Raw genomic sequence first — 72089 nt, forward strand, 5'->3', positions numbered from 1 at the left:
AGCAGTCTGATATCCCCTGAGGGGTCCCGGAGTGCAAGAGTGCACTCTGCAAAATTGCTGTTGCTCATCAGCTCCTGCGTTGAGTGTCTGCCCCATGATGGTCAGTGCGTGTCATACATACCAGCTGGTCGCTTAGCCTTTTATATATATATAGATATTTGCACAAGATTTGGTGAAATTTCCATTTCTAGAAACTACATTTGGGAAGTTTCCAAGGTTGAACAATGTAGTTGAAAAATTGCTTGGCAGTTTTGTGGAGAGCTTTAAGTAAGTAAATACTGTTTAACCCTATCTTTTGGCCCCTTAGAAGTAAACCTAAGAATATAACTGAAATGTAAAAAATTTTCTATAAAAGTGTGATCATTATTTGTAAGAGTGAAAAGCTAGCCCAGTCAAAGCGTCTCAGTAGTTGAGCATCAACCTTTGATGCAGGAAGTCACAGTTCAATTTCTGGTCTGGACACATGCCCCAGTTGCAGGCTCAATACCCAGTGTGAGGTGTGCAGGAGGCAGCTGATCAATGATTGCCTCTCATCATTGATGTTTCTATCTCTCTCCCTCTCTCTTCTTCTATGAAATCAATAAAAACATATTTTTCAAAAGAGTGAAAAGCTGTAAATAATTCTAGTGTCAATCATTATGAGACTGGATCAGCAAACTGGCACACCTACTTAATAGAACATTAAATATGTTATTGAAAAACTTACAATGACATAAAAATACATATATTTATAGTCAAATAAAAACATAACTACTGCATAGGATTGATCTACTAGTATTATACTTTTTTCCCCCCAGGGAGAAAATATACCAAAATGCAAAGAGTGTTTTTTTTAGGTACTTTAGGTAGTAAAATTATAGCCAATTTTACTTTTTTACATATTGTATATTTTTTAAAAATTCTTAAAAGAATTACTTTATAATTGTAAAAAATATGAAATATATAATTGGACATATTTAAATACATTGTATCATGTTCATTTTAAAAAATAATTCTATATTATTTTCTAGAATTTTTTGAAAGTTCCCCCTGTTTACCATACCAAATGTGACACAGATTTCTATAGGTCTGGCTTTAGTAGAATTAAAATTTATATGATTTCTGGATACAGAGATCAAACTGATGTTTGTCAAATAGGAGGATGGTTAAAGGGCTGGGTGAAAAAGTTGAAGTGATTGAGAAGTACAGATTGTTAGTTGCAAAATAGTAATGGGAATGTATGATACAGCATAGGGAATATAGGCAATAATATTGCAATAACTATGTATGGTGCCTGGTGGGTACTGGAAATATCAGGAGAAACACTTTGTAACGTACATGAATATTCAACCACTATGCTGTACACCTGAAACTAATACAAAATAATATTGAATGTAAATTGTAATTGAAAATAATTATAAAAAGATGAAGGGATTAATATGTACAAATTGGCAATTAGAAACAGTCTCAGGGATATAAAATACAGTATAGGGAATATAGTCAAAAGTATTATAATAAATATTTATGGTGCCAGATGGGTACTGGAATTATGGAGAGAATCACTTAGTAATTTATATCAGTGTCTAACCACTATACTGTATACCTGAAACTAAATATTATTGAATGTCAAATGTAATTAAAAATATAAAAATTTTAACTTTTATGATTTCAATCGGAAAATGACTTTCAGATGTCTGAATTACAAATCAACTCAGGAAATTAAAATGAACCTATTCTTTTAACAAACTACACCTCCATTTTAAAAGATAATTCTGAAAGAAATAATTATATGAGCATGTAAAGCCATCTATATAAAAATCATCTTTCAGCATTTTTATAGTAGAATATTTTGAAATAAACTCAATGTTCATCAAAACAGGATTAGCTGAATATAATGGAATGTGATCTACTTATTAAACAAAAGGAGAATCTATACATGCCGGCAGAGCAAGCAGTCAGCAATATATTGTTGAACTGAATAATAATAGATCATACATTTTTTTTCATTGAATCTTATGTGGTGAGCATTTCCCAGGTAATTAGTGACCTTTGAAAATATTTTAATAAGTCTATAAATATTTTCTATTCTATCAATGCACAGCAATTTATTTAACTATTCTCCAATTGTAGGATAGTTAGAAGAAAATAAGCACACCGAAAGGTCTCTATAAATGTAATCTCCATTAACTCTAGTGTAGAGTTGAGTGGATTAAAAATGTGTTATGTAATTTTTTATTACCAAAAGAAACCCTATACTTTTTGGTACAGAAAAAAAGCACCAACTTGTCACTGGGAATATAAAAGGTCTGCAACATTATACTTTAACATAAGACAGCTTCTTAATTATGGAGATGGCCCTAAAAGCTAAAATTGTTTCTTCATGAAATTGACTGTCTTGAATACCACTTTTTATCATTATCAGAGTATTATGACATTGCTCAAATAAAGGAAAGTAGAATGAAGATTTTTACAAAGCCACTTTAAATATTAAAAGAAGCCATAGGTATGAGTCTACAGAAGCTGAGCAGAACTGTTAAGGACAGAAATTGTGGACACTGCTCATCCACAGGGTCGCCAGGAATTGGAACCGACTTAACGGCACATAACACACACACACACACACACACACACACACACACACACTTTAAGACAAGTGTTGGGGATATAATGATTTGCATGTTGACTATAAAAAAGCAAATATATTTTATGAATGCATAAATTATATATATATATATATATATATATATATATATATATATATATAACTTATTCATTATTCACTAAATATACCATTCAAAAATGTGATTTTTGAAGTGTGTGAAATTTTTGGTGAATAGTCATACACCAAGTATGAAATAATTATAAGTAAATAACAAATTCTATTTAATTATGTATTTTGACATTAAAGCAGATATATGGTTTTTATTCATGGTTACATATCAGAGACTTTAGACTTTTATTTATTAGTAAAAATTGTTATTTAAAAGTATATTTTGTCCCCACAAAGGTAGAAATCTGAATCTGAAAATTGATATTTTTTAACCCAAGAATACTAAAAATACAACTTCTTTCTTTTTAAATTAATTTATAAATAATACAACGTTTTAGTTGTCAAATGAAAATGTGTTACATCTGAAAAATACAGTTCATCTTATTTGTAAATATTAGTTAGGAATGGGACCTTAAGATAGAGATAAAATAAGGATGTAATTAATATTTCAAGAATACAGGTTAGACATTTTTTATCACTTTTCCTGCCAAATTTTAAATCCATTATGAGATTTAAGTATTAGTAAGATTCAAGATGTAAATGAATAAATTTTAATATTGAAGAGACATCTAACAGTCTCAAATGCATGAAAAAGTTTATAAATATGAGATTAATTACTGATGCACTTTATATGAAACAGACTGTCTGGCTTTACTAAATCCTTTCAGTTTTAAAGATGCATCTAGACAAATGTTATCTGATGCTGTCTCATAGCTTATACTTTATTACCCGATAAATGTTTAATTTATTTTTAGTAGGACTTAGAAATAAAGTGGAGGGAAAGGCAGTAAATAAAAAATGAAAACTCGATTTGCATAATTTCTGCCTGAAATCAACTGGAATATATTTATTGGATTACCTATCTGTATCTCAGGAATTTCCATTTCCTAACTGTGGTCCATGAAGAATGTCATAAGCATATCAGTTTCTATAAATTATCTTAACATAGGGCACCATTGGCCTCAAAGTAAGCTCCATATTTTGAGACCTGACGTAGCCTAGCAATGCCTCGATATCAATATACATACATGTTCTCTTGCTTTAAGCTGCTCAGTGCTCTTTCAGAAGCTAAAGTACTGATGAGGTAGACTCCAAAGTTAACACAGAGATTGAATATTCATGTCGGCATGTCCCTTGGCGATCTAGAACTTTCTACTAGAACAGAAGTACTACTAGCTACCCTTCTAAAAAATCTTCATGATGACTCATAGACCAGGGCTTTGTAGGCCCCAGGACACTCCCTGGAATAGCCACAAAACAGAAAGCCATTTCTTAAGCCCATCACAGTCTTAACTCAAAATATAACTGAACGTGCATAGAAACACAGGGAGACAGCTCAGAGCTCAGAAAATAGAATATAGACAATTCCAAGCCACAAGGAGCTCCTATTTTATTTATCAATCAAATAAATTAAACCAAGTAACCTATACTCATTCTTTTTTTTCCTCTGCAAATAAGAATGTTTGATTTCAGTATAAGATGCTATAGAAATACATAGATTTTGATCATGTGTTTTGCATATCACATAAAACAGTATGTAATATGCAATACCAAAAAATCTATGAAAACTAAAATAGATTAGATTTCAGAATCAATAAAATGCAGTTTTAGGTAAGAAAAAAATTGTCAATATTACATAAAGATATTTTCAGAGTTGGGGGATATCATACAATGCTTATATATGTACTAGTGGCCCGGTGCACAAAATTTGTGCACATTAAAAGGGAATTAATTAGAGGAAATATGCAGACAGCGTCATGTCCCTGGCCAGGGACGCAGGCAGGCAGCTTCACCTCAGCACTGGGTGGGGACGAACACAGGCAGCGTGACATTAGCGCTGGGCAGGCCTGCACGCGCCTCTGCTGGGAGTGGAAGTCCCCACCCCTGTCCACACCCACCAGTTCCTGCCTGTGTGTGCCTCTGTTGAGAGCAGCCTCCACCTCCCTCTGTAGGGGGCAGGCCTGCGCACTCCTGCACTGGGGGCAAAAGTCCCCGCCCTCGTACCCCCCAGCTCCTGTGCACACACAGCCTGTTGACTGGTCATGACTGGGACATTGTTAGGACCAATTAGCATATTACCTCTTTATTATATAGATATCCCCAAACTTGGGTGTAGTGGAAATGTCACAGGTGTGAAGTGAGATAAGGAGTACACTAGATTCCACCAGTGAGAATTTGAAGCTTTTAAAAGTGTGTGGTTTACCTTAAAAAAAAATCTGAGGGCATTACATTAATTGTTACTGACACTTTCGATTTTTCTTATCAGAGTCCCTATTAAAGTGGGAGGCAGCTGAAAGTCTTTGGAATTTAAAATTGAATATGTTCAAGCCATATCACTTTGTGGAAATTAACCTCTCTGAACCTTGGTTTCCTAAACTGTACAAATAAAATAGCAATACCTACTCTGTTCGATTATGAAAAATAACATAATGTGGTTTTACTATGGTTATACCCAGGTGTTTACTTCTTTGAACACAAAAATGAAGATATTCTTAATTAAGCCTTTCAATTAAATATATTGATTTACATTTTATTGTATACTCCCCTCTCAAAAACAGTTCTAGGGCAATGTGCTCTTCCTCGATTAGGTGGCTATCTTTCAATATTCTCCTGTGTCCCTAGAGATTCAAATTGCTTTACAAAATTGAGGATTGCTGTTTAAAATATGTATTTTTCATATAATAACATTCACTATATTATAGAAATTGTGCTATATCTTGTCATTGGTAGAATAATGTGGGGCATTTTAATTTCCACCTTTGCCATTCTGAAATAAATTTCTCATAATTTGAAGTGTATAAAGGAGCCAAGAACCAACTAATACCCTAAGGTTTACAATGGTATTTGTATTTAGCTGCAGTTTGGTCCTAAAGGCCAAAATCTAATTTTCTAAGCATAAATTAAGGGCATGAACAGGTACCAGAGAATATAATTTGCTTTGGCTTTACTCCATTTTTGTATCCTGGACCTTAAGAAACTCAGTCCTAGTTGATGTTCCCAAGCCCATGAGGGTTTAAGAATGAAGCCAAGAAAATGAATGTGTATCTAAAATATTGGAGTGCAGGGAGAGAGGGATTGTGTGTGTGTGTGACAGGATCTTCAGTCCACCTGTGTGTCTAGATACCAGAAGGCACTAAGGCCAGAAGAAATAGTTTCTGTCCTCACCAGGTTCAGCAAATGATTGCTCAGCAGGGCTTTTCAGGTTGTAGAAAAGTCTAGTGCATCCTCCATAACACAGCCACATCATTTCAGTGTTCTGGGAAAACCTAGAGGCATGATCTTTCTTTTCTAAAATACCCTTTTCTTGCAGCAGCCCTTCATATCCAAGGGAAAGAAAGCTGCATTTTTCAGTCCCAGGAGAAATGACAGCACATGCTAGAAGCATCAAATAGACTCTAACTCTCAAATTGATAACATATACTTCACCCTCCAAGCTTTGTATATTTAATACTATATAGAGGGGAAAATCATATAAAAAGCATTTACAATCTCATTTATCCTCATAAAGTTTACAATAGGTATGCAGCCTCTTGGGAGGAGTTAAGCCTAAATATCAGGGAAAGATAAAACAACATATTTCAAAAATGTTGCTTTGATAGAGTGACTACAATCTGTCATTGCTATGAGCTACTGGGATTTATTCAACTATCCATAGTGAGACAAAAATTTACTGACAATTAATATGTGAGAATATTTTTTCACTTCTTATATACAAATAAAAACCTTTTTGATCTTTATGAATTACTAGTTACATTCAAGATATCATAACAACTGTTTCTATTACCTTAGCCATATTATATTAATTTTCTTTGACTATTATGTGGATATTTCTCCACCAGTAGGCCAGGTTATGTTGAAAGAAGACCAGGGAAACCATTATCAATGCTCTTGGGACTTGTCTGCATTGAACAATTACTTATAATGTGTCACATGCCTTTAAGTTCAGGAGTAAAAAGACTGGACATGAGGATTAGATCTTATATTTAGGAGTAAGAATTCAAACTCACAAAACTGAAATTATGTTGTTAATATATTTATTTTCATAAAACCCTCAAATGCCAACATGCTTAATGCTTATAAAACCCAAAATTCTGTCATTCTTCTACTGATAAAGCAGAAATTGGAGAAATGTTTCCCATTATCAGGTGAAAGTCACCATTTGTGGCCAACTTAAAAAATATCCCTGGCCAGAACGCCTTCAGAGGGATGAAAGTTGCTTAGGAAGGTAGTTATCCTGCTCTCAGAATATTTAAGAAGCTCTAGTGTCCAGTGCAACTTTGCTAGCTCCTTCCATAGTGATCTCTACAATATTAAAGACACACACACACACACACACACACACACACACACACAACAAGCATAAGAGTGCCACGTGTACTGTAACTCATTTCACAAATGTGAAGCTTCAGAGGAGGAACAGAGGCATCAGCAGTGAGTAAGCCTCACTATGAGCCCTGCAGCGTGTGAGGCTTCCCACACAGTTCTCTGTAACGCTCTGCTGGAGCTTGCTGGGAAGGATGAGGTACCAAGTACATGCCATTCTGATGATTGACATTGAACCTTCACACATCCATGTATTCTCGTAGCATTCACTCCATTAGACAAGAGGTACCTCCACAGATCTTTCCTAGATAATCCCATCTCCAGTTTGGGCATATTCTGGGATGGCTGAGGGGATCTGAGTTACACACGTCATGTTTTCACAGACTTCTGTGTGAAAGCACACTTGAAACTTTTGGTTGCCCAGCCACATGCTTGGTTTCTGTCCTGTCCACTTTCCCAATAATGAATCTCTTAATTTTAGCATCATTTCCAATCTGGATATGCTGACGTTTCCCCAAATCATCCAAAATGGTTCCTTTTTGTTTAACAATTCTTCCCCAATTTATATTTTGTATTTTGTATTTTGTCGTAAACATCAAAAGAAACTAAGATACACCTTCAGTACTTTACTTGGAAATCTCAGTTAATGACCAGTTTCATCATTTATAAATTCTACTTTTCACATGACTGCAGGGCACAGTTGTGCTAAGATTTGGCCACTGTATAATAAGGATCGCCTTTTCTCCAGTTTCAATAACATGTTCTTTATTTTCTTTTAAAAAAAACATTATTTTTTTCTTTACTGGTTAAGGTATTACATATGTATCCTTATCCCCCCCATCTCCCCCCCCCACTCATGCCCTTACCCCCCTGATGTCTGTGTCCATTGGTTAGGCTTATATGCATGCATATACTAGTAAGTCCTTTGGTTGATCTCTCCTCCTTACCCCCACACTCCCCTACCTTCCCTCTGAGGTTTGACCATTTGATCCTTTTGAGACTTCACCAGCAGCACCTTCAACAGTGTTTACCAACAGTCTATTAATGACAATTTAGCTAGTCTCTAAGGCAATACATATTTTATCTCCCATACTTTAGACTTCCTCCTGGAGTCTTCCCTTGCAGAATTTATTAACCTCCATATTTCTACTATCAGTCTGTTCAAAATAACTGGGCATTTTTTATCCTTTCCTCCCAAATTGTTCTAGCCTCTGCCCATTACCCAATTATAAGACCACTTCCACATTTTTTGGTGTTCATAACAGCAGCACCCCAGGTTTAGGCACTAAAATATGTATAGTTTCAAATTGCTGCCATACAACTTATCATAAATGTATTACTTTGCAGTTTTGAAGGTCAGAACTCTCCCATGGTCACTAGCCTAGTAGGAAAAAGTATGCACATTACTGTGGTCTTTTCCATGGCTTCTGGGTGGGAACAGTTTCATTCCTTTTCAAGCTTCAAACTGCCACCAGTTTCCTTAGCTGGCTTCCATCTTCGAAGCCAGTAACATCAGGCCAAATCATCCTTATGTTACTATCTCTTTGGTTCTCTCTTCAAAATCTCCTTTCCACTTGTAAGGACTCTTGATTATATTGCATCTAGCTAGAAAATCCAGAATACTTTCCTAATAATAAGGTAAAATGATTAACAACTTTACTTTAAACTGCAACCTGAATTCAATTTTTCCATGTAATAATATATTTCCAGGTTCTTTGGATTAGAATGGAGACATCTGCATGGGAGGCCATTATTCCATGAGCCACATCTAGTGCCATCAGTTCAAAAATATTCAAAACACAAGGAATTTCAGAATCCACCAGTGCTCTCCAGGCATGGCACAGATTTCGTCCCACCTAAGGCTGTATGGAAATTGGTGGACACATGGCACTTTTTTATGATCCTTCAATGAACTTGAGCTTGGGCAGCTTTTTGAAGGAAAGCCAATCATTTCTCTGGATGCTTATCATGTCGGTATTCAGCCCATTCTGGCCAACTTTTCACCATTGCAGAATACACCACAGGAAGATATCAATCAGATAATGCATACATAGTTTATAACTATTTTTATAAATTGCTCTAAATCTTAAAATATGCTTTGAAACATGAGCTATTATAATAAGAAATAGTTTTTATTGGTCTGTTTTCCTGGTATTTGTGACTAAAATTAACACAGGCCCTTCTTAATTGAGAAAGTGCCAATTGCTTTATCTGCCAAGGGGCCAAATATGTAGACATTAGCACCATGAACACCTAGCAAAGCCCTACCTGGTGATATATCAGTAAATCCGGTAAGTAATACCATAATCCACATAGTTCATGGTTAATTCCTTTATTTGAATATATCCACTAATGCTAACTTCTGGGAATACCAGAATAATAAGACAAATAAATCACTACCTAGTTATAATAAGAAGTTTCATGACCAGGGAACACACGTCCTTCAAATAATATTAGAAACATGAAGCATGAAGACACTGAGAATCTCTGAAAGGTTTAGAATGCAAAGCCTTTCCACCTAACCATATCAAAAATCTGCAGAAATATTGTGCCTACAGTTCAAGCTTTGGTTTCCCTCACTCATTCTCACACAACTCTATTGAACTCAAATGTATTTCCTCTTCACGAGTTTCTTCTGCACTGCATGTTTCCCATGCCATTCCCCAATATGAATCAACTCATGGAGCTGGGCAGAAAACTTTCCTGAGAGTTGTAGATGATAGGGGCCAGTAATTACAGGTGCTTACCTTGAAAGTATTACAGCCCTCACAGTTCGTGATGCTATAAATCATGGAAAGATTTTACCTGTAGCCCTTCATTCAGTTAATGGAGTAGTAAGAAGATGAGGTCTGCTGATTATTTCATTTCTGTTTTCCTTTGCTGAACTAAACAGAGTGATTAAAATATATTTTACAGGTAGCTTCTCCTATAAATTTTCTCCAACCTCAGATGAAAGGGATGCACTTAAATACTGTAATCTGGGAAACTGACAAGCAGTATGTGACAGGGAAAAAAATGCTGTCTCCATTTTGTTTATGTCAATTATAACTGTCCATTTGAACAGATTTAACTAAAGCTCTTAAACATAATTAGTAAATTAATAATAGAAAATTTAGTGTTTTTTTCTTGACAACCTTATTCCTCAGAATAAAGTACATTAATGTAATTCCTTTTTATCAGTGGATATAATTTTATTCCTGGATAATCAGTAGATTAAGAAAAAATAAAAGAATATGAATATATAAATAGATGACTTTATAATTGGGGTTATATGGAATTTATTCATAGATGATAGCAATGCTTATTTGGAGGGAAAATGGAGTTCATGACATTACTAAGAAATCCAAAGAAAGAGATGAAATTTAATGGTATATTGACCTCAGAATATATGAATTTTGTCCTTATCTGCTATATTCTATTGTATTTATGATGGTGAAAAGCTTTAAGCTAATATAAATTTCTGTTGGAAGAAAAACAAATTAATGATGCAACATCAAATAGTTTATAAAAAATAAATAAGTTGAGATCAGGATGTTTAGAAATCTTCTTTGGTGCCAAGTTTAAAAATTGAAGTTCTTTTAGCTCAGCTTTATAAATGGTCTGAAAATTAGTTTAAAACTTTCAAGCATAAAGAGAATCAAAATGAGAAGCAGATGGGCCTATACTTCTTTAGAGAAGAACTGTCTGTTTCTCCTTATGATCAACAGAAATGCAAGAAGGAAGAAATGGAATAGAACACTTGAGATTTCACACACATTGCTACACACTGCCTTGTATTCATTAGGTAGCCAAATATATTCAAATGAGAACATTCATTCTTATTCAATATGTTCATAGCATCATTTTTGAGTGCTTACATTTTTTAATTGATTAAAGTTGGATATTTCACATTTAAATTATTTAGAGCAGATATTAATCTAAATTTTTTATTAGTCCAAGGCTTATGATATTCTTATAGTATTTGGAGAGATTGGAAATCTCCTTAAGTTTAATCTAAATCTTCTTAACATTTAATTTAATCTTCTTACATATTTCAACTGTGACATAAAAACTCTTGCAGTCTATATTGTAATAAATATAAGAATAGTTCAAAGGCATACTCACCATGTCTAAATGGTTAGTTTTTCTTTATTATGTTCCTTATTAAAAATGTGAAACTCTGTATGTTTAATAATAATTACTAATCCCCCAAATTCTTAACTCATCAGTGTGGTAGAAACATCTAGTTGTTAAGACTGATTAAAAACTTTTGGTAATGGAACCAGACAGAGAGAAATTTGCTATTAAGAGATAGAGAAATAATAAAAAGAAATGGGAGAATAACCAAAAATGAAATTTTAAGATTTATAAATCCTATGTCCTTCAAATAAATACTTTAAGTTTAGACTAAAGATAGTCTGTTAAGGTACTAAAAAGAGAGCCGACCAATAAAAACTTGCTTCTCCACTCTCTATCACACATGTTGCAGAAATCCATCTCACTATCACGTCCCGGTCCCCAGTACATCTCAGCATGCTATTTCTCAGATCTCATTTCTGCTTTAACTTCTTTGTTCAGGCTGACAGTTTACATGATTTTCTTCATCTCATCGTGGTGTATTACTCCAATGACAGAATACATCTGTTCCTGAGACATTTATAAAACACATTTATTTCCAAAATTGTACTTTTCTTACTGAATTCTATTACAATCAAATGTTCTTATAATAGAAATGATTTTATTTTAAGCTAAAATATTTGCTTTACATTTTCACTATTTCATGTCAGGAGATTTTGATCACTGCTAATAGACATTTGTCTTTCTCCATTTCAAAATCAAGCATCTTTCACAATGCTGTGGTGATCTCATTTGGATGTGTAAGTTTTCCCTTGTAAATATCCCCCATTCCCTCCTGCAGTGATCTGGACTTTATTACCTGTACACGAATAACTCCTATTTCATTATCCATAAATCCTCTAATTCTGTCTTAAATACCTCTCAAATTCATTATTTTCTCTTTTCCTCCACTAATAGTGCTTCTTCAGGAACTCGTGAGCCCCCTTTCAGACTAGTACAATAGCCTGATAATTGCTTTCAGGCCTCCAGTCCTGCCAAGTGGTCAACTTAATGTAACTACTAAAATGAACTTTTGAAATACACAGAGCACATTGATTTGGTGCCATATCCAAAGCTTTCTACATAGCCCGGAACAGTGTCGTCCATATTAGGTGCCATAAAATATCAATTGAAATCCAAATGGGGATTGGGGGAAAAACACATACAAATGTTTTTTGAAAAAATAAGCTTAGTCCTGGATGGTATGGCTCAATTGGCTGGGCATCATCCTGCACCCCAAAAGGGTGCCTGCTTGATTCCTGTCAAGGGCACATGCTTGGGTTTCAGACTTGAGCCCTGGTAGGGGGTGTGCAGAGGCAGCCGATCTGTTTCTCTCTCCCCTTCTCTTTTCCTCTTTGTCTAAAAATCAACTTTAAAAATCTTTAAAACAAATAAGCTTAGGAAATCATGGATGTCACTGGTCTTATTACAGTAGAGTTCTCAGATTATTTTGATGCTCTTGGCATTTTTAAATATCCAAGAAGATGGAATGGCCTTCAGCATTTCCAAAACCTATTTGTCCATAAAATCTGTGGCAGAGAGGGAAGGGGCATAAATGCTTAGGAACACAATTTATAAATGCTGCTTTATGGAATAATTTCAAACCCTCCTGTGAGGCACCATAAGAGTGCTTTTAATCCAGCCCACTCCCAAAACCTGTTCATATCAACTATTTTCTGGGATTCCTGTTACAACAAAACATTTATACTACCTCCACTGGTGCTCACACCTCCTATTATATTTGCCCAATTGACTCTCTTCGGGGAAAACCCCTGACTCACTTTCAAAACTTAGCACAAATATATTTTTTCATCAATCCAATACTTTCCGCACTTATCTCTTCATTAGAATTCCTTTAGAAATCTCAAGGAGTCCTGACTTCTAAATTTTTTTATCCCTGAATTAGATTCTGAGGGAGTGTGAGTACTGAGTACCATTGCTTTGAGTTGTCCAAATAGAGATCATACTGGCATTGCACAATCGATTCAGCTGATGCCCCTGTTACAACACTCATCATACTGCCTCGGGTGTATTTGCTTACATGTTTTGTCATTAAATCAGGATTATTAATACTGATGTTTGTATGTCGATGCAATATTACTACTCTGATGCCAGAGCAGGTATTCAGTAAGTATACATTAGTAACTTTTTTTTAAAGTTGGTCTAAATTTTAAGTTTCTATAGTGATATTTTTATAGATGTTTATTATTTGGCCTTAACATAATAGAAAAGCAAAAAACAATATTCTCATAGAAGTGCTGTCACCATAAACATAAGACTATCTAAAACAAGAAAATTAGAAAGAAAAGATCATTTTGAGAACTGTGTAAGTAGAAAATTATCTTCTCATGTTTGGAAAAACATCATAAAGCAAACAAACCTGGAAGGGCCAAATTAATAATCATAAGTGTTGAAATATTATAAATCATTTGAGTTTTGGTAAGATAGATTACACAGAAACTCAACAAATTTATTGTAGTAATAGTCTTTAGCATAATGAGATGAAAATCACTTTATGGAAGACTGCATGTGAAATAAATGATTTATTTTGCCAGAAGCACTGTATAAGTTTAGAGGAATAACTATTAACAGAATAGGCCTGGAAAAATCATTGTCAAAGCAATAATGAAGAGAATCAACTCTAAGTGCAAAGAGAATGTCTGACGATTACCCTCCAATACTAGGAGCAACACTTAGGCATCCAAGTAAAAATAACAATAGCAGAAACCAGCCATAAACATTTAAGTAAAAATAAACTCTCAGGCATAAAAACATTGAAGCAAAATGAAGGAATTTATACATATATTATCAGATTTTTAAAAAAATAGTTCGTTTATAACCCAGTCCAACTGTGAAAAGAAAGTTTATGGTCCATCCCAAATTCATTGTTTTCTTTTTCTTTAGTAACAAAACCCTGATTTTACTGGAGTGCCATGGTGTCCATCTGTAAAACCCTGTTTACAGCTTTTTTAACAGAAACAAATTTTGGTCAATGAGATGTGAGTGAGAGTTTGGGTGAGGCTTCTGGGAGGCTGGATTGGGCAGGCAGGATTCTAAGGTCCCTCTACCTTTCTAGGAGACATGATACCTGGCGCTGCATGAACTACCCTTCGCAGTGAGATAGCCTTGAGGATAGAAGTCACTTGCAAAGATTAAATGATGGAGCAAGAAGGTAAATAGTCTGCGATGTGTTGGCCTCATGGAGTCACATTGACCCCAGACTTTTGGACTTACTTTTTTACAAAGCTCTTTTTTTTCCCATGTCTGTGGCTGGTAACCGAATACAATGCTAGATTAACAGATGATGCTACTTCTTGGATGACTATCATTTAAAAGGTGCCATTCGGTGCTTTCCCAAGTGCATATGTCTAAAGATTTGCTGTACACATGTAAAAGGAGAGGCTGGAGTGATGGAAATTATAAACCTCTGGCTTTTCTGAAGGTTCTGTTTCCTGAATGATTAACATCCAAAAAGGCCATACTTTTGAAGAATTCAGCCACTACCCATGAATAGTACCTGAGGTATACACAGTTTCTCCAGTACTGTAGTAAAAGTTACCCTGCGATAAATTAATTAGGAATCCTCAGGATGAAGAATAAACATAATCATCACCACATTTGTCTAAATCTTTTATCATTTGATTTAAGACATTCTTTATGCACCTGCAAACTGATTAAAGTGACCTAAAAATGCACATAGGGAGGCATCACTGGATTTGACAGTAACTAAGGAAACGCATATTAAAATAATTACATTTAACTATGTTCAAAGAGCTTGATGAATATATGAAGAGAAGGGAGATAAACTTTAAAAAATAAGAAACTAAAATGTGGTAATGTCCAGCATTAGTCAGAAGAGAATGTGCCTTATTTAAATAAATAAATTTGTATTCTCTGTGAGCTTCTTTAGCATGAATTCAATTATGACAGTTAAGTGGTAATAAATTCACTAAAATAGTGCCACCCTGTTGGGATGTATTTGATTGGCCAGCTGGCATTCCTCAAGTGATTTCTCTGAGGGGGGTCACTAGCATGCAGTTTCCTCAAACACACCATCCCTACAGGAGTGTGACTTTGTCCAACACCCTCCATTAAACAGTTATATTCAGACTATAACCTAGTTATTCCAAAACCCCTACATGGAATAATAATATATAGAAAAAAAAGAGTATTTGGCCAGTCTTATTCTTGACTTCTATAAAATCTCCCCTCTGATTATTCTTTTCCCTACTGTATTTCCTCTGTCACAAAATGCAGCCATTCCCTGTTTTCCTTAGATTCAGTTTTCCTCCTCACTCTTCAGTTTCCACTTTAGTGGATGATGTTCTTCATCTCACAACCTTTTTTTATGGCTTCCCATGGCTTATAAAAGAGTTTTACCAGCTTCAGGCCCTTGTTTCCTCTCTAATCTCATCTCCAATCACATTGGGCTTCTCCCCACATTATTCCAAACACAGTAGGCTTCTTGCTGTACCTTGAACACACCAAACAACTCTTCCTTCATAGAGAGATTTATACTTATTGCCCATCTTTTACCCCAAATATCTACATATCTTTCTTAAAGTTTTTACTCAACTATCAGCTTTTCAAGCAAATCTACTCTAAGGACTCCACATAAATTGCAACTACAGTTCCTCCTCAAATCCTCCCAAATCCCAATGCCCCATTTTTTTCCTATTCAACAGAGAACTTATCACTTTGTAATAATATATAAATTATACCTATGTGTTACCTTTTTTTTAGTCTGTGAGTGTCTTCTTCCACTATGATATAAACTCCATCAATAGAAATAATCTTTGTCACTTTGTTCACTTCAGTAGCCAATGCCTACAACTGATTATGGTGTAAAAGAGCTGCCAAGTAACCTTGGCCAGTGTGGCTCAGTTGGTTGGAGTGTCATCCCATACACCAAAGGGTGGCGGGTTCGGTTCTTGGACAGGGAGGTACCCAGTTTTCAGGTTTGATGCCCCCTCCATCTGGGTGGTGCAGGAGGGAACCAATTGATGCTTCTCTCTAACATCTATGTCTCTCTTTCTCTCTCTCCCTCTCTTTAAAAATCAATTTAAAATTGTTTTAAAGAAAGAGATGTTGAATAAATATTTGCTGAATAAATGGTATTGTTCATGCCTCTAATTTAGTTTTCATTTCTGTGATAATGATTTCTAAATAATACCTGTGATAATGATTTCTAAATAATACCTGTGATAATGATTTTTAAATATTTGTAACTACTAAGTCTAGTTTATCCAAGTGAATCATAATCTCTTAAAAAATAATGTCCATGGTACATACTTATTTTGAGCCTCATTGCAAGCTTATATTCCTGGACAAAGGAGGCCTTTAGTATTTATTTTTCACACACATTTTACATTCTCCCAAAATGCTTTTTTGTTCTTGTTGTTCTAAGCCAAGGCATAAGTATATTTCAGCAATATATATTAAGAGCCAAAGAATTTTTCAAAAAGGATGCGAGCAGAGATGATTGTGGAAATTAAATGTTAATGTATATAAAGTAATTTATCTTGGCACATAGGAGGCACTCTATACATGCTAGTATGTTAGCTCTTCAGGTGTGGCCTAAAGTTTCACAGCCATTTATCTGAGATTTCATTCTTGCTTCTCCCCTGAATAATCTCTGTGAACTTGAGTGACTTACTCAATTAAGTGATCTGGGGTGGGTTTCCTTACCAGTAAAATGAAAGATTGATCTAGATAACTCCCAGATCCCTAACATCCTAAAGATTTCTATTTCTCTGAATGGTCAGGATTAAGGCAAACTTTTCCACACCAAATTCAGCCCTTTCCCATTGGTTATAACAGCTCTAGGATAATATGTCTTTTCACATTGATGTTAATGGTTATGTTCAGAAAAAGGATGATATGTGTAGTTCTACATTGATTAGGAGATGGAAATGTAGTATTGTCTACTCTTATCCTCCGGCCTTGCCTTTATGTTCCATCCAGAACTTTCTGGATGGTGAGAATTCTTGAAAATAGGAGGACCACCAGTGAGTAAGACCCGGAAAATGGTAGTGACATAAGCAGGGATGATAATCAATATAATTAACAACAGAAATGGCACGGTCACTGGTGGTGAGAATAGCTGTCAGGTATGCAGGTGCATTTCCTACTGCTTGCCAGTCCTGAGTGGAAGAAATGTTGAGAAGATCAAGAAATGTCAAAAGAGACTAGATACAGGAAGAACTAAGGAGAAATTAATATTAAATCACTCTGAAAATATTAAAAAATAAAAGCTAAATAAAGTCTGGAAAGGAGAAATACCAAGTTCTCTGGCTGATTAGTCCTTTAAAAAATACTTTGTGATTCACAAAACAGCCCATCTTACTCTGTTCAGGTTGCTAAATGTAAATGCTACAGACTGAGAAGCTTGTAAACAACAAAACTTTTCTCAAAGTTCTGGAGGTTGCAGGTCGAAGATGAGGGTGCCAGCCTGCCTGGGTAGGGGCCCTCTTCCAGTCATAAATTTCTCAGTGTCCTCGCTGCGGGGCAAGGGGTCTCTCTGGAGCCTCTTTTATGAGCCACTAATCCTGTTTATGTTGATGATGGTTCCACCTCCCAGGGCCCCACCTACCAAAGCAACCACATCAGGCATTAGAATTTTAACATATGAATTTTGAGGGGACACAAACATTCAGACTGTGGCACAATACATCACATAGCTAGCAGTTTGAGCCACCGAATTAATGAACTCACTTTTAAAAAGATGACTGTGACTTGAAAATATCCTCTAACAGGAAACAGTGAAGATAAGAAGAAGGTTTTGTTAAATTAAAAAAAAAAACACTTTTTGATTTCAGGAGAAATAAGTTTACTCTGGCAGCTTCATTAATTCCGGTGCATTTATTTTTTGGTATTATAACTCCAGTGAAGCAGAGGCCTCTTAGCTCTGCTCCTGGCTCTCATTCTTACTCCCTTCCACTAGACAGTAGTGGCAGCTTGAGTGCTCTGAGCCCCTCAACAGCTGATGCTCCCACACTCTCTCTGCCACTTGGCTCCTGGCTTCTGGCATGTCACACTGGCGAGCATGGTCCCCACTGTTTCTAGGCTCAGAGAAGCAAATGCACATAGCACAGTGGTTAAGAATGCAGGTTCTATGCCAGATTGCTGGCATTTAAATCCTTCCTATGACACTTACCAGGTTTATGACGTTGGGCAAGATACTTACATCTCTGTGCCTCAGTTTGCTTCTCTGTATCATCAGGATAATAATAGTACCTCACTTTTATAATTGCTGTGAGGATCAAATGAATTAATACATGTAAAGTGTGGGATCAGTCCACGACACTTAGCAGGTAGGTGCTCAGTGAGTGCACTGTGATTTATTAAGGTTCAATTAATTTCTTAATGCTAAGAACTGTTTCATAGAAATGAGTTTGCTTTTGAAGGCTATTGTTTATTCTAGAAACAAAACTCTTTTTATAGTCAGCAATACACCATGAATAAAGATGAGAGCAGCAATTGAAAAATACATATAGTATAATTTCATAATAAGCAATGTACCCCTCTTTTAACTAGCGGCCTCCGCATTTTCATGATTCTTATGAGTTTGCATTATGTTGGTTGCAAACACACACATGCACAATTGAAATTTTATTCCCAATATTTCACCTTTAAAATTGTAAAACTGTTCAGAATATAATACCATCTTTTTCTATATACATTTTAAAAATAAACCTGCTCTCAATGATTGGCATTAATAATATTCAAATGCAACTGTTGTACTAATGCTTAGGAAGTAGTTAAAAATGGATTTCAGGCATGCATCAATTACTGTGGAAGTATGCCAAAGTGGCTCAAACAAATTTTTGGTTACACAGAGGCAATTTTTGACCCTGGGCCTGCGATGAACTGAAAAAGAAGTCCCACTGACTTTGACACTATCTGGGACATTCATCATCATTTCAATAAGGGAGGAAGGACAAGGTGGTCACCCTAAAAGCTCATTATCTTCTGCTCGCCATTATGTCTATAATTCCAGTGGCTGCCAATCCAAAGCCAGTGTAAAAACATATATACCTGAAACCTATATAATTTCACTGACCAATGTCACCCCAATAAATTCAATTAAAAATGAAAAAAAATTAAAAACATAGACAATATTTCTTAAAGTTCTGTGTTTTATAAGCCCCTCTTAGGAGTTTAAATAATAAAGAAGTGAGACAATTTTATGGTCAGAATATCAGTACAGCTTTTTTTTTCTCTTAGAAAATTGAAGTGAAGTTTAGAATGAGACTGTGAATATGTCTAGCCCAAAATGTATTATGAAATTAAGCTTTTTTTATTCTAGTCAGCAAAACCAAGAGGCCAGAGAAATATTTTAATCTAATATATTAGGTGCAGTTCTCTAAATAAGGTAAAGTAGATACATTTAAAGTAGTGAATCAGGATTAAATAACCCTCTCCACCACTCATACAGATCTTTGGCTGAGGCTAAGGAGGAAAGAGACCAATGAGATGTAAGCTCTGCTTTGATACTGCTGCCTTTGGAAATTAAAGAAATAGTGAAAGTTGATCTACTATGATTGGTAGGGGATGGGGAGATATTTTTAAAAGTCTGAGCCCTGGTCACACCAAGGATGACTGAAGTTAAATCATCCCTGTAATAGGCCAAACAGAAGATCCAATCTTTTTTTTTTTTCTAGTTAAAATAAGCAATATTATAATCATCAATTTTATTATGACAAATATTAATTTAATGCTCAAGACTAGCCAATTATTACACTAAGGACATTCCCATCTATTATACTATTTAATCCTCAAAATAACATTACAATGTACATAAATCTTAAGCCTATAGGTCCCCCCAGACTTTAGAGAGGTAGGGACCTGGGTAGGTGAGACATCTCCCAGACAGAGCCATTAACCTATCTCTCACCAGAGGGCACAATCCTCCTAAAACTAAGGAAGGCAGAACACACTCCCCCTCTAGAAACACTGACAAGAATGAAGGAGAAGGAGCTATACAATTCATGCCACATATATCCTTTTCTTTATGTTCATGAACCCAACAAATGGCTTCTACCCCTTGATTACATGTTAAAGTATGCTTAATTTACGTGAACATTAACAGGTCAGAATGATTTTAAATTCAATATTGTAAACTGACATAGTCCAAAAGCCAATCCAGAAAATGATTACTTGGTTCCAGGACATAAACCTTCTCCAGGTAGGACAACTGATGTAATATAGACAAAAAGTAGATACCTATTTTTTTCTGTCAATTACATTACGTTTATTAAAATAACTTCAAGATTTCCACTTCCAGTGTCTTAGTAAAGGTCTTATTTCTTCTCACCAGATGATTGCAATACTGTTGCAATTGGCTTGTTTATTTTTTGTGGGTTTTTTTGTTTGTTTATTTTTTTGCTGGGTCTCCAGTCTTTACATCAGAGTGCATCAGAGTGACATCCATGACAGTTCCTCTGCGTTACCTTTGGAATCTGACACAGTGACTGGAACAGACGAGACCCTCAGAAATCAGGTACTAAAGTAATGAATGACCCCCAAATCAGAGCTTTGAAAATGTTGATTCTCTGCACAAATATTTTAGTGGATTCTCATTAAATATAACATATAATTTATACTTCTTAGCATAATATTGATATCCTCTACAACCCAATCCTCCATTTTTATTCAAAAATATCTAATGCAATACCTGAAAAAATATACATTTTCATTAGACTACACTCTCAACCCAGTTAAAATGAATAGTCCTCACAGGACACCTAGCCCTTGGATGTCATTACATTATACTGCCACCCAGACTAGAATCCATTTTCTTCCTTTTTATCCTTTCAAATTATATTTGAACCTCTAATACCAGTTCAAGTTTCACCTAATCCATGAGTGATTCTCCAGGTGAAAGAAATCACTCTGAGTTTACAAACTCATTGGCTATAAGGTTCTCAGAAAGTATGTATTCTTCGATTTATGAAGTAGATTTTGCAAATTTGTATGCACAGCGGATTGAACAGTGTTGAAGAGTTAAGAGTCAGTGAAACGTGGTAACTGCCCATGAAGCATCGAAACTAGTAGGAAATCCAGACATGCAAGCAGATCACTATGCTAGAGATTCTTTAGGAGTGATAAGTACAGGGTTCCAGGCAACTACAAGTGATGCATTCAACCCAGCCTCTTAGGGTGTCTGGAAGAAGTAAAGCCTATTGTACCTGGGAGGGAGTAAGTAATTGTTTGAAATAACAAATGAGCTAGACATTTAAAATGTGATTATACCAATTCCCTCCTCAAAAACTTGTGAAGTCTCATTATTGACTACAAAATAGAGCTCTTGCTGCTAGGTTATAGCGGAGGAGTTGGCTACGTGAATGGAGCCCCAGAGCGGGGAAGAAAAGCATCTGCAGCATGTAAGAAGGCCTGACAGGGAGAGAACATGGCACCTACTTTCCCACCTTTCTGATCTCCATACCTTTCCTCAGTCAAGGAATGACAAAACAGGCTTATTTCCTTTTGTGTGAAAATACGGGAACAACTTTTTATTTAATTTTCTCTATCCAATTGTAAGTCCTTTATTTGAGAGCACTTGTTATATTATCCGCAATGTTATACACACAATCTAGGACACTAATCAACTAATTGTGTTGAATGCAATTAAATATGATAGTAATATTCAAAGGAGAAAGGATCAGTGTAGAGGGAAATTAGGTGTTTTTTCTTTATCTACTCTCCATTGCTATCAATTATTAATTAACATTGAACTTGGCTTCTCTCTTCTCCAGAAATTATTTTAACTTGCTCTCCAGTCTGATGCCTCCAGTTTATTAACAGCCAACGGCAAATGTATCTCCTTCTGTCAGAGGTCTCCACTTAGGATGTTAGAATGTGATGTATGTTTTGTGCTTCAAGCATCAAAAATCTTTCATCTTTGACTATACGGAGCTAGAGCTTCATCTCTTCTTTTTTCCTTTGGGTTCTATTTTGTTTATCTGCCTGGATACCTTTCACAGTTAGTGCAAAAATGTGATTCCATCTGTATTCACTTTTCCTACATTTTGCAACATGAATTAAAACTAAAAAAGCATGTGATAGTCACAGTAAGTATTGCCACTACCTTACCCCTTTTCCTCAGAATGACATGGACGCCTCTTCCATAATGCCACTCAAAATATAATTTTTCTTATTAGTTCTACTTAGGTACAGAATTGCACAAAAACTTGTTTTTTCCTGAACAAGTAAGAAGAAGCTAAGAACTTGATGTCTTCTCACTGCCAAATTCCTTAGTGTGCAATTCCTAAAAACAAGGATATTCTCAAAATTAACCACAATATAACCATAAAACTTAAGAAATGAACACTGATTTGTTACTACCATTTGTTATGGGCTGAATTGTGTCTCCCTGACATTCATAAGTTGAAGTCCTTCACCCTAGTACCTTGGAATATGACTGTGTTTGGAGATAGATAGGGCCTTTAAAGAGATGATTAAGTTAAAATCAGGCCTTTGGGGAGAGATTTCAATCCAATGTGGATGGCATCCTTATAAGAGATACTGTGGACACACAAAGAGACACCAGGTCACGTGTACACTGAGGGACAACCATGTGAAGAGGCAGCAAGAGGGCAAGCTTCTTCAAGCCAAGAGAGAGGCCTTAGAAAAAACCCAAACCTGCTGTCACCTTTATCTTAGATTTCTAACCTCCAGAACTGTGAGAAAATCAATCTCTGTTGTTTAAGCCACCTGGTCTGTGAATTTTGTTATGGCAGCCCTAGCAAACTAATTCACTATCTCATCCACAAACCCCATTCAGATGTTTACAATTGCCTAATAATAAAATGTGCAGTGAAATATCCAAGCAAAGACTGTCCGTTTTATTTAGTTGCCATGTCTCTATTCTTCTTAATCTGGAATAGATTCTTATTTTTTCATTGACTTTCATGATCTTGATGCTTGATCATACACTTCTGCAAGCTATCTGTATGTATAAAAGGCTGATATGCAAAGTGCTCCCATTCCTAGAATTAGTCGCTTCTTCAAGAACCCACAGCTCCTCTTAGTGTTAGTGGCATTTAAAAGCTTACATGTAGGCACTAAATGAGCTATTGCTATTGGGATATCACTGCTCCCAGCCTCTTTCAGTAGACAGAGTTAGATACACACACACACACACACACACACACACACACGTGAGTTCACATTGAGAATCATTCCAATCATCAAGGTAAGATGACTTTTCTTTTTCTTTTTTTCTTTTCTTTTTCCTTTTTTTCTTTAATTCTCACCTGAGATTATTTTTCCACTGACTTTTAGAAAGAGTGGAAGAGAGGGAAAGACAGAGAGAACATCGATGTGAGAGAAACACATTGATTGGTTGCCTCCTGTAGGAGCCCTAACCAGGGCTTGGGCCAGGGAGAAGTCTGCAACCAAAGTACATGCCCTTGACCGGAATTGAAACTGGGGCTCTTCCACTGGGCCAAACCGGCTAGAGCAAATAATTTTTCGTTGTGTACTTCTACATCCATTCTCTGACTGTGAGAAATCTTAATGCTCAACATATTGATCAGTGTAAATAGGCTCAGTCCTCACTTATGTCACAATCTCCTGCTGATACCAGCCCAATGCAGATGCCTTCCTCAGCTTTCTCACCCTTAGGCTCCATGCTTGGCCACTGCTATCAGCTGCATTCAATCATGCTCTTCCCCAGCCCAGGGCAACAACCCCACCCTCACCAGGCATGCCTAAATTGCTCTCTGCACCAGCTGAATTTTTCAAAAAGGAATGAGGCAAGTGAACTATTTTTTTTTCCAAGTTAAAAGTTGTATCCAACTAAAGAATTAAAACCTGGATATCCCAGGGCTCACAAAAATGTGAATAAAAAGGATTCCCAAATTACAATAGCCCCCTCTCCTGCAGGTGTTCAATTAAACAATGTTATCTCTTTCAGAGTCTTCAAATGAGATTACAAAGAGGTGTGTTGTTGGGTAAACACTTTAGTTCTTTCATCGATTTCTGAAAGCACTTGAGTCCGCCTAATGGAACAAAGAATCACCTGGGAGCATTTAAAAACACTGGTCCTACTCCAAAACAATGAAGTCCTCAACTCGTGAGGCCCAGACACAAGCCTATGCTAAAATTCTCCAGGTGTTTCTCCCTTCCATTTAACAGCTGATTTCTCCCCCTTACAGATTTACTTGTCATTAAAATAACATGTGACCTAAACTTACTGTGAGAGGCCAGTACTGGGATGGAATCTCTGATCTCTAGCCTAGAGTCTCCTCCCCCTGAGTGTGGGTGGGACATGTTTAGAGGCAAGGTAAAGCGGCAGAGGTGAAAGGTTTCTGAAGATGTAAAATAGGTTCCAAAACAGTTGCTTTTTGAATTAATAGAAAAGGGAATCATCTGGGTTAGGCCTGACTTAATGAGTTAAAAATTCTTTAAAAAGAACTGGGGCCTAGCTAATGAGAAGGACTCTTTTTTTCTTCTTTTTTTTTTTCTGGCTCGGAAAAAGTAAGCTGCCGCCTTGTGAGAAAGCCATGGGGAGGGTAATGGAGGAAGGAACTGAGCAGCTTCTAGGAGGTAAGGGTGGCTCTGACTAACAGCCAAGAAGAAAACTGTGACCTCAGCCTCTCAGCCACAGGAAAATGAATTCTTCCAACAACCGCGGGGATCTTGGAAGATGATCTATCCCCAACTCGCCGTCTACTTGAGAGTGCGATCTGACCAACACCTACACGGCAGCCTGGTGAGGTCCCAGCAGAAAGAGGGTGCAGGTAAGTTGTGTCCAGATTCCCGACCCCCAGAAATGTGAAATAGTCAGTGTGTTGTTTTAAACTGCTATATGAGTGACAGTTTGTTATGAAGAAATACAAGACCAATACAGTTATGAACCTTTTTGGCTGCCAGATAACATTTCCATTCGTTAGAAATTACCGACCTTATTTGGATCTGAGGATGGAAATGGAAGAGCATTGGACACAAAGTAAGTGACTGATAAATATTTTTGAATGATTATAATATCGGGGGGAAAAAACCCATGCATGATGACCATGTCTGTTCTATTTTATGCACCCAAAGAATATTTTCACTTTCAAGGATCACTTTTAATGTCACTTGCATTCTTTATGCTGGAAGAAAAGTCAGTCATTTGGCATCATTTCCCTAAAGGATCAAATTTCCCTACATTGAGACATTGGTGGGCAAATGCTAAAAACAAATCAGTGGGGTTAGAATATAACACTAAGATAATTTTGAATTGATTGTGATTATCTTTAAAGAAAATTCATGTATTAAATTCAGCTGGACATTACCCCACCTGTTCACACTTAATTCGAACCCTCAATGCATACTAGTACATAACCTTCAATCTGAAAATCTATAAAAACTCTTTTTTTCTTTCAACTGACTTAATTATGTCTCTCTTACAATGTCTATTAAAAACCTCCTGTATAACTACATTCCTAGGATAAAAACAATTTTTTCCTTGAAAGAAATTTGACCTGGTATTGGGGAAATAAACTATAGGAGGCCAGAGCTAGAAATTTTAACAACTTTTGAACAACCTTGGAAGCTTTCTGAAAGTACTAGAGTGCACTTTGAAATGGACCCACAATGACTGAGTTCAAGAGGCTGATTTGGTCTGATATTTGTCACTTCATCCATCCTAGATAACCCTATGCTTAGGCCAAACATTTCCTTATGTTTTATGCTCTCTGAACCTGGTTTTCTCATTTGAAGTGACCCAGTTGCCTTCACACTCATTTCTTACTACTATTCTATTAAAAAAAAAATTCTACTATTCTATTAAAAAAAAATCTACCTTGTCTGTGAGGAAGACTAGGACCCCTTGGACTTTATATAATACAGCAAAATATCTTCTTGGTAAAAAAGGAGGAAGAGGAAAAAAAATGTGAGCATTGCAGTTCCTCAAGACAGCATGCTATGAGGTTTTCAAAGTCAAGTTCTAAGAGAGGAATTTTCTAAACTCTATTTTAGGAAATATCCAAGTAGATGTTAAGTATCCATCACATAAACAGTTTGGATCAAATAATATAGAGAAATACTGAGTAAAAGAAAATTAAACAAAAAAATTTCTTACCTTTGGGGCTTCTTAGAACCTCTTATGTAAATATCCAATAAATAGGATCATATAGTCTGCAGGATTTCATCGTTTTTTAAATTACTGAACACTTTTTAACCTAGGAAGAAAATTGGATACACTTTACTCAATAACAGTGGTTCTTACAGTATGCTTCCCAACCCAGCAACTTCAGCAGCAATATCTCTTGGATATTTGTTAGAAAGGCAAATTTTTGGACCCCTCCCCAGACCTACTGAATCAGAAACTCTGGGGTTGGGGCCCAGGAGTCCACATGCCCACATGCCAGTTGATTCTAACACACACTGAAGTTTGAGGTCTGTTATTCTACTCCACATATAACTCAAATAATCCCAACCCACTCATCTTTCAGAACAGATATTTATTGTTAAGAGATGCTTTTGAAGAGTAAGAGAATTAACACTGGGAACTGCAACCACTGACATTAGGAGCACAATTTCTCCCTGTAGAGTTTTTAAATGCTCAGTGAGAGTAATTGAAGAGACATGAGCAATGTTTAACAGCTCTGAAAGGCCTCACTAAAGACATTGACTCCAAAATCAAAGGTGTTTAATTGATAGGAAAAATATAGGTATTTTTCCTCACTCCAGTCTGTCAGTCTGATAATTTACAGCCTAAGAGATTTCTTTTCAAATGAACATCCAAGAAGCAAATGTGTTAAACGCTAACATCTGTTCTGAAGTAATTTGTCTGCATTGCCATACACAGATGAGGTGAAACTTTCTTAAAGGCCCATTTAAGCTACTCAAGGTTGCATATGTTACTAAAGAATGTTAGGTATTTAATTGCTAAAATCCCAGGAAATATGGTATATGTCACAGCTTTATCATTATTGATAAAAATAATTATGTAATAACAAGAAGCAGTAAATTTGGAGGGGGCAGGGATTAGTTTCTTTTTTTAATTAGTTTATTTTATTGTTTGAAGTATTACAAATAGTAGTACATATGTCTCCTTTTTTTTCCCAATTGACCCCTCCACCTTCCCTACTCCCCAGCACTTGCCCCCCCCCCCCCCCCCCAGTGTCTTGCGTCCATTGGTTATGCTTATTCTGTCTGTACTGCACGGAAAGAAACATTGAAAAGTTTGGGCTGACTGACTGTTGCCTGAAGAACAGAGTGGCCATTTGCTGTCACTCAAGTTCTATGTCAAGAAAATAGGCCCGATTGAATTAATCAACTGATCTACTGGACCTATCAATAAGAGATTTAGCCAGGGCTAAATAAACCAAGACCAGCTCTCCAGTTAACTAGATTACCAAGTTATAAAGCTGATTCTGTGTGCTTATTGTTTCATCTATATTGAAATATGAACTCATTCTCGTCTCAAAGAAGATCTGCTACAAGGCATACCAGTCTTATATCTCTAGTAGTCTTTTACCAAAATTGTCCCCCACATAATTCAGTCAGATTACAGCAGATAAAACAATGGGCCTGTGGATTCAAGTAGCATGTAAGTTCAGGAACCTCTCTTGTATCTTAAAAAATAATGCTGTCCATGTCAAAAAAAAACTAGCAATTCTCTTTTAATTACTCTTATTTTAATATGGAAGTATACAGAAAGTGAGCTAAATTCTTACTAACTATTCACATATGGTCTGTTAATTGCTATTATACTTTCTTGAACATTATTTACTAGTTTCTACTCTTCAACTTCAGGCTAGCCATGTACAGAAATACTGTTAGTTATTTTACTAATTGTTTGCCTAACTCCATAATAAAAGGGCTTTACACACACTTTCAGGTGACAGATGCAATAGAGCATTTATAAACTCTCAGAAATGTCCAGCATGACTATTTTCAGTGGAGGGACTGATGGTTAGCTACCACAAACTGCTCACTGGAAACATGAGAATCTGAGGATATTAATTAGCTTCAGCAAAACTGGGGGAAAATTCACTCATTACTTCATGTGCATGATTAAAGAATTTTCTTTAGCCATTGATCTTTTGATGGCAAGATTAAAAGAGAATTGAAAACGATGACTTCAATTGTAATTCACCTCTGATAACTAAATACAATCACTATTTGATGAATGTTTAATAATTGTAAATTATTAATAAATCCACATTTTCCTCCAATAGATAACATAGCAAATAGACTGTTATAGAAGTTTTAAAAAAAATTGACTTAAATTCTAGATTGACTTTCTCCCTTCACTCTTAAACTTAAAAAAATTATTGAATTTATTGGGGTGACATTGATTAATAAAATTACATAGGTTTTAAATGTACAATTCTATTATACATCATCAATATATTGTATTGTGTGTTCACCACCCAGAGTCAAGTCTCCTTTTGTCATCATTTATCTCCCCTTTACCCTCTTCTATCTCCCTTCTTTCCCCTCTCCCTCTGGTAATCACCATACTGTTATCTGTGTCGATGTCCATTTGATTTTGTTTGTTTATTTGTTCATTTTGCTTGAGTTTTTCGCCTATTTTACCCAGCCACCACCACCCCTGCCTGACAGCTGTCAGTCCTCTGTATATATGAATCTGTTTATATTTTTTATTTTGTTCATTAGACACCACATATAAGTGAAATTATAAGGTATTTGTCTTTCTCTAACTGGCTTAATTCACTTAGCATAATACCCTCTAGGTCTATCCATGCTGTTGCAGAAGATAAGATTTCCTTCTGTACCACAGATTTTTTTATCCACTCACCTACTGATGGACAGACCCCTGGGCTGCTTCCAAATCTTGTCTATTATAAATAGAGTTGCAATTAACATAGGAGTGCATATATTCTTTCTAATCAGTGTGTCAGGTTTCTTCGGATATATTCTCAGAAGTGGAAACCCTGTGCCATAAGGAAATCCCATTTTTGATTTTTTTGTGGAAACTTTATACTGTTTTCCATAGTGGCTGGGCCAATCTGTATTCCTACCAACAGTGCATGAGGGTTCCCTTTTCTCTGCATCCTCAACAACATTTGTTGTCTGGTGATTTACTGATGATAGCAATTCTGACAGATGTAAGGTGATATCATATTGTGGTTTTAATTTGCATTTCTCTGATGATTAGTGACATTGAGCTTCTTTTCATATGTATGGCCATCTGTACGTCCTCTTTGGACAAGTACCTATTCTATATTTCAGTTGTAATTCCAGTGAGGTCTTGGGAGGAGTTGAATGTAACTTCTACCTCTTCTGCCATCATCTTAGATCCTCCACTCTTAACCTCTTTTAACCTAAATTTCACTTCACTATAAAATGAATACCTGAAGGTCTTCCTGAATTTAAACCAACTGTATGTGAAGCACTTAAACTAGTCCTTGACACATAATTAAAACCTAATAAATTATTATTTTATGATAGTAATTCTTATTCAGCTGATGGCTTAAGCAGTGGCATAATTTATTTGTTATTGATTCCAGAGTTGTCTTTTTCATTGGTTTATTTATTTTGAAAGCATGTAGAAAAAGCACACACCAGAGATCAATTATCAAAGGGAGTAGGAATAAACACTCATGGGACAGAGGAAAGATGGTTTAATTCAGTGGTCCCTGGGACAACTGACTTTATATTTCCAAGGCAAAGGCAACTTGAGCTTCTGGCTCTTCCCTGCCTTCTCACTCTCCCTGAGAGATTCCATCTCCTCCATCGTCTCACTAACCACCTGAAGGACTCAAGTCTTTATTTCTAATCTAACTATTCCTAAGATCAGGTTCATATATCTTGATACTTAGTAGATATCATTTGTGTTGTTTATTTCACAGGTGTTTCAAATTGAAGACAACCAAACCAAATCCCCTGCCTCAATTAAACAGAAATAATACCTACTTCTCTTTCAGTGTTAAATACTTGAATGAATGATACCATCAATGACCCAAGGGACCAAACTGAAACTTGAGAATCATCCTTCATTCCTCTATTCACTAAAACCTTAGTATCTAACACACGAACAGACTCTGCCCTGGGCTTCCTCCCTGTCACCCACAGCCCCGGGCTCCACTGCTATCACTGCATAACAGCCTGCCTCTTTGTGCCTTTGTCTCAGAGGCTCTTTCCAAGTGCTGCCTCCTGATTTGGCCGGATCATCTCTACTATTGCCAACACTTAGATGATTCATTAGGAACTATGGTTTGCTCACTGGCTTCTGCTTCGGAGGTGGCATTTTTAAAATTTCCCTTATGTAATAATATAATTTGTATATAATATTTTCTCACAGCTGAAGGCATTTTAACCTCTACTGTCTCGTGGGAGTTGTTTTTGTTTTCATTTCAGCCCTTCCCTTAAGGCAGTGGTTCTCAACCTTGGCTGCACATTAGAATCACCTGGGAATCTTTTTAAAATCCTGATTTCTGGGCCTCATCCTCCGGAAATTCTGTTTCTTTGTTACTAATGTTGTGACCCCACCCCATAACAAAGAAACAGGACTCATTAGTCAACAGAGCCAAATATCAACAGTACAACGGTTGAAATTTCTTTTGAGAGCCACATTTTTTAAACTTAAACTATATTCGTAGGTACATTGTTATTAACTTAATTAGGGTGCTCCTAAGGCTTAGGAAGAGCCATACTCAAGGGGCCAAAGTTTGCCGACCATGGCCTTAGGGTATTGGGTCAGGTGGAGAGCATGGGTGATAGTTAAGGGCTTAAGCTTGTTTAAAGTTGTCAGGGCTTGTAAGCAGAAATTACAGACTAGAAGTTATCTTCATCAGGACCTTGGCTGGGCAAAGAGAGCTTAAGTAGGAGAAGCAGAAGTGGACCATTCAAGGAAGGTTGAGGTTCCTCAGGGTGGTAGTTTCAGGGAAATTCTCCCTGCATAATGGAGACAAGACCCCATCAGCCAGCAATGTCTTAGAGATTGCTGTTAAAAAATCAGTGGATACTGTACACTACACTTTCCAGATTAGACAACTGATTGGATAAGGTCACTCTGGGCAACTTTGTGGGCAGTGGAGTGCGACAGGCATTTGTGATAGGCATTATTTGCCAAAAATATTTGTTTCTCTCTTAGGGTACATGGTGGGATTTTATTTTGCTGCCCTTTAGGCTTTGGATGTGCCCTTATGATGTGCTTTGGCAAGTGTTAAATATGAAAGGAAGTAGCATGCCCCTTTCTGGTGGAAACTTGAAGAGTCAGTGATGCTTCTTCTTTCCCTTTGCCATGATGCCTGGAAACACCCCATTATCCTGGGTCCCAGTGTCCACAAAGCAGAGTGGAGCCCTCCAGCTGTCCTGAAAGGAACATGTAGCATGAGCAAGAAAAGAAAGTGATAAAGTTTCTGGGGTTTGTTACTACCACAGCATAATCTGACCAATAAAATAGTCTTGAGTTTACTGTGAGCAATGTACTGAAGATGAACGGATTTGAAGACCAGCTCTTACCATTGTCCTGGGTAGTAGAAGAATAAAAGGAAATAATGGTGTTACCATGGATTAAGGGACTGGCCCTTCCCTGAGATTTTTAGTAACCTATGTGACCTTTTGAGAGAGAGAGAACCCCAATGATAACTTGAAGTTGAAACTCTTGTATCAGAAGAGGCCTTGATGCAGTGTTAATATGAAATATATCTCAGGTTTGTGCACTGCCATCTGTTACATATGCTTCGTGTCTAGAAATCTTTGCAGCCCAGTGTACTGGGCCTGATCCATCAAGTGCACCATTTAATCCTGACTTCTAAGACCAAAGCTTGAGCTAATACTTCATGTCTTGCTTCTCGAGAAGGCTGTTAGCATCGATTTTGCAAGTAAATATAACATTAGTGATAATAACATCACTAATTTGTTGAATACTTAAATGTGCCAAGTAATATGTTAAGCAATTTACATGGATTATCACATTTAGTCTTCTCAATAAATCTTTGAAGGTGTTGTTACCCTCATTTACCACGTTAGGAACTTGGAAATTATAAAGGTTAAAAACTATCCGTGAGTCACACAGCTGGTAGGTGGCAGAGCCAGAATGACAGCACAGGCCTGCTTGATGCCAATGTCATTGCTCTGCAGAGCCCTCATTAATCACTTCTCACCTGGATTATTGGAACCATTGTCTAACTTCTGTCTCTGCTTCTTGTCTTGTTTTCTTCTTTAATCCTCCCCCATTCTAGGTAGAGTGATGAATAAGTGCATAACGCAAATATAACCTTTGAAGTTATTTTATTAAAATTGTACTGGCTCCCATTTGTTTCTTACATAAAATCTAAACACCTCCTGTGTCATAAGAGGCTCTCAAGGACAAGATCCTAGCCTACTTCCCAGAATAGTCTCCCGCCACCCCTACCTTCCAACTTTATGCTCTTCTAATTCTAGACTGCTTTTGTTCTATCGATACTACTCATAGCAAAATGGCTATGTGTAGTCTCTCCTATAAGCAATGTTCAGGGGAAGACCCATGTACTCTTTCATCTAAATCCAACCATCACCTAGTAAGACAATTTGATCCATGGAGAGTTTTGTGCTATTTCAAGCTTGGGTAGGTATTTTTATTCTCCTATAGTATTTTATGCAGCTCATTTTCATTATATAAATGTGATACTTTAAGTGCATGAGCCTTGGAATCACAAAGTCAAAAGTTTGAATATAAAGTCTGCCACTCTCTAGTTGAATGTGCTCTAAGTTATTTAGCCTCTAAAAACTCATTTTCATAGTTGGTAAAAATAATATAAGCATAGAACCTCCATGGACAGATTTTTTATCATATTTTGTTTCAGAATGATATTAAATATTGAATTTAACACAATGTTTGACTAAAGGTAAAGTTCAATACAATATTTATTACTATTCTTACTTTATTCAACACATTTTAGAATAATTATCTAAATATGAGCTTGTAAACTCCTTAATGTCAACACTCTTTTCTTCTTTCTACATAATGCCAAATATAGTAAGCCCTGAGTAAATATTTGCTAATTGAATGAATGGATGATAAAAAATTAGGAAGATGTCATTAAAAATACTTAAAATCAAAGGGATGAACATGCATTTAGGGTTCTCAGAATGCCAAAATATTGGTATCAAAAATACAGTTCTGCATTTTGAACAATTCCACCCCATTCTACTGTATAGGAGAATGAAGAAAAAAATGAGAAATGCTGAGTTAACAAAAATACTCTTTTCAAATTGTGTGTAAATGTCCAGTGAAGTAAAAGATCTGCTCTGAGATTAAGGAGGAAAAATTGGAAGCTTATAGGCTAAATAGATTTGGAACATTTCTGATAATAATGAGCCAAAGAGTCAATGAGGGAGAAATATCAGCCTGCTGAGAAGTGGTCAGGGCCAGGCTGCAGCTGGTTGGTATAAACATTGAGAAGCCCAGTCTACTTGGCTATCGTTCTTTCTCCAGCATGGATGCAAGCGTAAAAAAGTGTGCCTCCCTCCTGGTGGATCCCATGAAGGAGATCATCAAGGGCGATGCAAAGATTAAGTAGGCAGAGTACAGACTTTTCCTATAAGCCTTTGCAGCGAACCAATCAGATCCAAAAGAGTTAGCACATATAGTCAGAACAAGATTAATAGAAATAAGTGAACGACTCTACCCTTGCTTGATAATATTTACAGAGGATTGAATTTAGAGGGTTGAGAATGGTTTATGATAAAATGAATCATCACTTGAATTTTTCTTTAGAATCACAATAACCACAATAGAGATAATGAATTCAAGTCAATTTAGAGAATTAACCTATCTAAACATAATCTACTTTGATATGATTAAAACTGACAGGCCCTATAATAAATTAATATAGATGTAATTTTTCCTGACTTCACTTTTGTATATGCTTTTAATGACATAATGGGGAAGAAATATGAAAAGAAGGTAATAAAGAAGAGTGATCAAGGGAGGGAAGCAGTTTTAGCAAAACCTAGAAATTGAGGCATTATTTTTAGGTATAAAAGAAAAAAGCTTTTCCTTTTATGCATCAAAAAATATTACACAGCTCATTGTTTTCAATAACAGAACTGTAAACATAAATGAAATCACACAATATGTGTTTTGGGTGTTTTGTGGGGTTTTGTGGTGCCCATGAAATATATCTCTTTTCATATTCCTGCAAATTATACATAAGTGAGGTCTTATTTTCTCTTATAATAAGAAAAGTTCTCAGGGGCAGAGGGTGTCCCCACCCTCCTAGACAGCCTCTCTAGTGGACCAAGAAGCAAGTACAACCACTTTTCTAAGTACTATTATACCCACCTTCTTATCCCAGAAAAGAAAATCGTGAGGAACACACTGGAGGGTTCAGCACTTTTTTTAAGCAAAAAGTCATCTAGCCTCCCAGAGGAATCAAAAATAAGAAATCAAACAATCCCATCTAAGTCATTTATTTGTGTTAAATAAGGGACTGGTGGATTAAGTTTCTTCTATTAAGTCTGGAAGGGTATCTCATACAGATCTTTCCTGCCTCCACATCTCCATTCCTCTCGGTTCTTCTTTCCATAGCCCTCTCACCCTGCCCACTTGGTATACTTTCAGTACCCACGTGATAGACCACCCTCCTCCTCCAATGTAGAATACATGTGATTCTTGGTGGTTTGCACTTTGGTACCTGTGGACTCAGGCAGATGTTAATAAGCATTTTTTCTTTTCCCAGGAAAAAGATTGGGTTGGGCTCTGGCATAAAAACTATTTTTAAATTTTTCTAAAGGCAAAGGAGTTGCATTTACAGAAACATGAGAAAGACTATTCTATTCTGAGGTGCCAGAGATACTTTAGTGAAGACATTTTTTTTTTTTTAGCTGAGGTGTGAAAATAATGCTTACAACTACAGTAGAAAATGGGGACAAAGAGGGGAGAGAGGGGATATATTGAAATAGAGCTTTGCCTTCATGATAGTATTTAAATATCATACCTCTGTAATTAAAATATACAGGAAGCATTACTAATTGTATTTGCTGAAATTAATGTGTATTGGCAGAGAAAATGGATATCCTGAAAATTTTCATATCATTATTACCTTTCAACAAATATTGCATGTCTTCATAATCTATACTAAAATTTGGCTTTGCCTTTCTTCAAAACAAATCTGGTAACAATTTATAAAGGATAAATAGGTATCAAAGAAATATGAAATGTTCTAAAGTAAAATAGCAAAAAGTTCCTTATATATATTGAGGATTAATTGAATCATAATAATAATGTAGTAATAAAAAATTGGCATTGAATCACAACATATTTCCCAAATGGCATGATTATATAGTAGATGTGATCACATTGGCATTTGATAATACAATACATGTTATATTTGTATTTGGCTGAGAGATGATAGGATATGTTCTAAAATGTATGTGACCTGTCCACAATGGGGGGGGGGGGGGGGGGCTGATGGCAATCCTTTCCTATAACTATTTTGTCCAGCTGGAATGTGGCACACCATCACATTTCTCTCTTTCCATATTAAATCTGAACTGTGTCCATATGCTAGAGTAGTAGGAAGTGCCCAAAGGGGAGGACTCACAGTTCCTTCACCTTAAATATCAGACGTACACAGAATCCTATATAATAAAAGCCTAATATGCAAATTGACTAACCAGAGGAACGACTGGTCACTATGATGCGCACTGACCACGAGGGGGCAGATGCTCAATGCAGGAGCTTCCCCCAGTCTACAGGCCCCAGGCTAGACAAGGCGGGTGCCAGGGGGGGCTCCCCGCTTGCTCCGCTGGTTGCCCCACAGAGGGAGGCAACTGGCAGCGGCAGCAGGGGCCAGGGCTGGCAAGCAGGCAGTGCCAGGCTGGCCAAGGTGAGTGCCAGCAGGGGCCCCACCATCTCCCCACAGATTGGCCCTGATCTCTGGTTAGGCCTAGGGACCCTACCCATGCATGAATTTCGTGCACCGGGCCTCTAGTTATTTAATAATCCTATGGCCTTTATCATTGAAAAGGAACAATTTACACATTAATTGCATGATAAAAAGAAAACTAGAAAATCCAGTCAGATAACATGCCTCTGCTTTGTACTGCCATTGTTTTCGGTTTGGTGAGAAAAGATTGTTTTCAATACTAGTCCCTTGTGTTTTGCTGCAAACTGTATTCATTTCTGTGAACATGTACTTGATCATCCAGATGCCGAGCCAGGCTGCAGTGTCTGGTCATGAGAAGTCAGCCCTGTTTTTCTTTCTCCGACTCCAGTCACTGAGCTCTGCATAACATGGTCTATTGAAAAGGCAAGCCACCAAGACATATGTATATATTACAGGGTGTGTTTATTATATTACCTACTTCAAGTAATCAGTAAATTATACACTAATGGGAACTACACAACTTGGGTAAAACTCACATGGACTTACAGTTAAGCAAATAAGTTAGATGGACACATAAAGAATTTTGTATGCCATATGCATGCTCATGTTATCTGGAACATTTTTTTGTTTAGCTAATTCACATGTCAAATTTTTCAAACTGTTGGGTCCTGTTTTCCCCATGTTTTCCTACCCCTATCAATTGAAAATATGTATCAACATTAAAATCTACTGCTTTAAACTATTTCTCAGTAATTTATAAAAATATACAATCAGCATCACATTACTAATAATCTCAGTAATTATGTCTTTTTAAAATGAAGATGATACTAGAGATAAAAATAAATGAAATGGAGGTGCTCATGTTCTTTTTCTGGTAGTGTTTCATTAATTCTTAAAACTTCTAATAATACTCATGTGATTATTGTATCAATCAATTTTCTAGATTCTGGAGGAACAATAACAACAAAAGAGCAGTTAATATGATGCAAACTTGAAAAGACTTCATCTGGTAGGGCAGACAAGTATATTAACCACGTAAACTTTTTAGGTGCCTTATAAAAACAATGGTAAATTATCAAAGGAGCACAGAGACCAAAGGAGCACAGAGACCAAAGCAACTAACTCATAAAGTCTACCTGGTAGTCTTCCACCAAAAGATACCATTTCAAGTGTACAAAAAATCATAACAGTAATGAAGTCGGAAGAAAATATTCTGAGGATTTGGCCTGTGCTATAACAAGACCTTCATAAACTTATGGAAGTTATTTTAATAGTAGAAGTAAATAGAAATTAATCAAGTACATTGGAGGAGTTAGGAGGACAAATAAGTCTGAGTATTCTCAGGAATTCTACATTGTAAAAATTGATATGTAAAGAGTCAGTTTTTAAAACACCCATGTAATGATCTTCTTTTCCTTCTTCTAGTTAATGACTTTTGATGTAGTCCGTCATAGATATCTGTACGTGGATTTGTTGCTGAAGGAGTGCAATAAGAATTACTATTCAGATTATGCATGCTGAGCTATTTTAGTAGGAGATTTTTCCAGATTTGTTTCCAGATATATCCAATCTGATAATTTGAATTATTCATTTGGTTAACATTCTGTGTCATTTTGATAAAAATGTTTTGTTTACTACTGGTTTTCTATGATCTGGTTAGTGCATGGCACAGGGTGGGCATTTAATAATTTTGTTTAATTAATAAAGAAAGAATGTGCCATGAAAAGGAAATATTAAGTCAAAGTCTCTCATGGCAGGACCAACGTTGGTAAGAAAGACCTTTGGACTAAAGTGGAATGAGTTCCCAGGAAGTGTAAGAAGATGAGGATAAGGAGGTTATCAGTGGTCAGATCTTGAGGGCTCTTGCAGAACAAGATTAAAAAATTGAATTATATTTTAAAAGGGATAGAATGCTTTCGTAGGATTTTGCACTGAGTGTGGGTGTATGGGTGTGTCACGAGCTCTCATGCTTTTAAAAGATCATTCTGTCTTGGGCGGGGATCATACTATAAGTGTAAAAAAGTAGAAATAAGGAGAAGAATCAGAAGGCCTTTAATTGTCCTGGTTTATTTGAAGGTGGTTATGGTAGAAGTAATGAGGAGTGGTTATGTTTTAAAGGTAAACCCAATAGGAATTGTGGGTGAATCGGTTGTGGCATGTCAAGGACAAATCAAGATTGGCTCCTAGGAAATAAATTACTATAAACCTAGTGGCTGAAAACAACACACATTTATCATCCCCTAGTTCCTGTGGATCAGGTGTCAGGACACAGCTTTCTGGGGCCCTTGCATAGGATCTCCCACAATTATGATCAAGGCGTCAGATGGGTCCTCATCTGGAGACTCTGCTGGAGAAGAATTCGCTGCCAATGTCACTCAAGTTGCAGGCAGAAATCATCTCCTGGTGGTTGTGGAACTGAAGACACCAAATTCTTTCTGCCCTTTGGCTGGAGTTGCCCATCAGCTCCTAGAGACCACCCTCAGATTCTTGCCATGGGGGCCCTCAAACATGGCTACTTGCTTCTTCAAAGCTGGCAAGATGGGTTTCTAAAATAAGTCCACTAGCAAGATTGTTTACCATAATCAATGAATTGACATCTTGTCACCTGTGCCATATTCTTTCAGTAGAACTAAGTCAATGTCCTATCTGACAGGAAAGGGGGTTATACTAGAAGTTAGGAATCATGAGGGTTCGTGTTTAAATTTGTCCATCACAGATGGAAAATAGCCAAGTCTCTAGTGACATAATGATGCAGCTGAACTAACCATGGAATCACTTCAGAGCTACTGTTTTTAAGTGAGACAATAAAAGTCCTTATTCTCTACAGCCACTTTTGGTGAGAAGTTGTGCTACTTCCAGCAAGAAAAATTTAAAAAAATTGCTTTTCTGACATAGGGACAAGAAATATTAAGACCTTTCATTTGAGGGCCTCTATTTTCTCTTTGAATTAGAGGCAAATGATTTATTTGTGCTGTCATGAATGAAGGTTGAACATAGCAGCTGTAGTGAGTAGGAAAGGGAGCTGATTTAGGATCACATACAAGAAATTTCAGGTAGTGTTTAGGGCCCAAATGAGAATAGAAATAGCTAAGACGAGATTAGTCGCAACAATGTGCAAACTGAATTTTTCCTCATGGCTCAACAGCCTAGGTCTGAATGGAGAAAGTAGACAGTTAATTGGCTAAATGAGAGCTGGTAAACAAAGAAGGCTTGGGAGAACAAACTATTGGCAAGAGAATCGATAAATTGATGAGTAACATGATCTTTCTTGATGGAATAAGAAGCCAAAAAAGAATTGTCCTGGTGAGCTGGAAAAAATAGTCAAAGATATGCTCTCTAAATGTAGTTAGAAATCAGATGTAAAAGGAATAAACCAGTGAGCAACTTGAAGAAATAGGCAGGGAGTACAATATAAGACTCCAGAAGTAAAAAAAAAAAAAATATTGTTACAGAAAACCTACTCCAGACTGTGAAAAATGTGGGAGTAACCAATATGGAATGGGAAAAAGAGTCTTAGAAATTGAAGGCAAAGAAATGGGAAGTCAGAATGCTCAGCCTTTTCTGTCTCATAGCACAGCACGCACAAACTAACTACTAAAATTCTGGGGCACACCAAAAATATATTTTTTGTCAATCTGACAATAATAGGTATAATTTTCATTGATTTACCAAAAAGTAATAATGGTAATTACCTACCATTTTTTGCTCCAAAAATGACCTTTTAAAAAATTAAGTGCCTATCTTTATATGTAAGGATTTCTGTTACTAAGAATTAACCAATCACACGCAACCTTAATATGTGATGTGACCAATAAGATACAACTCTATTATATGACGTGTGTGTGTGTGTGTGTGTGTGTGTATGTGTTTCAAGACAGGACCTTCACACCAGACAGCTATTGTTATGTTGGTTGTTGTCACTTTTTATTTGAAAGTCTAAGGGAAAAGATGTCAGTGCCCCTGACTAAATTGTCAGGTATTGCCTGTTTTAAAAAGTCTTGTGGCACTCCGGTGTGCTTCTCTAAGGATTGCTGGTATTGACCCCAGGATAATGGCAAGACTTAAGGCATATGGTAAAACTGTTCATCAGGGCCAGACACTTTAAGGAGGGTGGTTATGGGAGTGGGATGTTGGCAAGTAGTGAATAGATAGCAGAGATGAGAAAAGGATACAGGTAATAAAATCAGACAGCATGAGCATCAAAGCAGATTATGTCTATTTACATGAACTTTGAGTCCTAATGGTTTAGAAACACAAGGATGAAGCAAGAGACTGTAATTTCCACACCCTGCATTACATGAGCTTTAGGAAACCCCCATTAAGAAAATAAAGTATGCCTGGCTGGTATTGCTCAGCGGTTGAGCATTGACCCACAAACCAAGAGGTCACTGGCTCAATTCCCGCCCCGGTTTGAGTCCCAGTAGAGGGTGTGCAGGAGGCAGCCGATTGATGATGTTTCTATTTCTCTAACCCTCTCCCTTCCTCTCTCTCTAAAAATAAATAAAAATACATATTTTAAAAAAGAAAATAAAGTAAGCCATTCTCTTAAGAAAGAATCAGGTATTGCCCTAACCCAGTGGTTGGCAAACTGAAGCTCGCGAGCCACATGCGGCTCTTTGGCCCCTTGAGTGTGGCTCTTCCACAAAATACTGACTTCTGCGCATGGGCCACGAAGTTTCAATAGCACTGTACATGCGCGCCCGCACGTGGTATTTTGTGAAAGGGCCACACTCAAGGGGCCAAAGAGCCGCATGTGGCTCGTGAGCTGCAGTTTGCTGACCACTGCAACCGGTTTGGCTCAGTGGATAGAGTGTTGGCCTGCGGACTGAAAGGTCCCAGGTTCGATTCTGGTCAAGGGCATGTACCTGGGTTGCGGGCACATCCCCAGTAGGAGGTGTGCAGGAGGCAGCTGATCGATGTTTCTCTCTCATCGATGTTTCTAACTCTCTATCCCTCTCCCTTCCTCTCTGTAAAATATCAATAAAATATATTTTTTAAAAAAAGAAAGAACCAGGTATTAGTAAAAGCAAACAGAAGAGAGGGAACATTCTGTTGCATGGAAAGGGTTTTAAGTACATGGCACTGGGATTCCTGGATGGAGTGCAAAGGTCTGAGTGTGGTTGGAGAATGGGTCTGTATGGGAGAATGCTGAGACATATGGGGATGACATTATTAAAGAGAGCACGTTATCCAGCACTATGGAAATGATCAGATTTGTTGCTTTTAGCAAAACAAGACTTCCAGCACATGTCCAGACATTTGAAGTCCCACATTACTACTATATCTTGCTTCTGTGGCAGTTTCATGGTCTGTATTAGGGAAGCATCTGCTGGGCTGAGTAAACTGTCATCTACTTCCACAGCAATATCAGTTATGATTTTCTTTCCTTTTATCCTCACCCAAATGTTCTCTGCTGTGATCCACCCTCAGATCCCTGGATTCCCTCACAGTTGCACACCTCCCTGACATCCAGGACACTTCTCCACCACTTCTGTTCTATAAATTTTTATTAAGAAAACAATTTAGATAAACCAGTTCTGGCTCCTTCCTTGAAAAGTTTCTATAATACTTGTGAAGTGATAGCTGGCATGAGTTATTCTTTTGTATTATATATTATCTCTTCTCAATATTTTTAAAAATATATTTTTATTGATTTCAGAGAGTAAGGGAGAGAGGAAGACAGATAGAAACATCAATGATGAGAGAGAATCATTGATCTCCCTCCTGCATGCCCCCTACTGGGGATCGAGGCTGCAACCTGGGCATGTGCTCATAGGTCAGTGTTCAACCATTGAACCACACCAACTGAGCATCTGTTCTCAGTATGTTTATATTTCTAAGGCCATTTTTATGTTTATTAAATATATTTTTCAACTACTTTCTATGACATACTAGAATTTCACTCTTAATACCATTCTTTGTTTTGAACATCTCACCTTTTATTTTCTACTAGAGGCCTGGTGCACAAATTTGTGCACAGGTGGGATCCCCAGGGGGATGATGGGGGGTCAAGACATGATCGGGCGGGTGGTGAGATGCCCTTGCCAGCCTGGGATCTGCATCCGTCCCACTGACATTTGTGCTGGTTGTCAGGAGCCACCTGGCAGCCGCTTTTATATTGTTTCTACCTTGTGGAGCGTCTAGGAAGGGGAAGTGGCCACAGTGCCTGAGACCAACTTCCAGGAGGCCAACAGTGCTGTCAGGATCATGCCAGTGACCATTGGTGGTTTGCCAGTTCTCTGGATATTGGATCTGTAGGACTACTGAGGGAGTGAGTGGCTTCAGCTGAGCTGGTGGGCTGCAGGGACAGCTTGGTCAGCTGAGTGGTGCTCCCACTGTGGGAGCACACTGACCACCAGGGGGGCAGCTCCTGCATTGAGTGTCTGCCCCCTGGTGGTCAGTGACAGCTTGGTCAGCTGAGTGGTGGTCCCACTGTGGGAGCACACTGACCACCAGGGGGCAGCTCCTGCATTGAGCGTCTGCCCCCTGCTGGTCAGTGCATGTCATAGCAACCAGTCGTTAGGTCGTTTGGTCACTTAGGCTTTTATATATATAGATTTTATATATATATATATATATATATATATATATAGATTATATATATATATATATATATATATATATATATATAGAGAGAGAGAGAGAGAGAGAGAGAGAGAGAGAGAGAGAGACTAGAGGTCTGGTGCACAAATTCATGTATAGGTGGGGTCCCTCAGGGTGGCGTGCAGGGATCGGGCCAAAACCTGCAGTCCAACACCACCCGCAGCTCCTACCTGCTGCTCCCGCTCATCCTGGCCCCACTGTGCCTGCCGTGTGCTTGCACCCAATCCATCCCGATCGGGAGAGGCTCACGCCGCTGCCGCAGCACTCTCCAGCCATGAACCCTGCTCCTGGCGCCCTCCCAAGGGGAGTGGCCTGCGAGATTGGGCCAAAACCGGCTCTCTGACATCCCCTGAGGGGTCCCAGATTGTAAGAGGGTGCAGGCCAGGCTGAGGGGCCCCACCAGTGCAAGATTGGGCCCGGGAGTGACAGCAGGAGGGCTCCAGAGCATGTCCGACTCATCTTGCTCAATCCCAATTGGCTAGACCCCAGCAGCAAGCTAACCTAATGGTTGGAGCATCTGCCCCCTGGTGTCAGTGCACATCATAGTAAGCGGTTGAGCAGCCTTAGCCTATCATTAGTATATTACACTTTGGTTGAACAGTAGACTGGACACTTAGCATATTAGGCTTTTATTATATAGGATATATAGGAATATATTCCACTTTTTAAATCCTTTTTAAGAGCAACTATTCACTTTCTTTTTAATCCTCACCTGAGGATATGTTATTATTAATTTTAGAGAGAGAGGAAGTGGGAGAGAGAGAGAGAGAATTGGTTGCTTCCCATACACTCCCCTACCAGAGATCAAACAGGCAACTTAGGTTAGTACCTTGACGGGGAATTGAACCTGCAACTATTTTTTTTTCGGTGTATGGGATGATGCTCCAACAAACTGAGGCACCTGGCCTGGGCCCATTCAAATTTTTAAGTGACTTTGTATAGATGGTTTAACTCCTAACAAATTATTTGTCCTAATTCTCAGGAGATGCCCTTTATTATGCTTCTAACAACACTTACTGTTAATAAAAATGTTTTTATTCAAATTGCCTTTAGCATATCCTAGAGAAGAGTTTACATAGAAGATTCAAAAATGTCTTTAATCATGAGAACTCTAATAGTCGACAAGCGTGGTGGGTCTTAGGTAGCCAGCACATTTTCCTGCTCTGGATACAGTCGCGGCAAACCTGAACTTACCCTTTTCGCACAGGACTAAGCCAAACCATTATGGGCTATATTCAAGGTGGGCTGATCAGATCCACCCTTTGCCTAATCATAATCAGAGAGATACAGACTGGAATCTCAGCAGAGAGGGGGCAATACTTTGGTTATAACATCTAGGAATTCCTCATCCCTGGAGCTGTTCTGGTACCTGCCCTTGAAAGGGCTCTGCTACTCTGCCCTTTCATTGCTTTTTGAGTACCATGCAGCCTTATAATAAATTTTCTTTGCACTTGAGTAGGCCAAGGTCCATTGCTTTCCATAGCATGTGCCCAAAATAACCTTATCAAATACAATAAACTCGTTAGTGTTACATGGAGGACTGTACTATGTCCAAGGATACCTCCTTTAAACTTAGCCAGACATTTTTTTAAAAATCTGTGTCATAAAGAAAGGTAGAATCTGAACCAAAAATGTAAGTGAATCAATGAGAGTTCATTATTTATTCTTAAAAATAGCAAAGGGACATGCATGGAGCATTCTAAAGGTAGATTATACACAAAAGCATACTTCAGGTATGTTATATATTTTAATTATAAAAATTTATGCCTCCATTCTTAAATATATCATAGCAGTGATTTCAATGCTCGTTATATCATGTGTCTATTATTTATGAACAAAAATTTTCTATGCTGCATTTCTGTAATAATTCCTTTTTTTTGTGTGTGTGTGTGCAATTTACCAAGAAAAAAAATTGAAGGTAGATAAGATTAATCCATCTCTTATGTGTACTCTGGTTCACGCTATAAAATAAAAGAAAGGTGGTTGAATATGGCAATTTTAAGATTTAGTTTTCTCTCTGAGAAGCTCCAAGTACTTATCTGTCATTATCCAATTGATTTTGTAGGATCCCCTTGAGAGTTGTGGGAAACAGCTATTTTATAACCAGAGAAATTAATGCAGAGAGGCCACATGCTGTATTAACTGTAAGAGTAGGATTAAGACTCACGACCTCTGAGTTTATGAAATGTTAGTCCATTAAATTATGCTGGGTCTGTCCCAGTGCTTATCCAGTCTCCCTTCCTTACTGTGAACTAAATGGCTAACCATTTTATGAACCTTCTTCTTTTAGGTGAAAGAAATCATTTAGTAGTGTCAATTAACTGCATTCATGGAACAACCCCTGTCTTTATCATTCTTGATGAAAGCATGTGGATCACTGTTAAAATGTCACATGCATAGTGATTAGACAAACCACTTTAGAAGTTAGTCACTTTTTAAAAATCTTCTATTAGATGTTTTAGCCTGGTACTCTATGTATATCTATATTGTCTTTCAACATTGTCTGCCTTTGATTTCCTACATTTACCACTCACTTCAGCCAAACTGTTTTATTTTCCATTGTTTTTCTTCACTTCCTTTCTTTACTTTTTGTACTATATATATTTTTAAGTCATGCTGTTTGTCCTGATATAATGCCATCTCCTTCCACTGACTTTACCTAAATCCTGCTTATCCTACCTTCTCCATACACTCTTCCTCAGAATTTTAAATTAAGCTATCCTTCTCACTTTTAAATCCGGGTCATATTTCTGTCTCTGTTGTTAGGGATGTTAGTACTGTTTACTTCACTGCTTCCTCTTCCCTTGAACATTTATTTAACCCTTATTTTGTTACTTTCTGTACTTATATTTCTTCCCAGAGATTAAAATCTTCTAAGGACAGCAACAATGACTTCTCTTATTCTAGCTAAGATAACATCTAGTGCAGTATTTTGCACTTACAATGTGTTTAATAAACAGACAGTGCAATGTTGATTGATTAAGCATGCATAAGTGAGTTGGAGGGTACTCTGATAGTCTGAAAAATAGAGGAAATAGTCCGAAAAACAGAGGAAAATTTTAAATGCTTGATTTGTACCTATTCATGATATAAGGTGGGAGAATTAAATACTCTATCTTTATGAGTTGAAGAATGTTTCACAAAAACATTTTAGTTTTTAATTTTCTTACACTAAATGATATGCCATTACACAGCAGTTTAGTTTACACATAGTTGTTAAATAACACAACCAGGAGAAACCCCTTTAGGTTAATCTTCATAGTCTTATAATCTAAAGTAAGATACCATTTTTGTTTATTGTGCATTTTATTCTGTTGTCTATTTAGGCAGTCATTAGCTTTTGTATAAATGCCCAAGGCTATCAACAAACCTACTTTAAAACCTTATTTTCTACTTGCTGTTTGACCATTCATCCACAATTGTACAATCTATTGCCCTCTACCCACACATACTTATTGTGTAATCAATCTCTGATAAGTTCATGGTTTTTAATATTTATATACAAATGATTACTCCAGAGTGCCCTAAATACTTCATTTCTCTGAGCTCCTTCTACATTTCATCCTATTCCTTTGCTCAAAACCCTACACATTTAAGTAAACAAATATCTCTTGGGTTCTTATTAACAGCATGGTACTGAAGTAGCAATTGCCAATGAATCTACTGCTGTGTCAAAATATTTAAGAAGTCATATTATGTTAACCATTTGAACAAGATACTTAATTCTAGGGCTTTATCTTAAGGATACCATCAAAATTAAGCAATAACATTCATGTACAGAGATGTTTATTATGTACAGAGATGATTATTTGAAATGTCAAAATATTTAAAAATAAAGATAGAAAAATGTTGAATTTTCCTAAACAGAAAATAACTAGCAATGTTAAAGAATATTACAAAATATATTTTAGGACAAGCATAAATGGGAAACACACAGTGTGATATGACATAACATTAAACCATTTATTCCAGCATATTTATGATCACGTGCAATATGTCACATGTAATTCAAGGCACCGGCTACATGGCTATAAACAACTAAACAAGCCCTACTCATGTGAAGTTTATGTTCTTATGGTGAAATAGATACTAAAAAGATAAGCAAATAAGCATCATAAAGTATCTGGTAATGACAAACAGAATATGGGGAGCTGATTCAGATACTATTTTTTAGGATGGTCAAGGAAGATAAAATCAGTCAAGTGAATATCTGGGAAAGGGCATCTCAGAGATAGCTATTCTTGCATTTGTTGCTGAAAGGGTGCAATATGAATTAGTGTTCAGATTATTTTGTTGGTTGTGCTTTAGGCACCATATCCAAAATATACTTACCAAGATCCATGTCAAGGAGTTTTTCCCCCTATGTTTTCTTCTAAGAGTTTCATGGTTTCAGTCCTTATATTTAAACCTTTAATCCATTTTGAGTTAATTTTCATGAGTTGTATAAGATAAGGGTGTAGATGCATTCTTATACATGTGAGTATCCAATTTTCACAGCATCATTAATTGAGAAGACTATCTTTTTCTCCATTGAGTATTCTTGGCTCCATTGTCAAATGTTATTTGACCATATATGCTTGGGTTTATTTCTGTGCTCTAGATTCTGATCCATTGATCTATTTGTCTGTGTTTTTGTTGTTGTTGTTTTATGCCAGTACCACAGTTTTGATAACTATAGCCTGGTAGTATAGCTTGAATTCTTCTTTCCCAAGATTACTTTGGCTATTCGGGGTCTTTTGTGGTTCCATATAAATTTTAAGATTTTTTTCTACTTCTGAAAAAATGCCATTGTAATCTTCTATTGAATCTGTAGATTGCTTTGGGTAGTATAGACATTTTAACAATATTAATACTTCTAATCCATGAGTATGGGGAATTTTTATTTATTCGTTTTCTTCAATTTATGTCATCACTGTCTTGTGCTTTTCAGAATAGAGCATTTTTACCTCCTTGATTAAATTTATTCCCAAGTATTTTATTGTTTTTGATGCTATTGTAAATGGGATTGTTTTCTGATTTCTTTCTCAGGAAATTTGTTGTTATTGTATAGGAACACTACTGAGTTTTGTATGTTAATTTTGTATCATGCTATTTTACTAAATTTTTTCATTAGATCTAATATTTGTTTTGTTAAGTCTTTAGAATTTTCTATATATAAAATCATGTCATCTGCAAATACAGTTTTACTTCTCCATTTCTAATTCTGCTGCCATTATTATTATTTTTTATTTGTCTGATTGCTCTGGAAAAGATTTTCAATAGTATGTTGAATAGTAGGTGATCACCCTTGTCTTTTTCCTCATCTTAGGGGAAAAGCTTTCAGCCTTTCAACACTGAGTGTGATGTTAGCTGTGGTCTTAACATCTATGTTCTTTATTATGTTCAGGTATGTTTGTTGCATACCCAGTTTGTTAGGAACTATTATGAATGGATGTTGAATTTTGTCCAAGACTTTCTCTGTATCTATCAATACAGGGTGAGGCAAAAGTAGGTTTATAGTTGTGAATATGCAAAACACAAAGTTCATTCTTATTATTAATTATTGTTACTTTCCATATGAACAATTGCACACCTACTTTTTCCCCACCCGGTATAATCATATACATTTTTTTCTTTTATTCTATTTATGTGATGTATCACATTGATTGTTGTATGTTGAACCATTCTTGCACTCCAGGTATAAATCCCACTTGATCATGGTGAATATTTTTAATGTTCTGCTAAATTTGGTGTGTTGTATTTAAATTTAGATTTTTTGCATCTATATTCATGAAGGATATTGGCCTGTAGTTTTCTTTCTAGTAATACCCTTTTCTGGTTTGGGGACAAAGGCAATGCTGGCATCACATATGAGTTTGGGAGTGGTGCCTACTCTTCTGTTTTTTGGCAGATTTTTTGAAAGATTAATGTTAGTTCATCTTTAAGTGTGTGTAAAATTCACCAGCATAGCCATCTGGTCCTGGGCTTTTCTTTTAAAAAATATATTTTTATTGATTTCAGAGAGGAAGGGAGAGGGAGAGAGAAATAAAAACACCTATAATAAGAGAGAATCATCAATTGGCTACCTCCTGCATACCCCACACTGGGGATTGAGGCCACACCCTGGGCATATGCCCTAACTGGGAATCCAACCAGTGACCTCTTGGTTCCTGGGTTGATGCTCAACTGCTGAGCCACACCCTGCTGGGCAATTTTGGGCTTTTCTTTATTAGAGATTTTTGTTTACTAATCAATCTCTTAGTAGTAATTTATCTATTCAAACTTTCTATTTATTCCTGATTTAGTCTTGGTAGTTTGTACGTTTATAAGAATATTTCCATTTATTATAAGTTGTCCAGTATATTGGCATATACTTAATCATAACCATAGTATATCCTTTCTTGGTTAATATTTTCTATTGTCTTCGTGTTCTCTATTTCATTTATATCTGCCCCAATATTTATTATTTTCTTCCTTCTGCTAACTTTGGGCTCATTTTATTCTTTTTATTGTTGTTGTCCATGAAGGTGTAGAGTTAGGCTGTTCAGTTATAATCTTTCTTGCTTCTTAATGCAGACATTTATTACTATGAACTTGCCTCTTGGAACTGTTTTTGCTGCATCCTATAAGTTTGATAATACCCAGAGGCTCAGAGAGATTTAATTCAAAGTTAAAAAAAAAAACTTTATATGGATTCTATGAAAACTGAAATGATTTAAAGGAAGCTAAATGGGTGGAGGAGAAAGCATTGTGACTTTCTCTTTACTGATTATCTTCTGTGACCATGAACTGTGCAATATTCTCAGCTGATTAAGGTATTCTTTAATCTGTCTTGTACCTATAATAGAGAAAAGAGAATTATCAAAACATGACATAAACATGTTTTAGTTATGTTTAGCTCATCAATTTTCTCCACTATAATTTTATGTTAGAGTTGTTTATTCATTAATTCAACAAATATTTACTCAATGCCTGCTGTATACCTCACAGTTTACTGGGTATGGGGGCACTGTAGGGAATAAAACAGGGAGTTTTCAATTTGTTGGAGCACAGACTAAAAAAGAATATTGATGACTGTTATGGATTGAATGTTTATGTTCTTCCAAAATTCATATGTTGAAGTTCTAATCCTCAATGTGACTGTTTTTAGTCATAGTTCCTTTATGGAGGTAATTAAGGTTAATTGAGGTTATAATGGTGGGGCCTTAGTCCAGTAGGATTAATGCCCTTCCTTATAAGAAAAGACAGGAGAATGAGCTTTCTCTCCGTGTCATTTAAGAAAACAATGAGAAGGCAGCTTTCTGAAAGTGAAGGAATGTTCTCACTAAAAACCTACCCTGCTGGACATTGATCCTGGACCTCTAGCTTCCAGAACTGTGAGAAAATGCATGCCTGTTGTTTAAGCCACCTGACCTATGCTCTTTAGTTATGGTTTCTCAAGCACACCAACACAATGAGATAAAGGATATGAAAGGGAACCTATGAAATCATTTTAGACAAGAGTGCCAATATAATTCAATGGAAAAAAAAAGTCTTCAAAAGATAATGCTGGATATCCACATGCAAAAGAATGAAGGTGAACCCTTGTCTCACAATATATACAAATAATAACTCAAAATGGACCACATCCTAGTAATATATAAAAGGCCAGGGTTGTAACTACAGAAGACTAGCCAACCCGGAAGTCCTTCACTCAGTGCTGGGTTGCTGTGGCGACCCAGCGCTGACTGCCCAGGGGGCTGAGACCCAGAGACAGAGGCAGGGTCTGATCCGCAGCTTCAGTGGCAGTTGTTGATCAGTACTTGCCTCTCTCTTTCTCTCCCTCTTTCTTTCTGAGCTTGCCAGAGCCGGGCTTTTCTTTCTCTCTCAGCCTCCAGGGGGCTGCTGTTCAGTCCCGCCTCTCTGATCAGGCCCAGAGATAGGCCTGGAGATGCTGACTGGCATAGGAACTGACCAATCAGAACCAAATGTGGGTGCTGTGAAGAACCAATGGCTGCCTAGGAGTGGAGCTTCTGACACTTACTGGCATAGAAACCGACAAATCAGATCCAAATCTGGGTGCTGTGAGGAGCCAATGGCTGCCTAGGAGGTGCAGTTTTGGATTCTGGCATAGAAACCGACCAATCAGAACCAAATTGGCCAGCAGGGGAGGGCAGTTGGGGGCAACCAGGCCGGGAGGGGAGTGCAGTTAGGGGTGATCAGGCTGGCAGGCAGAGTCAGGGGTAATCAGGCAGGCAGATGAGCAGTTAGGAGCCAGCGGTCCCAGATTGTGAGAGGGATGTCCCCAATTGGAAAGGGTGTAGGCTGGGCTGAGGGTATCCCTCCTCTGTGCACAAATTTCATGCACTTGGCCTCTAGTATAAGTATGAGAGATAACTATAAAACTCTTAGAATAAAACATAGATTTTTAAAACTACATTTTATAAGTATTATCTTGGATAAGGCAATGGTTTCTTAGATATAGCATCAAATGCAAAAGCAAAAAAGAAAAATAAATAAATCAGACTTAATGAAAATTTTAAATATTTAAGCTTCAAAGGACATTATAGAGAAAGTGAATAGACCATTACAGAATGGGAGAAAGTGTTTGCAAATTATATATATAATATGGGTCTAGTATCCATAATATATTAAGAACTCTTACCACTCATCAATTATAAAGACAAATAATCTGATTTAAAGGTGAATAAAGGATTTCAATACACATTTTTTCAAAGATATACAGTTAACAAATCAGCTAATGTAAAGATTTTTCAATATCATTAATCATGAAGGAATGCAAATGAAAACTAAAATGAGATATCACTTCACACTCACTCGAATATAAACAAAAGCAGCAACAATCACACAGGTTGGCAAAAATGTGGAGAAATTGAAAACCTTATACCTTGCTGATCAAATAATAAAGTAATTAAGCAGTTTTGGAAAATAGTTTGATAGTTCATCAAAAAGTTAAACATAGAGTTACTACACGGTACAGAAAATCTACTCCTAGGTATATAAACAAGAGAACTGAAAATCTATGCCCACACAAAAACCTACATACAAATAAATGTTCATAGTGGTGTTATTCATAGCTAGGGGCCCAGTGCACGAATTCGTGCACCTTAAAGGGAACTGTGGGCCACAAGGTTTTGGTGGGCACAGGGGTGGGTCTCGGCCCATCCTCTGCGCCCCTGCCTGGCCCCTCCCACCACAGCCCCTGATCCCCTGTCTGCCAGCAGCCTCGCTCCCACCACCACCGCTCCCACGCGCTGACAGTGCTGGCCCCGCTTGCACCCGCTGCTGGTGCCGGCCCCAATCACTCTGTGCTGTCAGCAGGTGCGAGTGGTGGCTACTGCCCCGATCGCCCCTCAGGAGCAGGAGGAGGTGGAGAAGCCCTGAGGGACGATCGGGGCCAGCAGCCACCGCTCACACCTGCTGATGTTGCTGGGCAATTGGGGCCGGCGCCAGCCACCAGCAGCAGGTTCGAGCAATGGCTGTAGTGCTGGCAGTGGGTGCGAGCGCCGGGCGGGACCGTGGCGTGTGGGAGCAAAGAATTTTCAGTAACCACCAGAGGCTCTCCACGTTGACAGCGACCAGTGCCCCGCCTTGGTCTGGCACCCCCATCACCTGCTCCACCATCCCGCTGTGGCCGACGCCCACCATGTTCCACATGTGCCCCCTGGTGGTCAGCACACATCATAGTGACTGGTTCGGTTGTTCTGCCATTCGGTCTATTTGTATAGTAGCCTTTTATTATATAGGATAGCCAAAAAAGTAAAAATGCCCTTCAACAGATGAACAGGTAACAAATACATAAACTGATAGACAAAATATGATGTTTGCATACATTAGAATGTCATTGGCAATAAAAGGAATGATGTACTAATACAGTCTACAACATGAATTATTCTTTTTTTCCCATTACCATGTATTATTCTTTAAAACATTATTCTAAGTTAAAGAATCCAGGCACAAAAAACCACATGTTGTATGATTTCATTTATATGAAATGTCCTGAATAGGCTATAGAGACAGAAAGTGAGATTAATATTTGACAAGAGCTAAAGGAGGTGGAGAATGAAGAGTAATAGCTAATGGATATTGGGATTCGGGGGGGAGCATGATGAAAATTTACTAGAATTAGATAATGGTGATGGTAGCACAACCTTATACAATATACTATAATGAATATACTAAAAACCACTGAAGTGTATACTTTAAAGTAGTGAATTTTATGGTGTGTTTATAATAGCTCAATATTTTTTATTGCAAAAAATAATAAAGAAAAGATGCTATGTGATCACAAATGAGAGTCACTGACCAGATTTCAGTGGCCCAGGAACATTTCCAGATTTATAAACTACAATTAGGAAGTATATTAGATGTAGCAGTACGGCGTGTGCGTGCATGTGACTGTGTGTGTGTGTGTGTGTGTGTGTGTGTGTGTGTGAGAGAGAGAGAGAGAGAGAGAGAGAGAGAGAGAGAGAGAGAATGAATTGTGTAAGAATTTTTTAAACAAAATTAGTCTACATATTTACAGGAGCCTTTAAATGGTATTAAGCCAATAGTGACCTCATTAGATCTGAAAAGAGTAACTCTAGTGATAAGAATACTAAATCATTTAGAATGACAGTGCCAAAATTTAGGTGGGAGAGCATAGAAGCTTGTGCTAGGAAAACAGCACTGGTACTAGAAAAAAATACTTCAAAGAGTATTAAGAAGGCAGAATGTAAAGAATACTAGTTATGCCCTAACTGGTTTGGCTCAGTTGATAGAGCATCGGCCTGCGGACTAGAGGGTCCCAGGTTCGATTCTGGTCAAGGGCATGTATCTTGGTTGCAGGAACATACCCAGTGCGGAGTGTGCAGGAGGCAGCTGATCGATGTTTCTCTTTCATCGATGTTTCTAGCTCTCTATCCCTCTCCCTTCCTCTCTGTAAAAAATCAATAAAAAAAATTTTTTTTAAAAGAAAGAATACTAGTTATTAGAGAAAATTTCAAAGTTTACATTAGGTAGGAAAACTGTGCATTCTACTTCTAGACTTCAGATTTAAACATTATTCCCCAAAGATTCTTATAATTGTCTTTAAATTTAATTATGGAAAATAATTTTATACACATTCCTTCCTTGCTACCTCCTATAATCCTATAAGTCTTTAAAACTCCTGAAGTTCAGTCTTAAATGCTTTCAATTTTTACTAATGAAAGGAAGAATATGCTATTTTTTAAAGAAAAATAAAGGAATCTACATACACACATGTATATAAAAGCATACTCAAATGTTACAGCAATTTTATTTAAAAACAATGCAAATAAAACCAATATACTATAAATTAATAATTTAGCCTGGCTGGCGTGGCTCAGTGGTTGAGCATCGACCTATGAACCTGGAGGTCACGGGTTCAATTCCCCGTCAGGGCATATGCCTGGGTTGCAGGCTCGATTCTCAGTGTGGGGCATGCAGGAGGCAGCCGATCAGTGATTCTCTCTCATCATTGATGTTTTTATCTCTCTCTCCCTCTCCCTTCCTGTCTGAAATAAACTCAATAAAAATATTTAAAAATGAATGAATTAATTAATAATTTAATTCTCTTGATAAGACATGAATGTCTTTTATAGTGATTTTTTAAAAATATGTAAGAAATTGATTCAAAAAGGTAAATTTTAATATCAAATGACTCTTAAATATTATTAACTTTGAAGGCTTATAACGTACATCAACCGCTGATTTTTGTTTTCCAAAATTTATATGTTCAAGTTTTAATCCCTACTACCTCGAATGTGACTATATTTAAAGAAAGCGTTAGTAAAGTGGTAATTAAATTAAAAATGAGGTCATTAAGGCTGGCCCTATTCCAATATGGCAGGTGTCCTTATAAGGAGAGGAAGTTAGGACATAGACACACACATACTGAAGATTATGTAGAGACACATGGAGAAGTTGGCTATCTACAAGCCAAGGAGAAAGACCATAGGAAAACCTACATTGCCAACTCCTTAATCTTAGACTTCTAGCCTCAATAATTGTGAGAAAATAATTTTTTGTTGTTTAAACCATCCAGTTCATGGTATTTTGTTATAGCAGCCCTAGAAAATGAATAAAATCTGTTTTATGTTTGTGCATTTTTTTGTTTTCAAATTATTTCACACTCATATAAAAATTCAAATAATACAAATAATCCCCATTTACCATTGATTCAGATTTCCCAATTGTAAATATTTTAATACATTTGTTTTATCACAAATACCTCTGCATATTTGTACATATTTTTATTATTTTCTGAAACCGTTTGAAAGTAAGTTGCAGACATGATGCTTTAATTCTAAATACTTCACTGTTTATTTTCTAAAACAAGATAAAATTTTTACTTAAATACAGGGTAATCACCAGAATCAATAATTAAAGTTAAAGAAAACTAGTAGCTATTCTACAGACTTAGTCATATTTGCCTAAATATCACAGTTTAGAGCAAAAAATATTTTAAAATTATATAAAACATAAATGTATATAAATGTTATGGATTTGTTCCGCTGTTGGTGATGCTAGCTTTGCTCACTTGGTTAAGCTGATGTCAGATTTTTTTCATTGTGAAATTACTAGTGTTATTTTTAATAGGTACTTTTGAGGGGACATACTTTAATAATATGTAGATAGCCTACACTTCATTAAATTATGACCACTACTTTTATTTGTCCATTGGTGATTCTTGCCTAATCAAGTATTAATATAATGTTTTTCAAATGGTAATTATCTTAATTTCATCATTCTTTTTTTTCCTTTGTGACTGTCTTTTTATTTAGCATATGTTTTCAGGGTACAAAATAGCATGTATTTTGTAGTGTGTATCATCAGTACTTTTGTATTATGAAATTTATTGGGGTTACATTGGATAAAAAGATGATATAGGTTTCAGATGTACAGTTCTATGGCATATCATCTGCATACGACATTGTGTGCCCAAAGTAAAATCTTCTTCCCTCGCATTATATTTCACCCCTTTCAGTAACCCCCACCCCCTGCCCCTCTGGTAACCACCATGCTCTTGCCTGAGTCTATGAATTTTCGTTTGTTCATTTGTTGCTTTCAGTTTTCCATCCCACATGAGTGAACTCATTCTTTATTCAACATTTGTCAATTTATTTTTAGAGCTTGCAGTTCTTTATTTATTTGTATCATTACTAACTGTAGATTGTTATTTTTATTTAGTAGGTTATAATCTGTTGTTATTATTACATTGTCCTAGATTAAACTAGTAGGGGCCACTTTAAGCTGCTTATGTGTTGTTTTGTTTTATGTACCCATCATTCTTTGAGTTTCAGACCCAATACAACCTTGAGCTCACCTTTTACATTCTATTCCTAGACGTGGAGACACTCATTTTTACAGAAACATAGTTTCTTATCATGGAGAAAAGGCAGGGCCTGTACCTGAATGATCTTCCTCTTCAGGGTGTGGAGCAGGGGTCCTCAAACTTTTTAAACAGGGGGCCAGTTCACTGTCCCTCAGACCGTGGGAGGGCCTGACTATAGTTTAAAAAAAAAACTATGAACAAATTCCTATGCACACTGCACATATCTTATTTTGAAGTAAAAAAACAAAACGGGAACAAATACAATATTTGTATTTGCATGTGGCCCGCGGGCCGTAGTTTGAGGACCCCTGGTGTGGAGACAAAAGGCACAGCTGGAAGAGGATTGCCCTGACTCTAAAGCTACAGCTGTGTGACTCAAATTCCAGGTTTAAGAAGCACCCAAGGTTCTTGTCATATACACCAGTGATGCTAGTGTAAAACCTGGTTAATATGTTGAAGGTAGGTAGGGGGTGTTATAATATTTCAGTCATAGGTAAAATGTTAAAGTGGAAGAGGCCTGCTATGGGGAGTTATACCTTTTTAAAAGTATAAGAAATTCTCCATGGTGAGGAAACCCCCAAACTTGGATGTGAGTTTGACACTAAAACCTTTAGGAGGTAAAATAAGGGGTTTTCGCATTAAATATCATTTTTAATGTTACTATCATTCACTACTCAAGAATATTTCACAAGAACCACTTTTTTTTTTTACAAGAACCATAAAAGGGAAAATTTTGTATAATTTTAACAAATGATGTCTCAATTGTCTGTAAGTTTGGGAAGTGTAGATGTAGCTGGAATGTAAAAGGTATTGTGAGCCATGACAAAATGTTGACCAAGGATGGTTTTGACTTGAAGAACTTTAAAATTTGAGAAATATATAGAAGGATTTATAAATAGCTTGATAGATAGGCAATATTAGTAATATTGAAAGCATCAAGGCAATGTTCTTAGAAAATTATCCCGTTGTGGTATCATTTAAATACAAATTAGATTTACACAGAGCCAATGTTCCCACCTCCTGCTTATCTACATGCACATTTGAAATCACATGCTCTAAATCATAGAAGACTAGGAGAGTTTGAACTCAGGCAGACCCCCGTAAGAGAAATGATGATTCTGTAAGTCAGGGCTTCCTGTCTGAGATTGTGAATGAAAAATGGCAATGCTCTACCGGTCATCTGCTGTATTATAGATGCTGTTTGATGGCAGCCAAGGCTGATTGAGAATAAAAAGAAAAAAACTACCATGGTTAAAACTTCAAATAATAAAATGTCCCAGTGAGATATGATGTCACAGTGGCTCAAGTAAGCCAGACGCAGCCAATATGACATGGGCAGTGGGTTAGGGCATGAGGCCCTGGCACCAATGAAAGGCAAAGATAATACATCATTTATATTAGTCAGGATTCCAAAAAGAAACAGATTACACATTTACATTAGGATAAATTGAGGATACTTTGATAGAGAAAATGTGTGAAAGTGTGGAATCCATAAATAACGTGCTGGGAATAGAAAACACACACACACACATTAGCCTAATGAGAAAAAGTGTTTTTCATAGAATATTTACTAAAGCAGAAAATTTAACATATACCATAGCCCCCTGGTTTCTGTCACATGGTTTATTACCCTTGGTCAACTGTAGTCTGAAATTAAATGGAAAATTCCAGAAAAAAACAATTCATAAGATTTACATTTTGCACCACTCTGAATAACATGATGAAATCTTGCACCTTCCTTGTCCATCCAGCCTCGATATGAATCATTCCTCTGTCTAATGTATCCATTCTATGAACTCAGGCACTGCTCCCACCCATTAGTCACTTGGTGGTCCTCTCAGTTATTGGATTGACTGTCACAGTATCACCGTGTTTGTGTTCAAATAACTCTCATCCTATCTAATAAAAGGGTGATATGCAAATTACCTGCCACTCTGTCACAAAGATGGCAGCACCCATAGCCACAAGATGGTGGCGCCCAGTCCTCTCAGCCCCACAAGAGTCTCCCAGTCCCGGGGGAGGGGGAGGCGGCCGCTGAGAGCGGGCAGCGTGAGTGGCCTGGCGGAATGCTTGCTTCATCACCAGGGCGATGAGACAAGCATTCCACCCCAGCCCCCAGCCGTGGAGGGCCTCTGGGCATCAGGCACAAAGCGGCTGGGGGGCGTTGCGGGGAAATGCTTGCGTTGTCGTCCTGGTTATGAATCAAGCATTCCAGGCCTGGCTGCAGAGGGCCTCTGGCCAGGCCAGGTGTGGAATGCTTGCTTCGTTGCAGGCTGGGCTGAGGGACCCCACCCCTGTGCACGAATTTCATGTACGGGGCCTCTAGTTTTACTAATAATAACCCAAGCCCTGACCGGTTTGGCTCAGTGGTTGGAGCGTCGGCCTGTGGACTGGGGAGCCCCGGGTTCGATTCCGGTCAGGGGCGTGTGCCTTGGTTGCGGGCACATCCCCAGTGGCAGCTGTGCGGGAGGCAGCTGATCGATGTTTCTCTCTCATCGATGTTTCTGGCTCTCTGTCCCTCTCCGTTCCTCTTTCTAAAAAATCAATAAAAAAATATTTAAAAAAAAATAACCCAAAAGTGCAAGAGAACTTTATCATAGGTATGTATGTATAGGAAACAGTAGGTACAGTTTCAGGCGTCCACTTGGGGTCTTGGAACATAATCCCCACAGATAAAAAGGGAATACTGTATGTCTTATTTGTGTTGTAATGGTGAATACCACAGACAATATTTTCAGGATTATTTTCTCAAATATGAAAAAATGTTATTCAAATAGGTAGTTTTACAAAGAGATTTTGTGAGGATTAATTTAATGCATGCAAAGATCTTTGATCTATACTAGGTACACAGTGAATATCCTTTAATGATAAGTATGAAAACTAAGGAGATAACTTTAATAATTTAATTGAAACACTGCTTTAATTACTTGAGAAAATATATCTAATTACTTGATTTCTGGTTATCTATCTTAGTACTGGGATGGGACCTACAGACATAACAGGAACAGATAGTTAATACATATGTTGAATTTCCTTTCTGTTTGAAATTTTATACAACTTGAGCAAACCCATGGAAGCTTTTAAATTTTAGCCAATTAGTACTGAGATTTTAAAAGATGAATACTAATGTAAAACTTCTCTGTTGTTGGTTAAACCAAGACCCATATGCTTTAAATACTAAATTTGAGAAGGGAAAGTTATATGTTTGGAAATTGAGTTGTACTTGAGTCTTATTCACATGGCATGCTAATATATTTCAGTACGGAATGATAATGGGGCTACCTAAAGATATAGTTCATATTCTCCTCAAAAATGTTTGTTTAATTTGATGCGATTATCTTTTTTTATACCATCATATATGGGCTAACTGGCTCCCAACCGAGTAGAATATTAAAGTTTCCAAATTAAATACTTGATAAAGCATATCATTGAATAAAATTACTTGTGAATTAATCATGGGAATTTGAACATTTATAATCTTCATGTAGAGTATGAAAGTTCAACTCTCCTGAGAAGCCTGGCCCCTTGAGAGTGCCTGTCAGGAGATTCCTTTGTCCTTTGACTTTCAGTTGTATTTAGCCAATAGAAACACAAGGAAACTCCAGAGGAAGGAAGTGAATGTAGGATGTTGATTTCTCTGCTCCCTCCTTCACATGATTTGGATTAGCTGGCTGCCTCTCTCAATTAAAGATCAACTTGACTGTCTAGCTGCCCTCTGCACATAGCTGTTTCTCACTGTAGGTTCGAATCCTGCTCTCTTCCCTGATGTAGTCTCATTACACTTGCTCTAATAACCATCAGATGTAGTATGGATTGGAGTACAAATAGAGGAAAATATTGGAATATCTGGTAGATTTTGCACTTAGTCATCATGGTGAGAAACATGATTATACAGTAATGGGAATGGCTCACTTGTTCCATGATCCTTGACAGCTTAAATAAGGAAAAGAAGCAACTAAACTCTGTATATAGCCAAATTTGAGTGTGAATGAACAATCAGATAGCCTCGAGAGCAGCTAAAAAAGTCTCCATCTCCTGTACTTTCAGTGCAGAGATCCAGGCCCAGGGGACAAAATTTTACATAGCAGTGCCAAATAAATATTCAATCTAGTTGCTATCTAGCTGAATCAAGGGCACTGGAGCAAAGTATTAACATTCAGAAATGTGGATTGACATTTAGGAGAAAGACCACATATCTGACAAAGTAGAATAACATATCTAATTTCCCTTTCCACAAGAGGTAAAGCTCTCTTTTTTCTTCACTTCAACCACTAAGAGCTTTCCTAAAATAATAATAAAACATTTCACTTGAGGAAGCTGCTTCACGAGCAATTTATTGAACATACCCTACACCTTTTTCTGCCCCAAGGTTCTTAATGAGAATTAGATATCAACTTAACTTTTTTGGAAAGTATTTTTTCCATGTATAAATGGACTATATAATTTGAAATCACCTGTGTATATCAGTAGAAATCTGGGGATCATAAATGGAAATAGATTATTTTTTAACAGTGAAGAGATATTTGAATAAGAATGGTATGACATTTCTGACTTATGATTCAGCAAACATATCATTAAGTGAAAATAAAGTTTAATAATGATTTATTCTAAGTCTGTTAGATGTAGACACAAATAGGTAATTAGTATCTAATGTCTCCAACTTCTAAATTTCCTTGAGCTACTCTTTGTACTCTCCCATACAAATGTACCTGGATTGAATGCAATACTAGTGGAAATTAATTTTTTCCTATCTTAGATCCTAGGTACTACAGTTAAATCCTTTGACATAAGTATTATTACATTGTTAAAATATTAACCATAAAACATATTCTATAGTAAGTAAAATATGATTAATTAACTGTACTGAAGGAATTTTTGTTCTTCAGCATATTAACCTTTTAGTCCTGAAATTATAGATCATAGGTTAAAATATTATGTAAATATGATGTATATGTAAATATATAAACAACATTTCATTATATAGGTAGATGATAGGTAGGTAGATAGATAGATTTCACATTTTCTTTATCTTTCATGATCAGTTGACACATATGTTGTTCCCATAAATCTTGGCTATTGCAAATAATGCTGCATTGATATGGTGGTTCATATAACATTTGAGTCTTTATAGTTGTTGGCTTTTTTGGATATACACTCAGAAATGAGATTGCTGGATTTATAATAGTTATATTTTTAATTTTTTGAAAAATATTCGTACTATTTTCCACAGTGGTTATACCAAAGTACATGTCCACCAACCGTACACAAGGGATCTGTTTTCTCTACATTCTCATTAACACATTTATCTTTTTTAATAACAGCAATTATAACAGGTATGAGGTGATACCTCATTATAATTTTATTTCCCTAATGATTAGTGATGGTGAGCATCTTTCTTGTACCTGTTGGAAATCTGTATGATGTCTTAATAAAAATGTCTCCAGTTATTTTTATCATTTTTTTCATCAATTTATTTTGTTCTTTTGCTTTTGAGTTGTATGAGTTCTTTATATATTTTGGGTATTAAGCCCTCATCAGATATATGGATTCAAATCTTTACTCCCTATCAATAGGTCACCTTTTCATTTTGTTGATGGTATCCTTTTCTGTGCAGATATTTCCAGTTTGATGTAGCCATAATGGTTTATTTTTGTTGCTTTGGTCAGAACCAAAAAATTATTGCCAAGAGCAATGTCAAGAAGCTTTACACCCGTATTTTCAACTAGGTATTTTATGGTTTCAGGTTATACCAGCTTTATAACTGATTGATCCTCTGCTATTAGCAAGTGTTTATCTTTTTCAGTGAGAATATTTTCTTTCTATACTTTTGTATTTATATTTTTGATCTTTTCTTTTCTCATTAAAGTTCCTTTAACATTTCTTATCATATTGTTTTAGTGGTGATAACTCCTTTAGCTTTTTCTTGTCTGGGGAACTCTCTATCTTTCCTTTGATTCTAAATTATAGCCTTGCTGGATAGAGCAATCTTGATCGTAGGTACTTGATTTTCATCACTCTGAGTATTCGTGCCAATGTTTTCTGGCCTGCAAGATTTCTGTTGAGAAATGAGTTGACAGCCTTTTGGGAACTCTCTTGTAAGTAATTAAGAATAACTGTTTTACTCTTGCTACTTTTAAGATTCTATCTGTGCCATTAACCTTTTACATTTAAAATATGATGTATCTTGGTGTAGACCTTTTTGAGTTCATCTTCTTTCGGACTCTTTGTGATTACTGAACTTGTATGTCTTTTTAGCTTCACCAGGTTATGGAAATTTTCCGTCATTATTTTTTCAAATAGGATTCCATTCTTTTTTCTCTTTCTTCTTCTTCTATTACCCCTATGATGAGAATGTTGATATTCTTGAAGTTGTACAAGAGGTCTCCAAAACAATTATCATTTTTTAATTTTTCAAAAATATTTTTTATTGAATTCAGAGAGGAAGGGAGAGATAGAAACATCAATGATGAGAGAGAATCATTGAATGGCTGCCTCCTGCATGTCCCTCCTGAGGATCAAGGCCACAACTCAGGCATGTGTCCTGACCAGGAATTGAACCATGAATCTCCTGGTTCATAGGTTGGATGCTCAACCATTGGGCAACACAGGTCAGGCTATCCTCATTTTCTAATTCTTTTTTTATTTCCTGTTCTGATTGGGTGTTTTCTGTTACTGTGATTTAATCCCCTTCTTCATCTAATATGTTATTGATTCCCTCTAATGTTTTTTTTTATTTCTGCTGTTCTTCTTTTCTAAGTCATTCTTTTTTATGATTTCAATCTCTTTTATGTTTTCTACCTCTTCATTGAAATTCTGACTTCATCTATTCTTTCCTTAATTTCATTAAGCGTCCTTATAATCAGTGTTTTGAACTCTTTATCTTGCCTCCATTTCTTTTACCTTGTATTCTGAGGTTTATGCTGTTTTTTCATTTGGGGAAAGTGCTTCAATACAAGCCAAGGTCAGCTGCGACTGTGCCAGGTTCTGGGCCATGAGGAAGGAGCTACAAAGTGATCTGAGGTTGGTTGTCACTTGTGCTGGGCTTGCAGGTGCCTCAGAGAAGTTACACTACAAACTGAGGCCAGCTGCCCCTTGTACCAGGTCTGAGCCTCTCTGGCAGGCACCACAAGGTGAGCTGAGGCCAGCCATTACTTGTGCCAGGCTGGTGGCAGCTTAACTAAAACTACTTTCCAGGCCCAGACTAGCCGCTGTTTATGCCAGGCTTGGAGTCACCTGATGGGAGTTAATGCAAGTTGAGACAGTTTGCCAATTGTGCTGGCTTGGGGCTGCTTCACAAGAGCTACAAGCCACGCCAAAGTTGGCTGCTGCTTACTGGGTAATGGTGGATTTTTGAGAGATTTGGGGAAGTTCAACAGCAGGAGCCAAGGCAGGCCGCTGTGTGGAGGAGCTCTTGGAAGAGGCATGGGCAGGTGGGCATGTTGGGTGAGTTGGGGTCTCAGGGAATCACAAGCATGGGCCAAATGGTGTTAACCAGGTTAATGGAGGCACAGACTTGGCTTCTGCCTGAATAGTGCCAGCTGGGTGGGAGGAGAGCTACACAAAGGAGCAGTGGCACGTGCCAGCACTTCTGTCCCTGCAGAGAGATGCTCCAACCCTGCCCCTCAAGCCCTTGCACTGAAGTTAGTCAGTTTAGTTCCGCCCTGTGGGCCCTGGAACTTTTTGAGCTGCTGCCCCTGAGATGGAGCTTAGAGCATATGAGGAGGTGAGTGAGTGAGTCAGTGTGTAGACCCCTTAAGAGGCTATTGTCATTCTCCAGCAGGACACAGTTCCCACAGGTTTTCCCAACCAGGTGTGTGTTATGCAGACTCCTCTTTTTGGTTCTGGTACTCCAGATTGGAGAGCCTGGTGTGGGTCTGGAGTGTTTTGCTCCTCCAAGGAGACCTCCACAGCTGAGATATCCCTCTGGATTTTTAATTGCTATGGATGTGGGATCTGCCTAGTCAGCATTTCCACCTCTCAGTCTCTACATGGCTTTTTGTTTATATCCTTAGTTATAGGAATTCTGTTCAGCTTTCTTCAGGAGGTTCTCAATGATGATTGTTCTATAATCTATAATAATAAAAGTGTAATATGCTAATTAGACTGGACAGCCAAATGACCTTCCAGACGTCCTTTCGGACAAAGCCACGTGGCGGGGCCAAGGCAGAGGCGGTTAGGGGCGATCAGGCAGGTGAGTGGTTAGGCGTGATCAGGCAAGCAGTCAGAGTGGTTAGGGACGATCAGGCAGGTGAGTGGTTAGGGGTGATCAGGCAAGCAGGCAGAGTGGTTAGGGACGATCAGGCAGGTAGGCAGGCAGAGTGGTTAAGGGTGATCAGGCAGGCAGACAAGAGGCTGGGGCAATCAGGCAGGCAGGCAAGCAGTTAGGGGCAATCAGGCAGGCATGCAGAGTGTTTAGGAGAAATCAGGAAGGCAGGCAGAGGTGGTCAGGGGTGATCAGTCAGGCATGCGAGAAGTTAAGGATGATCAGGCAGGCAGGTGAGCAATTAGGGGCATCAGGCAGGCAGGCAAGTGTTTAGGGGTGATGAGGCAGGCGGGTGATCAGTTAGGAGCATCAGGCAGGGAGGCAAGTGGTTAGGAGCTAGTGGTCCTGGATTGCAAGAGGGATGTCCCGGATTATGAGAGGGTGCAGGCTGGGCTGAGGGACCCCCCCCCACCCATGCACAATTTTTGCGCACTGGGCCTCTAGTCTATATATATAAAAGGCTAAGTGACCGACCGCACGTCCATCTGACCATCCAACCAACCAGCCAGTACATATGATGCACACTGGCAATTTAAAAATAAACGTTGACTCATGCATATATGATACATATAAAGTTCTAGCTCAGGGGTGGGCAAACTTTTTGACTCGAGGGCCACAATGGGTTCTTAAACTGGACTGGAGGGCCGGAACAAAAGCATGGATGGAATGGATGGAGTGTTTGTGTGAACTAATATAAATTCAAAGTAAACATCATTACATAAAAGGGTACGGTCTTTTTTTTTTTTTTTTAGTTTTATTCATTTCAAATGGGCTGGATCTGGCCCGCGGGCCGTAGTTTGCCCATGGCTGTTCTAGCTGGTACCAATTGCATGCATGTGTTTCAATCTGTCATTGTCTATTGTGAATTTGGTTTTTTTTGTTGACATTTCTATTATAGAGAAAGGGTGAATAACGATATTAAAATGTTTCTTCTAATAAATTTCCTTTCAGTGTGCATGAATCCATGCACCGGGCCACAAGTTTAGTTATAATTTTGATGTGTTCATGGGAAGAGGCCAGCACAGAGTTTAATTACTGTACTATTTGACCAGAAGATCTCCACACCCATTTGTTTTTGACAGTCTGAAAAGGTGCTAATCCTTTCCTAGGTAAAGAAGAGGAGCTATGTGTTTTAGAATGACTTAAACTGCTCCAATTTCCTATGATTTTAATCTATGACCTATAATTTCAGGACTAAAATATTAATATGCTGAAGAACAAAAATTCCTTCAGTATATTAAGTAGGTCACGTTTTACCCACTATAGAATATGTTTTATGGTCAATATTTTAACAACATCATAATACCTTTGTCAAGGGATTTAACTGTAGTACCTAGATTCCAAGACAGGAAGAAAATTAATTTCCCCCAGTATTACATTCAATCCAGATAAATTTGTATGGGAGAGAAGAGAAAATAGTTCAAGGAAATTTAGAAGTTAGAGGCATTACAGACTCATTTAGCTTTTTGACATACTTTATTTTATTTTTTAATTTTTTAATTTTATTATTTTCTTTATTGATTAAGGTATTACATATGTATCCTTATCCCCCAATTGTCCCTCCCAACACCCCCACTCATGTCCTCGCCCCCCTGGTGTCTGTGTCCATTGGTTAGGCTTATATGTATGCATACAAGTCCTTTGGTTGATCTCTCCCCCTTAACCCCACCCTCCCCTACCTTCCCTCTGAGGTTTGATGAACTGATTGATGCTTTTCTATCTTTGGATCTGTTTTTGTTCATCAGTTTATGTTGTTCATTATATTCCACAAATGAGTGACATCATGTGATATTTCTCTTTCTCTGACTTGCTTATTTCGCTTAGCATAATGCTCTCCAATTCCATCCATGCTGTTGCAAAGGGTAAGAATTCCTTCTTTTTTTTTTTAACACAGCATAGTATTCTATTGTGTAGATGTACCACCATTTTTTAATCTACTCATCTGCTGATGGGCACTTAGGCTGTCTCCAAATCTTAGCTATTGTAAATTGTGCTGCTATGAACATAGGGGTGCATATATCCTTTCTGATTGGTGTTTCTAATTTCTTGGGATATATTCCTAGAAGGGGGATCACTAGGTCAAATGGGAGTTCCATTTTTAGTTTTTTGAGGAAACTCCATACTGTTCTCCAAAGCGGCTGCAACAGTCTGCATTCCCACCAGCAGTGCACAAAGGTTACTTTTTCTACACATCCTCGCCAGTACTTTTCCTTTGTTGATTTGTTGATGATAGCCATTCTGACAGGTGTGAGATGGTACCGCATTGTCGTCTTGATTTGAATCTCTTGAATGATTAGTGACTTTGAACATGTTTTCATGTCTCTTGGCCTTCCTTATGTCCTCTTCGGAAAAGTATCTATGTAGGTCCATTGCCCATTTTTTGATTGGGTTGTTTATCTTCCTTTTGTTAGTTGTATGAGTTCCCTGTAAATGTTGGAGATTAAAACCTTATCAGTGATAACATTGGCAAATATGCTCTCCCATGCAGTGGGCTTTCTTGTTTTGTTGATGGTTTCTTTTGCTGTACAGAAGCTTTTTATTTTGATGTAGTCCCATTTGTTTATTTTCTCTTTAGTTTCCAATGCCCTAGGAGCTGTATCAGTGAAGATATTGCTTTGGCATATGTCTGAGATTTTGCTGCATGTGGATTCCTCTAAGATTTTTATGGTTTCCCATCTTATGTTTAAGTCCTTTATCCATTTTGGGTTTATTTTTGTGTATGGTGTAAGTTGGTGGTTCTAGTTTCATTTTTTTGCATGTATCAGTCCAATTTTCCTAACACCATTTATTGAAGAGACTGTCTTGACTCCATTGTATGTTCTTGACTCCTTTGTCAAATATTAATTGAGCATAGTGGTTTGGGTCAATTTCTGCGTTCTCTATTCTATTCCATTGATCTATGTTGACATACTTTTTTAAAACACTTTATCTTCTCTTCAATATGAGGTTATCAATATCTTACAAATAAAGGAAAAGAATGAAATAGAAAGACTAACATATTTGTTTTTAAAAGAGAATCAAAGAAACATTAAAAATACTTGTAGCAAATCAATTATAAACAATAATTATTATATCATAAATGTTTTCTAATTATTATATTTTAAATTTGTGATTTGTGTGAGAGCTTCATTTTTTAATATATAAATTTTACATGCAATCATATTAGTTTCCTTTCTTTCATTTAGGTGACAATATTTTAACAGAAAATGGCATCACCTTTAAAGAAGTAATTATATTAATGGATGTACTATTTTAATTATTTATCATTCATTGTAATTACCCCCCTACATGGTTTAGTGCCCAAGTTTACGTAGTTTTATTATCTCATTATACAAGCATATATTAAGGACCAACAACATGCCATGCACTGTATTAGACAATACAGCTACAGCCACAAATATGGTCATTTGTGTCATTAAGAGTTTTTCAAAGTAATGAAAAAAAATCTTTCTGATTGGTCATATTTACCCCGTAATATTATCTGATTATATATGCACCCTCCAATGATGGTCCCTTAGGAATAACAATGTGATAAATATTCAGAGAACCTGTAAAAAATTACTGCTTTTCTTAACTGCCATATCATAAATTAGGTGCTGTTTAATTAAATATAATAAACTTATGCAGGAAAGCTTTAATATATAGTATAAATATGAATGAGACCCAGAACATGACTCCCCAAACTGAATAACACATAATAAATTAGACTTCTTGTGACTGGATGCTCCCCAGTGGCAGCTGTGCTATTAGGGATCTGACTTGAATGTGATAGTAGGTAAGAACTGAGGGCAATAAAAGATGTTACTACATTAACAAGGAGCTATGGAGTCATGTGCCTGGTTTTCTAAAACAGTATTGAAACATTTTTTATTTGTTTTATTACTTTTGTTGGAGAATTTCAAATACTATCCAAAAGTTTGATAAAATTTTTATTGAGAGATCAATTTAGATAGTGAACTATTTGGTAAAATATTTTTTTTTACAAATAACAGTATGTATAAATATACTTTTCTTTTGCAATCTTGGAGGCTCTATTTTTGGATAGCTTGAGAATCAATTTTTAAAATGAAATATTAAACTGCCAATTTAACTGTATATTTGTGAATGGAAAAGTGAAATAAAGAAGTATAATATCGAGAAGAATTATGATTAACTTGTTGATATTCAAAATGGCTCTTAAAATTTCTAATGGTGCATGTAGTATACAGTGAGGCCTTGACTTACAAATGTCCCGAGTAACGAGTTTTTTGAGATACCAGCTGTCTCTTGGCCGATTTTTTGCATTGAGTTGATAGAGTAATTTGAGTTAACGAGCTCGGTCTCGGAACGAATTAAACTCGTAAGTCAAGGCCCCACTGTATTTATAAACTATATGTAATATATTAGAGAAAGCTATGTCATCTTAAATTTCCCCTATAAAAATTTCTTCTATTATAAAAATCAGTATTTAAAGGTGTAATTGTAATATCTTTTTTATATTTTAGAGGAATAAAGCCTAGAATAAGCATGTACATATGTATATGTGCAAAACAAAAATATAAAGGTATGAAAATAAAGAATAAAAAGTACCTGTATATTTATCATGAATAAAATTAGGCACTTTCTACATTAAAATTAAAACAGAGGAAACCAAGATAGTTTACCTCTTAGAAGTTATATTAAGTGTTTCACTTCATGGGTGAGAATCACACTGAATTCTCACTATTTAGCAAAAAGGTTGTAGGTTGATTCTTAGTTGCTTAGAAAATTGTTAATTACGCAAGGTTATGGAACTAATTGTATGAAACAATTAGCTTTGCATAAAAAAAAATCAACAACAGCAAAGCCGTTCTACCAACACAATTTGCACCATTAAATTCGGTCAGCCATCCCAGGAAAGGATGCCAATGGTCCCAATGGGATGGGTGCAACATGTTTTCTCTCCTGGATAAACAATTAAATACACATTTCCAGCTGTTGGCAGTTCAGCAGTGGCATCTTAATTTAGGAAGACATTTTTGAAAGAGAGGTAGCTAGGGGGGAATTATCTGTGATGAACCAGCAGGCACAGAAGCCAAATTGAACATAATTCAAAGGTACGGCGGTATAACTGAACACCTCAGAACTGTCCAAAATCTCATGCCTGGTGAAAGTTTGTTGTCTCAGCAGCCTTTTGGAATTCAGAAAGCAGTGGATCCGTTCAGTCCTGTAGCTTATAGCAAGCAAGCAAAGTAAACATACCAAGCAATGTAACTGTATTTATTTGTAATAGTTATACCAGTAGCCTTAGCAACAGGGTATTTCACAGATTTTCTAATTGCCTCCTGTGATATTTTTATTTGCCCACCCAGATCTATTCTCTGCCCTTGCTTTTTACCTGAAGGCAGACCCCTTAAGCCCTGCATCGTTCAAGCTCCTTTTCCAAACACTCTTCTTATTGTGTATGGCAAATGGGTGACACAGGAGATGAGGGGGCAGAAAGAGAGCCAGGTTTTAGTACTTCTACTCTTCCCTTTGTGGCATATTATGCCACAAAATATGCATAAGTAGTATTGCTCCCTTTTTTTGGATAACTATTGCAAAAATGTTTCTTATGGTGCTTAGCGTAAAAACTTAACAGTAGAGTATAGCTCTGGCTTCCTTATTGAACATCCACTCTTGGACTACACTACCCAGAGGCTCTGGTGCTATTTCAGTGTTGGTCTTCTCCTCATCTCTCCCCACCATGGCTGCTCATGTGAGGTTCAGGCCCATTTCTCTCCACCAGTTTAAATACCACAGTGGTGCTTTCCACGTTTAAATAGTGATTTATATTGCTACAGGCAGACGTCAGACTGCAACCAAAATTATCCACCCGGAAGTCTCCACTCCTCATGCAATCCCTTAGTTTTGCTTTTGGAGCCTGGGGAAGTATAAAGATAAAGTTCCTTATAAGAAATCAAGAGTTGTCATTGGCAGATAGGGAATACATACAGAGTGTTATGATAATACAAAATATTAATCATAAAGTCAATTATGAAGCCAAAGTCCACCTCAAACTAGTATTTAGATTCTCCCTTATTTTTCCAGTATTCCCTCCTCTTTTCTCTTATCCCCACATAACCCCTCTATCTGGTATCTGTTCTTACCCTCAGTATTTCTCCCATAGTCCTAGATCTAACTTGGTTCTATAATCAGTTCCTTCACTTTCCATTTTCTTTCCAAGGTCCATCCATAAAATGAATTATCAACTTCCTAATTTGAATGATGAATACATTCCCTTATGATCTTCAGAGAAAAAGACACAAAACAAAACAACATCTCTTTGCTAATTTCAGCCGTCTCTCATGTCATAACATTTGTTGATTTATTATTCTAACAAAGTTTCTGTTTATTTACTAAGTTTAACAACAACAACAAAAAGGAGTGAAGTAGACATAAAGTGACATCCTGCCATTTCTGTAAGCATGAAATCAGATGAAATGCTTTAAAAATGTTGTGTTAATAATTACAATGCTTTATAAACCAAATTTTCATCATGGACATTTTCAGATCATTTTTCCCTGATGTTTTCTATGTGTCAATTTAGAGGGCTAGTTATGAAATAACAGATGGTAAAATTAGATGAGTCACTTAAGAGTTAATATGAGGAGAATAAGTACACTTACGTGAACTATTATAAATAATCAACAAGCAAAAGGACTTACAAACAATACACTCTTAGTCAGTGGTATTGCCAATCACATATTTACTCTGCCTTCCATACAAAGTAAGTAACATAATTAAGAATGACATCATCTAGGATAAATTAAAACATTACAAATAAGCCTATGAAATGTTTATATTATGTAATTTATGAAAGAATTGTTGTCAAATAGTGAGGTGTCTTGAGGAGCAGTTTATAGTCCAGTACTGGGAGTCATAAGAAGGACTAGCACATAGAGTGAGTGGAAAGAAGGTATAGAAACAGTAGCAAATAAAAATAAACAGTCAAATGCATGGTTGTGTTTGAAAAGGTATTTGTTTATTTTAATGCCTCATCTCTAAAGAAATGTAAATATATATGAACAATAATTTCCTAAAAAAACAACATGAAAATAGATCTGGTATATTTTATGACATTTGCTTACAACAAACACATTTATTTTGAAGGATTTTTTAAAGATAAGATAACCCTGTGTCTCATGAAGACACTATTATATGGTTTGAAAATCCACCTAATAACTGCTAGAAAATGCATTCCATTTTCTCTCAAGTAGCAGAGTTTTATTCTTTTTTAAAATCTATTTTACAAAGTATATTGTTTAGAGCTTAAAAGGTTATGCAAATCCAGTTTGAAAATTACACGTGATGACTCAAGGAAAAGCATGTGACTTTCTATTTTAATTTGAGATTTCTAAAGAAATGTGGCAAAATAAATCCCAAAACCATTTCTTTTTTTTACTTTAATAAGGTAGTTGGAAGACATTCAGGCAGCAAGATACAGGAGCATATACAGTACATGTTTCCTATTCACACTAAAAAAATATGCTATGACAACAGAAAATATATGGAATTATAAATTGTATTAAATGCTGTTAGCCCATGTAATATTTTAGTTGGCCAAATTCCTTCATTTGAATCCCATTATTACCTTCAAGGTTATGCTCATATGCAACAGTAGTCTATAAATATACATTTTCCAAAATACTATTGAGAAGAAAAAACACACAAAAAAAGTGAATTCCTTTTAAGATAAAAGGTACTGGACATTTGAAAGCAGCTTTTTTCAAAATCCAGTAAAACAGAGATAAAAATCAGGGAGTGTTAGGGCATCGACAAGACCACAAAATGAGGCTGTATATGTGACCAAAATATAAGGCAGTCTCTTAGGCAGGCATAGAAGGGGTCAACTGTATTATTGTCATTTACAAAATGGGAGTAAGAAAAGCCATTTTACAGGACACCAAAAAACAAACTCTAAGGCTGTGGCCCAAATAAAATGCATATTCAGGTATGACTCAG

Source organism: Myotis lucifugus, unplaced genomic scaffold (assembly GCF_000147115.1).
Source record: "Myotis lucifugus unplaced genomic scaffold, Myoluc2.0 scaffold_59, whole genome shotgun sequence".
Lineage (NCBI taxonomy): Eukaryota > Metazoa > Chordata > Mammalia > Chiroptera > Vespertilionidae > Myotis > Myotis lucifugus.